At 46.2% G+C, this 72,089-nt stretch overlaps 1 protein-coding gene across 1 annotated transcript; it reads right to left on the minus strand.

The window, feature by feature from the left end:
* Positions 1-24,465: 24,465 nt before the first annotated feature.
* LOC140402839 (probable G-protein coupled receptor 139) lies at positions 24,466-36,994 on the minus strand. The gene is made up of 2 exons (XM_072490460.1): positions 36,928-36,994; positions 24,466-25,367 (listed from the first exon to the last, which is right to left on the minus strand). Exons 1-2 carry the CDS (start codon positions 36,992-36,994, stop codon positions 24,466-24,468), a joined length of 969 nt encoding a protein of 322 aa, XP_072346561.1.
* Positions 36,995-72,089: the final 35,095 nt, after the last annotated feature.

The following is a 72,089-nucleotide window of genomic DNA, read 5'->3' on the forward strand; positions in this document are numbered from 1 at the left end:
AGAAGCAAGCTGTTGTGGACGGGCCGGGATGGACATTACCATAGTTTCCTCGCCCTTCCATTAATCCTCCATCCGTTTCGCCTTCGACCGTAAGCTCAGGAAGGGTAATAGTGCGGACTTTGCCGACACCGGCATTATCCGACCTACCCATCCGTCACCAGTTCGGCCGGTGCAGAAAAAGAATACCTCCTGGCGACTGACCATAGATTACACGGCCGTAACAAAGTGACTCCTAAATTAGACGCATTCGTGGCCAATCCTGTGGGCATCCTTACTTAGATTCCAAAGATACAATCTTTTCCACATTCGAAGTTCCAACTGGTTTTTGGACGTATCTACTGCGCTCCGATTCCCAAGACAAGCTTTCCTTCTCCGTGGCAACCATACAATATAGCTGGACACACCTGCCCAACACTCCTGCTACATTTCAGAGCCTGGAAGAAGATCTCCCGCCAGCTCCCACAGACCCCGGCTCTCTGCATGTCTGCAGTGTGTGGATGACATACACTTGGGCAGCAAATCAACGACGGACCACCTCCGTGCCTTTATCTCCGTCCTGATTCGCAAAGGATTTAAGTTAAATCCCCGCAAAACCTTTATCGAAGGTGATATATCTCGGACCAGCGACATCGGAAGGAGGAAGAACACTGATCCCTCAGCGAGGAAGAATCTGTTGAAGATGGGACGCCCATATTCCATCAGTGACGTCAGAACCTCCTGTGACCCCTTAATTAGAGTTTCTTGTATGCAGCGGACATTGCCGACCTTTTGAAAGATCTCCTCCGTGGACGTTTGCACTGTGATGCTCACTGAGAACGGACAGCGGAAGCGGCAAGCACTTTTAAACACGTTCAGGTCACCCTGAGCAGGGCACCGGCTTTAGGACCGCCGCCCCCCCCCCCCTGTCCGCCGCCCGTTCACATCTGGAGCTGGGGAGGGAGCAGGGATAAGAATGCTTTTCTCAAACAAATCCGGGAGAAACACCTACAGCCTCTGGGTTATTATTCAGGGGGATGCCGTCCTCTGAGGCCGGCCAACTCCCATGTCTAACTGTAGCTGACAGAGCAGCGTGGGTTTTGGAGGCTCTTGGCCGCCTGGTTGGACACGGGAGAGTTATACTCCACACCGGACACCCATTGCTAATTTCTGTCGGGCGGTTTAAAGACAAAATCAAACCAATTCAAACCAGACAAAATCACAAAAGTGATTGTTGCTGGTAGGGCAGTGGATGTTGTCGACATCGACTTCAGTAAGGCCTTTGACAAGGTCCCTCATGGCAGACTGATGCAAAAGGTGAAGTCAAACGGGATCAGGGGCAGCTGGCAAGATGGATAAAGAACTGGCTAGGTCATAGAAGGCAGAGAATAGCAATGGAAGGGTGCTTTTCTGATTGGAGGGCTGTGACTAATGGTGTTCCACAGGGATCAGTGCTGGGACCTTTGCTGTTCGGAGAATATATAAATGATTTGGGAGAAAATGTTCCTGGTCTGAGTAGTAAGTTTACAGACGTCGCAATGGTTGGTGGAATTGCGGATAGCGATGAGGACTGTCAGAGGTACAGCAGAATTCAGATCGTTTGTAGACTTGGGCGGGGAGATGGCAGATGGAGTTTAATCTGGACAAATGTCAGGTAATGCATTTTGGAAGGTCGAATGCAGGTAGGGAATATACAGTGAATGGTAGAACCCTGAAGAGTATTGACAGTCAGAGAGATCGAGGTGTACAGGTCCACAGGTCACTGAACGGGCAACACAGGTGGAGAAGGTAGTCAAGAAGGCATACGGCATGCTTGCGTTTATTGGCCGGGGCATTGAGTATAAGAATTGGAAAGTCATGCTGCAGCTGTACAGAACCTTAGTATAGCACATTTGGAGTATAGTGTTCAATTCTGGTCGCCACACTACCAGAAGGATGTGGGGGCTTTAGAAAGGGTGCAAAAGAGATTTACCAGGATGTTGCCTGTTATGAGGGCGTTAGCTATGAGGAGCGATTGAATAAACTCGGTTTGTTCCCTCTGTAACGACGGAGGTTGAGGTGCGACGCGATAGAGGTCTACAAAGTTATTGGCAACATAGACAGAGTGGATAGTCAGAGGTTTTTTCCCAGGGTAGAGGGGCCAATTACCAGGGGCATAGGTTTAAGGTGCGAGGGGCAAGATTTAGAGCAGATGTACGAGGCAAGTGTTTGACACAGAGGGTAGTGGGTGCCTGGAATTTGCTGCCGGAGGAGGTGGTGGAAGCAGGGACGATGATGACGTTTAAGGGGCATCTTGACAAACACATAAATAGGATGGGGATAGACGGATACGGACCCAGGAAGTGTAGAAGATATTAGTTTAGATGGGCAGCATGGTTGTCAAAGGCTTGGAGGGCCGAAGGGCCTGCTCCTGTGCTGTACCTTTCTTTGTTATTTGTTCTTTTGTTCAATAACAGGTACGTTGGGAAGATTGCCTGCTGGCAAGGCCGTTCATATTGAAATGGACAGATGCCAGAACTAACCCTTCTTCCTCTGGGTGCAAGAGGATGCCCCTCACCACTGCCGAGGCGACTTCTCCTGGAGCAAGTGGGTCCCTTGTATATTGAAGCTCTAACCCAGGCTGGGCTTCCAGCCAGGATGGTATGCGGGTCACTGCGTGCGCCGCTGTTGCCCCATTCAGCAGCGGTAGTTCGGGCTGGCCTGTTAGATCAGTGAGGGGCCCATCCCGCTGACGTGGTGGCTCTCACTGCCACCCCCCTGGTGGGGGCCGGACGTCTAGTAAATGTCTACAATGAGAGCCAGTATGCCTTTTCGGTGGAGCATGATTTCGCCAGCCTCTGGCATCAAAGGAGCTGCCTGACCACACTGGGACAACCCACTAGACATGCAAGGGTCAAAGGGTCACTGACTGGTGCCTCCTGGTGCCCTGCAGAAGTGTTGGCTATAAAGGTCAATGCCCACCAGCGTGTCGATAGCTGGGAGTCCCAGGGGAACAGATCAGCAGACCAGGCGTCTCAAGCGGCCGCATTCGGGACCCCAGCAGACTCCGCCATCCCCTTCTCGAGGACACATAGAAACGCAACCAACGGGAAGCTTACGGCCTCGAGACGGCAGAAGCAATGGTGGAATGGGAAAGGGGAGGTGCCTGACTTAACCTGGAATGTTACTGAGTGAGAGATGACTCATACTCATACACGGTCCCCACTCCAGTGCCACTGACCCTGATGCAGTCCTCTTCCGAACCACGCCACCTGGGAGGACCAGAGTCCTCCACTTGATATACCAAAACGAGTGGCGGTCAATCATGGCGGAGGAAATAAACGAATACTCCGGGGCTTGCTTGATTAGCTTACGAGCCGGCACTGGGGGGGGGGGGGGGGGGCATGTGAAGATCCAGGCTGTCTAGGCCCTCCCAGGACACACCTCCAAATTGGATTGGATTGGATTTGTTTATTGTCACGTGTACCGAGGTACAGTGAAAAGTATTTTTCTGCGAGCAGCTCAACAGATCATTAAGTACATGAGAAGAAAAGAGAATAAAAGAAAATACATAATAGGGCAACGCAACATATACAATGTAACTACAAAAGCACTGGCATCGGATGAAGCATACAGGGTGTAGTGTTCATGAAATCAGTCCATAAGAGGGTCATTTAGGAGTCTGGTGACAGTGGGGAAGAAGTTGTTTTTGAGTCTGTTCGTGCGTGTTCTCAGACTTCTGTATCTCCTGCCCGATGGAAGAAGTTGGAAGAGTGAATAAGCCGGGTGGGAGGGATCTTTGATTATACTTCCCGCTTTCCCCAGGCAGCGGGAGGTGTAGATGGAGTCAATGGATGGGCGGCAGTTTCGTGTGATGGACTGGGCGGTGTTCACGACTCTCTGAAGTTTCTTGCGGTCCTGGGCCGAGCAGTTGCCATACCAGGCTGTGATACAGCCTGATAGGATGCTTTCTATGGTGCATCTGCAAAGTTGATAAGAGTCAATGTGGACATGCCGATTTCCTTAGTTTCCTGAGGAAGTATAGGCGCTGTTGTGCTTTCTTGGTGGTAGCGTCGACGTGGGTGGACCAGGACAGATTTTTTTGAGATGTGCACACCTAGGAATTTGAAACTACTAACCATCTCCACCTCCACCCTAACCAAATGAACTTAACCAGTCTTTAACCCCGGGTAGAGGATTCTCTCACGTTTTTGTGGCCATTGACCTGTTTAGCGGTTGAATAGCGGCAATTCCCACTCGGGAAAATGTGACGAAATCTGCGGCGAAGTTTTCGCGATGAGAGAGCCCAAATAGACTCGAATCGGGAAGCGGTTTCAACAGGTAAGCAATGAAACAGGCGCGAAAAATGTCAGGTGCACAACAGAGATTCCACATCCCTACAACCCTCAATGTTCTGTCACGGTTAATCACATGAATCGAATTATTAAAGCAACCGTCACGAAGGCAATCCTCCAGCCGAGGATGGGGCGGCACTCCTTACGACCTGCGATCCTCTGGGGAATTCGGAAACCCCCCATTAAAGTGGGTGGACTATCCCCTTGTAACTAATGAACGGATGAGCCACGATCATTCCACAGGATGCCCCTCCCCAGAAACCAGTCAGCTTCCTGTTCCCAGACTCTGCTAAAATATCTCCGGATCCTCAGCAATTCCAACCTCCAGAACACTCACACCGCTCAATTGGCCCAAGGGTGAATAGAGTTCACTGTTTTCTGAGCCTATTAGCCACCTGTGTCTCCAATGTCACACGGCTCGGGGGATCCTATTGTTTGATTGCAAAAGCCAAAAATCCTCAAATTGATCTCCGAGACTCAGAGGCCTTCAGACTCCTGGCGGTTGCTCCAATGATGTGGGGAAGATGTTTCACAGACGAAGGGTTACCGGATATCTGCTCTTTCCGAGAGATCGCAAGCCTCCTCTCCGCCGTATCAGAACGGCCGGTTCCGATCCAGAAAACCCGGATGCAAGTCCCGGTTCCTACCCTTACGAAAGTACACTTCCCCATTTGCTCCATACTCCAACCAGGGAGCCCTGGAGCAAGAGGCCGTTACCTTCCAGCTTGATTTCCTTTGCGAGACCCTTTCCCGCGCCACAACTTACCTTTAGTCCACCAACAGGGAAATACCTGGTGTTCAAATCCGTCGCCGTTGTTCCGCATAGTCGGAGGATTCCGAAAGAAAGTTCTACAGACTCAGCGCGAGATAGCTGATAAGGCAATGAAGTCAGCGATGTTTCCTATTTGAATGACGCTGGCTAGGTGGCCTCGGTCTTTCAAGGGGTCAACGACCATAAATACCCCCACAGCAGTTTCTTAGCATCATCAGGCTAACATATGGGTCTGGTCTACGTGATCTTCTGTTGCATCACCGATGTGTCACAGAACGGTCAGTGAAAACGTGGGGTAACAACGTCATCAGCCAAAGCTCCGAGGGTCGTAGGCAAATATGATTTACATAAAAACATAGAAAATAGGAGGAACAGGCCATCGGTGCTTCGATAATGACAGATCTGTAGCACAAGTGATTAGCACTGTTGCCTCACAGCCCCAGGGTCCCAGGTTCGATTCCCAGCTTGGATCACTGTCAATAGAACATAGAACATTACACCGCAGTACAGGCCCGTCCTGTGAAACCACTCTAAAGCCCATCTACACTATTCCCTTATCGTCCATATGTCTATCCAATGATCATTTGAATGCCCTGAGTGTTGGCGAGTCCACTACTGCTGCAGGCAGGGCATTCCATGCTCTTACTACTCTTTGAATAAAGAACATACCTCTGACATCTGTGTTATACCTATCTCCCCTCAATTTAAAGCTATGTCCCCTCGTGCTCGACATCACCATCCGAGGAAAAAGGCTCTCACTGTCCACCCTATCCAATCCTCTGATCATCTTGTATGCCTCAATTAAGTCACCTCTTAACCTTCATCCCTCTAACGAAAACAGCCTCAAGTCCCTCAGCCTTTCCTCATAAGATCATCCCTCCATACCAGGCAACATACTGGTAAATCTCCTCTGCACCCTTTCCAATGCTTCCACATCCTTCCAATAATGCGTCGACCAGAATTGCACGCAATACTCCAAATGCGGCCGCACCAGTGTTTTGTACAGCTGCAACATGACCTCATGGCTCCGAAACTCAATCCCTCTACCAATAAAAGCTAACACACCGTACGCCTTCTTAACAACCCTCTCAACCTGGGTGGTAACTTTCAGGGATCTATGTACATGGACACCGAGATCTCTCTGCTCATCAACACTGCCAAGAATCTTACCATTAGCCCAATACTCTGTCTTCCTGTTTTACCTTCCAGAATGAATCATCTCACACTTTTCTGCACTAAACTCCATTTGCCATTTCTCAGCCCAGCGCTGCAGCTTATCTATGTCCCTCTGTAACTTGTAACATCCTTCCGCTCTGTCCACATCTCCACCGACTTTAGTGTCATCTGCAAATTTACTCACCCATCCTTCAACGCCCTCCTCCAGGTCATTTATAAAAATGGCAAACAGCAGTGGCCCCAAAACAGATCATTGCGGTACACCACTACTAACTGGACTCCAGCCTGAAAATTTCCCATCAACCACCACCCTTTGTCTTCTTCCAGCTAGGCAATTTCTGATCCAAACTTCTAAATCACCCTGAATCCCATGCCTCGGTATTTTGTGCTGTAGCCTACCGTGGGTAACGTTATCAAACGCTTTACTGAAATCCATACGTGAAATCAACTGCTTTACCTCGTCCACCTGTTTTGTCACCTTCTCAAAGAACTCAATAAGGGTCGTGAGGCACGAGCTACCTTTCACAATACCGTGTTGACTATCTCTAATCAAATTATTCCTTTCCAGATGATTATACATCCTATCTCTTATAAACCTTTCCAAGATTTTGCCCACAACAGGAGTAAGGCTCACTGGTCTATACTTACCGGGGTTGTCTCTACGCCCCTTCTATGGACAATGATGCGGAAAATCTGCTGGTGCGGCTGAGGATGCACAGGATCCATGTGATGCATGAGCAGCTGGAGATCGCCCGCCAGCTGCTGCTTTTGATGATTGCACCGTCCCTCCATATCCCTCCTCCCTACCCCTCCCTACATCCCCCTCCTCCCTCCCCCTCCTTCCATCCCCCTCCCCGCTCCTCCTTCCTCCAACCCCTCCTTCCTTCCCCTCGCTCCATCCCTCCTCCCCCTCCCTCCATCCCCCTCCTCCCACCCCCAACCTCCATCCCTCCTCCCCCTCCATCCATCTCCCTCCACCCCCCCTCACTCCATCCACCTCCTCCCTCCCCTCGCTAAACCTCACCTCCTCCCTCCCCCTCCTTCCATCCCCCTCCTCCCCTCCCTCCATCACATTCTTCCCTCCCCTCAGTCCATCCCTCCCCCGGCCACCCCCTCTTCAAACCAACTCGCTCCATCCCCTCCTCCCTACCCTCCCTCCAGCCCCTTCCTCCCTTCCCCTCCACCCGTCCTCCTCCCTCCCCTCCCTCTATCCAACCTCCCTCACCCTCCCTTCAACCCTTCCTCCTGCTCCCTCCATCCCACCTCCTCCCTCCCCCTCCCCATCCCTCCGCCCTCCCGCTCCCTCCATCCTTCCTTCTCCCTTCCCCTCCCTCCATTCCGCCTTCATCCCCCTCCACCCGTCCTTCCCCTCCCTCCATCCCCCTCCTCCCTCCCCTCCCTCCATCCACCTCCTCCCTCCCCATCCCTCCGTCCTCCTCATCCCTCCCCCTGCCTCCAACACCCTCCTGCCTCCCACTCCCTCTACCCCTCCTCATCCCAACCCCTCCCTCCACCCTGCCTTTCTTTCCCTTCCTATAAAAAGGCAATGGACCGTTGTTTTCCAATTATCAAAATAATTGAATCGTCGTTCTGTTCCAGTGAAACGAAAACTTTTTTGCAAGTTATTTGACAATGTTGAGATAGTTATGAATCGAAATGTCAACCGCTGACGTGTTATCACCGGTTTGTATTTACACTCGTTGATAAATGTTTACGAGTAAACTTTACAAACAGCTGCACATATCTTATTTAAGCATCAACACACAACATTTAAACATTAGATAGAGATAACTGAATAACAACGTTGAAGTCAACAAGGCAGAAAATACCGATGGGGAGCATGAATTAAAAAAACAACTGTTTGAAAACAACACAGTTTCCAAGTCAGTGGCCAGCTGCAAAGAACAAATAAAACAGGAACAATTGAGTTGCATTTATCACAGGTCAGGTCGTTACAAACAGACATCAAACAGAAATCATTGGGTTTTGTCAAGGTTGAATTTGACACCAAAATCTGAGTAGGCAGAACAAGCATCATTCCCTTTCTTAACTTTTGCATGATGTGGAGATGCCGGCGTTGGACTGGGGTGAGCACAGTGCGAAGTCTTACAGCACCAGGTTAAAGTCCAACAGGTTTGTTTCGATGTCACTAGCTTTCGGAGCGCTGCTCCTTCCTCAGGTGAATGAAGAGGTCTGTTCCAGAAACACATATATAGACAAATTCAAAGATGCCAGACAATGCTAGGAATGCGAGCATTAGCAGGTGATAAAATCTTTAATGATCCAGAGATGGGGTAACCCCAGGTTAAAGAGGTGTGAATTGTATCAAGCCAGGACAGTTGGTAGGATTTCGCAGGCCAGATGGTGGGGGATGAATTTAATGCGACATGAATCCCAGGTCCCGGTTGAGGCCGCACTCATGTGTGCGGAACTTGGCTATAAGTTTCCGCTCGGCGATTCTGCGTTGTCGTGGGTCCTGAAGGCCGCCTTGGAGAACGCTTACCTGGAGATCAGAGGCTGAATGCCCTTTACTGCTGAAGTGTTCCCCGACTGGAAGGGAACATTCCTGCCTGGTGATTGTTGCGCGATGTCCGTTCATTCGTTGTCACAGCGTCTCGCCAATGTACCACGCTTCGGGACATCCTTTCCTGCAGCGTATGAGGTAGACAACGTTGGCCGAGTCGCACGAGTATGTACCGCATACCTGGTGGGTGGTGTTCTCACGTGTAATAGTGGTATCCATGTCGATGATCTGGCACGTTTTGCAGAGATTGCCATGACAGGGTTGTGTGGTGTCGTGGTCACTGTTCTGAAGACTGTGTAGTTTGCTGCAAACAATGGTTCGTTTGAGGTTGCGCGGTTGTTTGAAGGCAAGTAGTGGGGGTGTGGGGATGACCTTGGCAAAATGTTCATCGTCATCAACGTGTTGAAGGCTGTGAAGAAGATGACGTAGTTTCTCCGCTCCGGGGAAGTGCTGGACGACGAAGGGTATTCTGTCGGTTGTGTCCCATGTTTGTCTTCTGAGGAGGTCGGTCCGGTTTTTTGCTGTGGCGCGTTGGAACTGTCGATCGATGAGTCGAGTGCCATATCCCGTTCGTGCGAGGGCATCTTTCAACGTCTTTAGATGTCTGTTACGCTCCTCCTCGTCTGAGCAGATCCTGTGTATACGGAGAGCTTGTCCATAGGGGATGGCTTCTTTATTGTGTTTACGGGTGGAAGCTGGAGAAGTGGAGCATCATGAGGTTATCCGTGGGTTTGCGGTAAAGCGAAGTGCTGAGGTGACCGTCCTTGATGGAGACGAGTGTGTCCAAGAATGCAACTGATTTTGAAGAGTAGTCCATGGTGAGTCTGATGGTTGGATGGAACTTATTAATGTCATCGTGTAGTCGTCTCAGTGATTCTTCGCCGTGGGTCCAAAGGAAAAAAATGTCATCGATGTATCTGGTGCATAACGTCGGTTGAAGGTCCTGTGCGGTGAGTAGGTCCTGTTGAAACTTGTGCATGAAGATGTTGGCGTATTGGGGTGCGAATTTGGTCCCCATGTCTGTTCCGTGCGTCTGGATGAAGAACTTGTTGTCGAAGGTGAAGACGTTGTGATCCAGAATGAAGCAGATGAGTTGCAGAATTGCGTCTGGAGATTGGCAGTTGTCGGTGTTGAGTACTGAGGCTGTTGCAGCAATGCCGTCGTCATGGGGGATGCTGGTGTAGAGTGCCGAGACGTCCATTGTGACGAGGAATGTTCCTGGTTCAACTGGTCCATGGGTGCTGAGTTTCTGTAGGAAGTCCGTCGTGTCGCGACAGAAGCTGGGCGTACCTTGTACGATGGGTTTCAAGATGCCCTCGATGTAGCCAGAGAGGTTCTCACACAGGGTCCCATTGCCTGAAACGATAGGGCGGCCTGGTGTGTTGGCCTTATGTATATCCGGGAGGCAGTAGAGATCTCCAATGCGGGGAGTACGTGGGGTGTGAGCACGTAGGGTGCTCTGAAGATCTGGCACAGCAAAAAACCGGACCGACCGCCTCAGAAGACAAACATGGGACACAACCGACAGAATACCCTTCGTCGTCCAGTACTTCCCCAGAGCGGAGAAACTATGTCATCTTCTTCACAGCCTTCAACACGTCATTGATGACGATGAACATCTTGCCAAGGTCATCCCCACACCCCCACTACTTGCCTTCAAACAACCGCGCAACCTCAAACGAACCATTGTTTGCAGCAAACTACCCAGTCTTCAGAACAGTGACCACGACCACCACACAACCCTGTCATGGCAATCTCTGCAAGACGTGCCAGATCATCGACATGGATACCACTATTACACGTGAGAACATCACCCACCAGGTACGCGGTACATACTCGTGCGACTCGGCCAACGTTGTCTACCTCATACGCTGCAGGAAAGGATGTCCCGAAGCGTGGTACATTGGCGAGACCATGCAGACGCTGCGACAACGTCAACGTCATATCTCTGGATCTGTAATGATTTAATCACCTGCTAATGCTCGCATTCCTAGCATTGCCTGGCATCTTTGAATTTGTCTATATATGTGTATCTGGAACAGACCTCTTCATTCACCTGAGGAAGGAGCAGCGCTCCGAAAGCTAGTGACATCGAAACAAACCTGTTGGACTTTAACCTGGTGTTGTAAGACTTCGTACTTAACTTTTGCAGTCAGTGACTAGGATTCAGATTTTTTGGAATTACTTCGTATCTTAAATGTATATACACACCATGTCCACCAATCCCCGTGCCGTTCTGACGTCTCTGTTTCACGACTACATTTTGAGTTGCCGTATTGTAGACTGAAATAGACGAATCGTTTTAAGCACGTCACACGTAAAGTTCATAGAATTTACAGTGCAGAAGGAGGCCATTCGGCCCATCTAGTCTGCACCGGCTCTTGGAAAGAGCACCCTACGCAAGGTCCACCCCTCCACCATATCCCCATAACCTAGTAACCCCACCCAACACGAAGGGCAAATTTGGACATTCAGGGCAATTTATCATGGCCAATCCACCTAACCCGCACATCTTGGGACTGTGGGAGGAAACCGGAGCACCCGGAGGAAACCCACGCACACACGGGGAGGATCTGCAGACTCCACACAGACAGTGACCCAAGCCGGAATCGAACCTGGGACCCTGGAGCTGTGAAGCAATTGTGCTATCCACAATGCTACCGTGCTAATGTTAGATTATAACATATTGACGATTTCAACAGTTGTTTCATAGACTTAAAACAAATAAAGAAACATATTTTCATTCATACATTTTGCATATTGCGTACCGGGCAGCACGGTAGCATGGTGGTTACTGGGTTATGGGGATAGGGCTTGGGTAGGGCGCTCTTTCAAAGAGCCGGTGCAGACTCGATGAGCCGAATGGCCTCCTTCTGCACTGTAAATTCTAATTCTATGGCATATTCATTGTCAGTGATCAGGAAATGTTCACAGTAACTTCATTGCAATGTTGATGAAAGTCTGCTTGTGGCAATACAGATTATGATTATCATGAATCAAATAAAAAGACACTTTAAACGAACTGGTAACAAAGTATCAACTGTTTAAAGGAAAGAACATAAAAAACGACAATGTAACCTCCACATACACGAATAATAGCGGGGGACCCTTCATCTTTTTGTCTGCAGTTTGAAATACTTTTCACCGCATGCCCTTAATGAGAGCTCTCAAACTTGCAAAGGCGGGGCTGTATTCCACCTGTGCAGTGCTGGGTCCCGTGAATTTTGGCCAGTCCCAGGCCCGTGCTTGCGGACATCATCGGGAATTCCACCGCGAGTTATCAACGGATGTAACTACGCGGGGAAAAACGACACTTCAATTTCTGGCCCACTATTTTCCAACGTTGGGCGGAAGTTTTACTGGGAAGCAACAGTTGACAGTTGAGCCAATTATCTCTGCGTGAGTGTGCCATCAAAAGCAACCTGGACTTGGTATAGGTGACAGATACACGGCAGTGCAGGGCATTAGTGAAATATGTGGATATTAAAATAAATATGTGCATCCGTTGGGCAGCACGGTAGCACAAGTGGTTGGCACTCTAGTTTCACAGTGCCAGGGTCCCGGGTTCGATTCCCCACTGGGTCACTGTCTGTGCGGAGTCTGCACGTTCTCCCCATGTCTGCGTGGGTTTTCACAGTGTGCTCCGGTTTCCCACAGTCCAAAGACGTGCAGGCTAGGTGGATTGGCCATGAACAATTGCCCTCAGTGACGAAAAAGGATAGGAGGGGTTATTGGGTTACAGGGATAGGGTGGGAAGTGAGGGCTTAAGTGGGTCGGTGCGGACTCGATGGGCCGAATGGCCTCCTCCTCCACTGTATGTTCTATGTCCTATCTAATGAGGCCTGCATTTTATACAAAAACGGTTATTAATGTAAAATTCACCTCCAGTGGTCAGATATGAACTCACGTCAGCGGAGAACCATGAAGAATCACTGAGAATAGAGAAATGGGCTCCAAGGGGCTGGAGGTTATTACAGAGATAAGGAAGAGTGTAGGGATGGAGGATTCTACCGATAATAGAGGTTTTATGGACTGCCGAAACTGTCGTGGTCATGTGGGATGTAGGGTCTGGAGCACAGCACGGCATTGTGGAGGATCGAGGACATGGGGTAACCGGAAAACACATGTGGATATTTTAAATCCGCTTCCTGGCTTGAACGGCAAGCAATTTAATTAAGAGACAACAGGATATGTGAATGCGACTCAATGCGAGCTTGATCTCGGGCCCAAAAGAGAAAATTCTGGACCATCTCAGTAGGTCTGAAACCATCTGTGGAGAGAGAAGGGAAATAGCCGTTCTATATTAGATGTTTCTCTGTCAAAGCGTTGACAACGAGCCAGAACCCTGCGTCTGCAGTAATTTGCCTTTATTTTCTATTTGCAGTCACCGGTTATTGGATGACCTCAAGTCTATGGAAGGAAATTTGCACCATTTGGCGCTGGGGTTCATTGGAATAACCACGTTTACAAGGAACAGAATCTTCGAAAGTATATTTCAGAGTTGCTCTTGAGGTGTACATCGGTATTTTCCCGTACCAGCCTCCCCGAAGGGGCGCCAGAATGTGGCGACTAGGGGCTTTTGACAATAACTTCATTTGAAGCCTACTTGCGACAATAATCGATTTTCATTTCATATCATATTGTAGCTGTGAACGTGGAAAATTGCGTTGTGTTTTCGCTTATGCCGCCGTATGGCCAAAAGTGCGTCTGAAATAGGAAAGGGGGTGGCGGTGACAGCGATGGGACAGCAGTGCTAGCTGACCTGTAATTGGAAAAGAAGATTACGAACATTTCACGGTTTCGCTGATCTAATCAGATGGACAGGCATTGCACCAGGAAAACACATATACCTAGAATTTACAGTGCAGAAGTAGGCTCTTCGGCCCATAGAGCCTGCACCGGCCCTTGGAAAGAGCACTCCACTTAAGCCAATACCTCCGCCCCGTACCCGTTACCCAGCACACCCACCCTTTGGACACTCTGGATAATTTAGCATGGCCAATCCACCTAAACTGCACGGAGGCACCGAGGTGGATAATGTGGACTTCCGGCTGATCTTTAGTGCCGACACACTGGATATAATCTTTGATCATTTCCGCACGGTCCCAGGTTTACTCTGTTTGGAGCCGAGTTCCAGCAAACACGGCAGACGCATTTGCGAGACAAGTTTGCACTGAGTGCTGAATTTGGTGCATTTGAGTGCGTTCGTGAGAGTTTGGTGACTAAGGGAGTTAAGTGAGGAGGGAGTAAGGTGCTCCTTTCATTTTGGTTCCTACAATTCCGCAAAGAGCGAAAAGGGAGCCAGGAGTTTACAGAGAGTGCAGCTGACTGGGAGCAAAGTCGGAGGGCGGAGGTCCAGTTGGTCCACAGGGCAGCTATATTCTGTAAGGTAAGAGGGGATGGAGGCTAGGCCAGTTGCATGCTCCTCCTGTAGGATGTGGGTGGTGAGGGATAACACTGGTGGCCCCGCTGACTATACCTTCGGGAAGTGCAGCCAACTCCAGCTCCTCAAAGACCGTGTTAGGGAACTGGAGCTGAAGCTGGATGAACTTCGGATCATCCGGGAGGCAGAGGGGGTGATACAGAAGAGTTACAGGGAGGTAACCACACCCAAGGTACATGAAAAGAGTAGCTGGGTTACAGACAGGGGAAAGAAAACCAACAGGCAGACAGTGCAGGGAACCCTCGTGGCCGTTCACCTTCAAAACAAGTATACCGTTTGGGATGCTGTTAGGGGGGATGACCTACCGGGGGAAGGCCCCAGCGGCCAGGTCTCTGGCACTGAGTCTGGCTCTGGGGCTCAGAAGGGGACGGGGGGGGGGGATAGAAAAGCAATAGTTGGAGGAGATTCAATGGTTAAGGGCAATAGATAGGAGATTCTGTGGTCGCGAGCGAGACTCCCGGAGGGTATCTTGCCTCCCGGGTGCCTGGGCCATGGATGTCTCGGATCGTGTCTTCAGGATCCTTAAGGGGGAGGGGGAGCATCCAGAAGTCGTGGTGCACATTGGTACCAACGACGTGGTTGGAAAAGGGGTGTGGAGGTATTAAACAAGTTTAGGGAGTTAGGCTGGAAGTTAAAAGCCAGGACAGACAAGGTTGTGATCTCTGGTTTGTTGTCGGTCCCACGTGATAGCGAGGCTAGAAATAGGGAGAGAGTGCAGCTGAACATATGGCTGCAGGAATGGTGTAGGAGGGAGGGCTTCAGGTATTTGGATAATTGGAGCGCATTCTGGGGAAGGTGGGACCTGTACAAGCAGGACGGGTTGCATCTGAACCAGAGGGGCACCAATATCCTGGGAGGGACGTTTTCTAGTACTCTTCGGGAGGGTTCAAACAAATTTGGCAGGGGAATGGGAACCGGATTTGTAGTCCAACAACTAAGGGAGCCGATATTCAGGACGCCAAAGCGTGTAATGAGGCAGTGGGGAAGGGAACACTGACAAAGGAGAGCACTTGCAGGCACGGGAATGGGTTGAAGTGTGTATACTTCAACGCTAGAAGCATCACGAATAAGGTGGGTGAACGTAAGGCATGGATCGGTACTTGGGACTACGATGTGGTGGCCATCACGGAAACTTTGATAGAAGCGGGGCTGAAATGGTTGTTGGAGGTCCCTGGTTATAGATGTTTCAATAAGATTAGGGAGGGTGTTAAAAGAGGTGGGCGGGGGTTGACATTGTTAATTAGAGATAGTAAACAGCTGCAGAAAGGCAGTTCGAGGAGTATCACCCTACTGAGGTAGTATGGGTTGAAGTCAGAAATAGGAAAGGAGCAGTCACCTTGTTAGGAGTTTTCTATAGGCCCCCCAATAGTAGCAGAGATGTGGAGGAACAGATTGGGAAACAGATTTTGGAAAGGTGCAGAAGTCACAGGGTAGTAGTCATGGGTGACTTTAACTTTTCAAATATTGAGTGGAAACTCTTTAGATTAAATAGTTTGGATGGGGTGGTATTTGTGCAGTGTGTCCAGGAAGCTTTTCTAACACAGTGTGTAGATTGTCCGAACAGAGGAGGGGCAATATTGGATTTAGTACTTGGTAATGAACCAGGGCAAGTGATAGATATGTTAGTGGGGGAGCATTTTGGAGATATTGACCACAATTCTGTGACTTTCACTTTAGTAATGGAGAGGGATAGGTGCGTGCAACAGGGCAAGGTTTACAATTGGGGAAAGGGTAAATACGATGTTGTCAGACAAGAATTGAAGTGCATAAGTTGGGAACATAGAATGTCAGGGAAGAACACAAGTGAAATGTGGAACTTGTTCAAGGAACAGGTACTACGTGTCCTTGATATGTGTGTCCCTGTCAGGCAGGGAAGATATGGCCGAGTGAGGGAGCCATGGTTGACAAGAGAAGTGGAATGTTTTGTTGAGACGAAAAAGGAGACTTATGGAATGCTGAGGAAACAGGGTTCAGACAGGGCATTGCAGGTATACAAGATAGCCAGGAGGGAACTGAAGAAAGGGATCAGAAGAGCTAAGAGAGGGCATGAACAATCTTTGGCGGGTCGGATAAAGGAGAACCCCAAGGCCTGTTACACATATGTGAGAAATATGAGAATGACTAGAGCGAGGGTAGGTCCGATCAAGGACAGTAGCGGGAGATTGTGTATTGAGTCTGAAGAGATAGGAGAGGACTTGAACGAGTACTTTTCTTCTATATTTACAAATGAGAGGGGCGATATTGTTGGAGAGGACAGTGTGAAACAGATTGGTAAGCTCAAGGAAATTCTTGTTCGGAAGGAAGATGTGTTGGGCATTTTGAAAAACTTGAGGACAGCCAAGTCCCCCGGGCCTGACGGGATATATCCAAGGATTCTATGGGAAGCAAGAGATGAAATTGCATTTCCGTTGGCAATGATCTTTTCGTCCTCGCTGTCAACAGGGGTGGTACCAGGGGATTTGAGAGTGGCGAATGTCATGCCCCTGTTCAAAAAAGGGACGAGGGGTAACCCTGGGAATTACAGGCCAGTAAGTCCTACTTAGGTAAGAAGTCTTACAACATCAGGTAAAGTCCAACAGGTTTGTTTCGATGTCACTAGCTTTCGGAGCGCTGCTGCTTCCTCAGGTGAATGAAGAGGTGTGTTCCAGAAACACATATATAGACAAATTCAAAGATGCCAAATAATGCTTGGAATGCGACCATTAGCAGGTGATTCAATCTTTACAGATCCAGAGATGGGGTGACCCCAGGTTAAAGAGGAGTGAATTGCATCAAGCCAGGACAGTTGGTAGGATTTCGCAGGCCAGATGGTGGGGGATGAATGTAATGCGACATGAATCCCAGGTCCCGGTTGAGGCCGCACTCATGTGTGCCGAACTTGGCTATCAGTTTCTGCTCGGCGATTCTGCGTTGTCACGCGTCCTGAAGGCCGCCTTGGAGAACGCTTACCCGGAGATCAGAGGCTGAATGCCCTTGACTGCTGAAGTGTTCCCCGACTGGAAGGGAACATTCCTGCCCGGTGATTGTTGCGCGATGTCCGTTCATTCGTTGTCGCAGCGTCTGCATGGTCTCGCAAATGTACCACGCTTCGGGACATCCTTTCCTGCAGCGTATGAGGTAGACAACGTTGGCCGAGTCGCACGAGTATGTACCGCGTACCTGGTGGGTGGTGTTCTCACGTGTAATAGTGGTATCCATGTCGATGATCTGGCAAGTCTTGCAGAGATTGCCATGGCAGGATTGTGTGGTGTCGTGTTCACTGTTCTGAAGAATGGTTAGTTTGCTGCAAACACTGGTTCCTTTGAGGTTGCGCGGTTGTTTGAAGGCAAGTAGTGGGGGTGTGGGGATGACCTTGGCAAGATGTTCATCATCATCAATGACGTGTTGAAGGCTGTGAAGAAGATGACGTAGTTTCTCCGCTCCGGGGAAGTACTGGACAACGAAGGGTATTCTGTTGGTTGTGTCCCATGTTTGTCTTCTGAGGAAGTCGGTGCGGTTTTTCGCTGTGGCGCGTTGGAACTGTCGATCGATGATCGATTACTTCATGGTAGGCAAAGTGATGTAAAGGGTACTGAAAGATAGGATTACTGAGCATCTGGGAAGACACTGCTTGATTAGGGATAGTCAGCACCGATTTGTGAGGGGTACGTCTTGCCTTACAAGTCTTATTGAATTGTTTCAGGAGGTGACCACGCATGTGGATGATGTTAAAGCAGTGGATGTAGTGTACATGGATTTTAGTAAGGCATTTGATAAGGTTCCCCATGGTCGGCTTCTGCAGAAAGTAAGGAGGCATGGGATAGTGGGAAATTTGGCCAGTTGGATAACGAACTGGCGAACCGATAGAAGTCAGAGAGTGGTGATGGATGGTAAATATTCAGCCTGGATCCCAGTTACCAGTGGCGTACCGCAGGGATCAGTTCTGGGTCCTCTGCTGTTTGTGATTTTCATTAATGACATGGATGAGGGAGTTGGATGGTGGGTCAGTAAATTTGCAGACGATACGAAGATTGGTGGAGTTGTGGATAGTAAGGAGGGCTGTTGCCGGCTGCAAAGAGACAAAGATAGGACGCAGAGCTGGGCTGAGAAGTGGCAGGTGGAGTTTAACCCTGGAAAGTGTGAGGTTGTCCATTTTGGAAGAACAAATATAAATGCGGAATACAGGGTGAACGGTAGAGTTCTTGGCAATGTGGAGAAGAAGAGAGATCTTGAGGTCCATGTTCATACATCTTTGAAAGTTGCCACTCCAGTGGATAGAGCTGTGAAGAAAGCCTATGGTGTGCTAGCGTTCATTCACAGAGGGATTGAATTTAAGAGCCGTGAGGTGATGATGCAGCTGTACAAAACTTTGGTAAGGCCACATTTGGAGTACTGTGTACAGTTCTGGTCGCCTCATTTTAGGAAGGATGTGGAAGCTTTCGAAAAGTGCAAAGGAGATTTACCAGGATGTTGCCTGGAATGGAGAGTAGGTCTTACGAGGAAAGGTTGAGGGTGATAGACCTTCTCTCTTTAGAACGCAGAAGGATGAGGGGCGACTTGATAGAGGTTTATAAGATGATCAGGGGAATAGATAGAGTAGACAGTCAGAGACCCTTTTCCCGGGTGGAACAAACCATTACAAGGGGACATATATTTAAGGTGAATGGTGGAAGATATAGGGGGGGATGTCAGAGGTAGGTTCTTTACCCAGAGAGTAGTGGGGGCATGGAATGCACTGCCTGTGGAAGTAGTGGAGTCGGAAACATTAGGGTCCTTCAAGCAGCTATTGGATAGGGACATGGATTGCGGTAGAATGATATAGAGTCGATTAATTTGTTCTTAAGGGCAGTGCGGTAGCATTGTGGAGAGCATAATTGCCTCACAGCTCCAGGGTCCCAGGTTCGATTGCGGCTTGGGTCACTGTCTGTGCGGAGTCTGCACATACTCCACGTGTGTGCATGCTTTCCTCCGGGTGCTCAGGTTTCCTCCCACAGTCCAAAGATGTGCAGATGAGGTGGAATGGCCATGATAAATTGCCCTTAGTGTTCAAAATTGCCCTTAGTGTTGGATGGAGGTGTTGACCTTGGGTAGGGTGCTCTTTCCAAGAGCCGGTACAGACTCAATGGGCCGAATGGCCTCCTTCTCCACTGTAAATTCTATGATAATCTATGATTTATCTAGGACAAATGTTCGGCACAACATCGTGTGCCGAAGGGCCTGTTCTGTGCTGTTTTTTTCTATGTTCGATGTTCTATGCTCTACGTTCTTTGTTAAACATAGCTTGAGCCAAAATGTGGTTAAAACATATTATCATGTGAACAACGGTCAAAGAAAAGTACAGCACAGGAACAGGCCCTCCGGTCCTCCAAGCCCGTGCCGACCATGCTGCCCGATTAAACTACAATTTTCTACACTTCCTCGGTCCGTATCCCTCTATTCCCATCCTATTCATGGACTTGTCAAGATGCCCCATAAATGTCACTATCGTCCCTGCTTTCACCTCCTCCTCCGCCAGCGACGTCCAGGCATCCACTACCCTCTGTGTAAAATACTTGCCTCGTACATCTGCTCTAAACCTTGCCAATCGCACGTTAAACCTATGCCCCCTAGTAATTGACCCCTCTGCCCTGGGGAAAAGCCTCTGACTTTCCACTCTGTCTATGCCCCTCATAATTTTGTGAACCTCTATCAGGTCGCCCCTCAACCTCCGTCGTTCGAGTGAGAACGAACCGAGTTTATTCAACCGCTCCACATAGCTAATGCCCTCCATACCAGGCAACATTCTGGTAAATCTCTTCTGCACTCCTCTAAAGCCTCCACATCCTTCTGGTAGTGTGGCGACCAGAATTGAACACTATACTCCAAGTCTGGCCTAACTAAGGTTCTATGCAGCTGCAACATGACTTGCCATATCTTATCCTCAATGCCCCGACTAATGAAGGCAAGCATGCCGTATGCCTTCGTGACTACCTTCTCCACCTGTGTTGCCTCTGTCACTGACCTGTACACCTAGATCTCTCTGACTTTCAATACTCTTGCGGGTTCTACCATTCACTGTATATTCCCTACCTGCATTAGACCTTCCAAAATTCATTACCTTACATTTGTCCGGATTAAACTCCATCTGCCATCTCTCCGCCCAAGCCACCAAACAATCTAAATCCTGTTCTAACCTCTGACAGTCTTCATCGCTCTCCGCAATTCCACCAATATTTGTGTCGTCTGCAAACGTACTAATCAGACCAGTTTCATTTTCCTCCAAATCATTTATATATACTACAAACAGCAAAGGTCCGAGATCTGATCCCTGCGGAACACCACTAGTCACAGCCCTCCAATTAGAAAAGCATCCTTCCATTGCTACTCTCTGCCTTCTATGACCTAGCCAGTTCTGTATCCACCTTGCCAGCTCACCCCTGCTCCCGTGTGACTTTACCATATGCACTAGTCTACCATGAGTGACCTTGTCCAAGGCCTTACTGAAGTCCATATAGACAACATCAACTGCCCTACCTGCATCAGTTATCTTTGTGCCCTCTTCGAAAAACTCTATCAAGTTCGTGAGACACGACCTCCCCTTCACAAAACCATGCTGCCTCTGATGAATACGTCCATTTGCTTCCAAATGTGAGTAGACCCTGTCTCGAAGAAAGCTCTCCAGTAATTTCCCTACCACTGACGTAAGGCTCACCGGCCTTTAGTTCCCTGGATTATCCTTGCTACCCTTCTTAAGCAGAGGAACAACATTGGCTATTCTCCAGTCCTCCGGGACATCACCTGAAGACAGTGAGGATCCAAAGATTTCTGTCAAGGCTTCAGCAATTTCCTCGCTAGCCTCCTTCAGTAGTCTGCTGTAGATCCCCTGAGTCCCTGGGTACTTATCTGTCTTAATATTTTTCAAGACGCCCAACGCCTTGTCTTTTTGGATCTCAATGTGACACAGGCTATCTACACACCCTTCTCCAGACTCAACACCCACCAATTCCTTCTCGTTGGTGAATACTGATGCAAAGTATTCATTGAGTACCTCGCCCATTTCCTCTGGCTCCAAACATAGATTCCCTTGCCTATCCTTCAGTGGGCCAACCCTTTCCCTGGCTACCCACTTGCTTTTTATATACGTTTAAAAATACTTTGGATTTTCCTTAACCCTATTTGCCAATGACTTTTCGTGACCCCTTCTAGCCCGCCTGACTGCTTGCTTAAGTTCCTTCCTACTTTCCTTATATTCCTCACAGGCTTCGTCTTTTCCCAGCATTTTAGCCCTGACAAATTACTCCTTTTTTTTTGACGAGGCCTACAATCTCTCTCGTTATCCAAGGTTCCCGAAAATTACCGTATTTATCATTTTGCCTCACAGGAACATGCCGTTCCTGAATTCCTTTCAACTGACACTTGAAAGCCTCCCACATGCCAGATGTTGATTTACCTTCAAACATCCGTCCCCAATCTAGGTTTTTCAGTTCATAGAATCATAGAATCATAGAAGTTTACAGCATGGAAACAGGCCCTTCGGCCCAACCAGTCCATGCCGCCCAGTTTTTTACCATTAAGCTAGTCCCAGTTGCCCGCACTTGGCCCATAACCCTCTATACCCATCTTACCCATGTAACCATCTAAATGCTTTTTGAAAGACACAATTGTACCCGCTTCTACTACTACCTCTGGCAGCCCATTCCAGACACTCACTACCCTCTGAGTGAAGAAATTGCCCCTCTGGGCCCTTCTGAATCTCTCCCCTCTCACCTTAAACCTATGCCCTCTAGTTTTAGACTCCCCTACCTTTGGGAAAAGATGTTGACTATCTACCTTATCTATGCCCCTCATTATTTTATAGACCTCTATAAGATCACCCCTAAGCCTCCTACGCTCCAGGGAAAAAAGTCCCAGTCTATCCAGCCTCTCCTTATAACTCAACCATCAAGTCCCGGCAACATCCTAGTAAATCTTTTCTGCAGTTCCCGCCTAATATTGTTATAATTACCCTTCCCCCAATTTAGCACATTCACCCTAGGACCACTCTTATCCTTGTCCACCAGCACTTTAAAACTTACTGAATTGTGGTCACTGTTCCCGAAATGCTCCCCTACTGAAACGTCTACCAACTGACCGGGCTCATTCCCCAATACCAGGTTTAGTACAGCCCCTTCCCTAGTTGGACTGTCTACATATTGTTTGAAGCTGCCCTCCTGGATGTTCCTTACAAACTCTGCCCCGTCTAAGCCCCTGGCACTAAGTGAGCCCCACTCAATATTGGGGAAGTTGAAGTCTCCCATCCCAACAACCCTGTTATTTTTGCTCTTTTCCAAAATCTGTCTACCGATCTGCTCCTCTATCACCCTCTGGCTGCTGGGAGGCCTGTAGTGAACCACCAACATTGTGACTGTACCCTTCTTATTCCTGATCTCTACCCATATAGCCTCACTGCCCTCTGAGGTGCCCTCCCGTAATACAGCTGTGATATTCTCCCTGACCAGTAGCGCAACTCCGCCACCACTTTTACATCCCCCTCTATCCCGCCTGAAACATCTAAATCCTGGAACGTTTGGCTTCCAATCCTGCCCTTCCCTCAACCAGGTCTCTGTAATGGTAACAACATCGTAGTTCCACGTACTAATCCAAGCTCGACGTTCATCTGTTTTACCCGGAATACTTCTTGAATGTCACTTCAAGAAATGTTTGGCGGCTCAAGTAGCTGCAGTGATGTCAGAGTGAGGGTGGAGCTGAGCTCTGGCTCTGATCTTTAGTTTCGCTTTGAGGAAAAGCTTGGGCGTGTCTGGTTGTTTTTTTTAGTTTCCTTTCAGTGTTGGAGCTGCGGCCACCCAAATAATGTGTAATTTTGATCTCTCTGCCATCTAAAGACTATCTCTAGATCAAAGGGCTTTCTTGTCTTATGGATGTTAAAAGGAAAGTTTAAGGATTACTTAGAGTGTTGTATTCTTTGAGGGCTGTAATCGAATTGATGTTTGCTAAGGTGTTCAGTGTATGTTTTAAAAAGGCGAACTGAGTTCATAGAATAAACATTATTTTGCTTTCAGAAATACTTTCAGATTTCAGCTGCACCACATCTGGGCCGTGGGCTTCCCATATCACATTATAGTAAAAGCCGTGGGTCAGGTGGTCTCCATGATATACTTTGGAGTTCTCTAAACCCTGGCCCATAATAATATGTAGTATTTTGGGGGGACTGAGGTGTCTTAGCTTGTGATTTTGAGACGAACGTTAATCGCAGCTGGTTTAGTGAGTGATGGCGTCGCGAAAATTGAGAGAAACTCTTTAGTAATATCAGGTAACATGGCAGTGATGTCCTTGCATTGGGTTCCGACACGCTGCCGAGAACCTGCGCCGATCCAGTCCACAGATATCCACCAGCTTCCCTATTTCAGTTGGCGAGAGAGAAGGAGAGACACCATCGACTGGGTGGAGGGGGTGGAACTGCCAGGCGCAGGTAGTGTATCCGGAATAAAACAATAATAGCATCAATATTAACAAACATCATCATTACTAATTTCCACAAGACTTTCAGTTCCATGTGTTGGACTGACAATATAAGGTTCGCTTTTTCCGGATGCCAACATTTCCGAATTGATACAGTGAAAGCAGAGGACCAATATGGTTATTGTTTTAGCTCCTGACCAGCAGAGGGTGATGTATCGCTTTTGTTCCCAACTTTGCATTCCAACTTTTGAATGTCACCTCTTGCTCATGGCCACTTCCTTCTGGTTTTATTGATTTCAATGGTCTGTTAGTTCGAGTGTAAAAGTACAGCCTCGCTTCCGGGCCCAGTATTCTTCGGCTTACCTGATTCCTGCTGCTGATTTACTTCCTTCCTCAAGACAACACATATTGCATTTGCTTCACTGTTACTGTTCCGGTGTGACAATCTCTGCTCTTATACCTACGACCCTCAAGCCATCTATCTGTCTTTGATTGCCCCCTCTCTTTAAGGATTGTAATTTACTGCAGCAGCCTCTTACCGCCCATCCTCTAAAATTTGCCTCTATCAGAAGCCACAGAATGTCGTCAGTTGCCAGCTATTTATTCAATTAGGTGGAGTGTGGTGTCCTAAATGCAAAGCGCGACCACTAACCCCAACAGCGTCACCGCAACCTGCCCACCCCACGTTCAACTTACCATAACCGTGTGTGCATTCCGTTCATCAATTATTTCTGGTGCCATTCAGTTAATGGGAAGCTGAGGTTAAACATTCCGTTATGGATTTTAAACGCTGGAATCCACCTGTTGGATAGTCTCAATTGATCTACTTCTTCAATAATTGAATAAATGATGCAACTGGATATTGCATCGCTCTTTTGAGCTGCGCTCTGAACTTGGACTGAGTCAGTCCATAAATAAATGTGTTGGTACAACAATTAAAATTCGCCAGCATAATCCCAGCTTGTTGAAGGAAAAATTCAGAACTTGTGTAAGTCCCTGGGTCTTTTCCTGTAAAGCTGTAATACAAGAATTCTATTACAAACGTCAGCCACAGAAGAATGAAACTGCCGGAAATGGTGAAGAGTAAAATCATGGACTTCCTTCTGCTCTCCATTTCCGGGTCATTGGATTTATCTCCTGTGATTTGACCCCTTAACCCCTTCCGGATTTTACTGGCGACTAAAATGTACCTGACTGTCAGAGCGTTGAACAACAAAACCAATGTAAATGGGAATAATGGGATTAACATTGTATCAAACCAGTCAAATATGATCCATCCAGGCTCAGTGAAATAGTTTGGCTTCCTATAACAGAACCACGGTACATTGTCAATTATCTCCCCAGGTTCATATACAAAGTAAAACGGGACATTTTTGAAGCAGAGCAGAATGCAGACTGTTGTCACAACCACGGTCGCAGTTTTTCCAGTGCAGTATCTTCTTTTCAAATTGTGACAGGAAATGGCTACAAATCGATCAAAGGTGAAAGCAACAGTTAACCAGACAGAGCAGTCTGTGGCTGCACTGGTGAGGACAAGGATAACACTACACACCGGGGTGATGTTCAGATAAGAAACTGCAAAATAGTAACAACCGATGTTGAACAGGATGTCTGCTGTGATAACGACCATTAGATCCGACGCTGCCATGGCCACCAGGTATCGTGTGGTGCAAGCGGAGAGCCCACACTTACCTCTGGCCAAGATGACACCCGCCACGAAATTAACTGGAAGAGAAAGAATTGAAAAGAGACAGGAAAATATTGCTGGAAACGTTTTACTTGCCTCTCATCATGCAGTTAGTCCGGCTCCCCGTAACAAAATCAAAATGGTTAAAATGGTACAAAGATTAAAGGAGCTCAGCAGCGGAAAAGCCGATCTATAATACTCCAACTGTAAGTTTAGAAACGTGGGCACAGGGAACGTCGGAGCAGATGCAGATAAGTCCGTCTTTCAAGCCTGCCCCACCATTTAATTTGACGATGGCTGATCCTTTATCAGAGTGCATTAGTTCTACTCTTGCTGACAGCCCTTACAACTTACAGCCTCGAAATATATCTATTTCCTTCTGAGCAGGTATTCACTTACATGACCTCCGCAGCCATCTGTAGTAAATTATTAGACAGATTCACCACTCTCTGAATGAAGGTTTCTCTCCTGATTTCAGCTCCAAATGGCCCACCAGGTATTACGAGGTGACCCGCTGTACCAGACACCCCAGCCAGAGGACAATATCCCTGCATCCACGTTGTACAGGCCTGTCAGAATGTTATACGTTTCAATCAGACCAACTCTCATTAATCAAAACTTCGGTTAAGGAAGGCTCAATCGATACAACCTATCCTCATGAAACAATCTTACCTTTCGAGCAATCAAGATAGAAATAGGAAGTAGGTGATGTGACCGAAAGATATCTGTTGGTTTGATAAATGTTTTCATAGAGCTTAACGTCTCAAATTTCCATTTTTAACATTGGAGGGCAAATGTTGCCATGCCTCTGCAGGAAGCAAATGTAGCTTCATATGGAATGAAATTGGTTTTCCTGCACCTCTAATTGTAGGCCCGGAAGAATATTAATTGAACTGACCCCTACCCTCACTTCCTCAGTAGCTCACTCATTTTTCCAATGCTCCATCAAATTCTCCGCACGCAATTCCTATGGTGGAATTGTGACCAATAATTTATGGCCTAGAATAATGCTCTGAAGACACAAGTTCGAATGTCAGCACGGCAGACTTTGAATTCGACAAAATAATCTCTAATTAAAAATCTATTGATGACCTGGAAACTATAGTCGATTTCGGCGTGAGAACAGCTGGTGAGTCAGTTTCAGCGGGAGCATTGCGGAAGTGGCTGCTGGGAGGTAAGTCAACCTTTAAAAGCACTTGTCTTTGCAGGGGCAGGCCAGTCGATTTCGGCGTGAGAACAGCTGGTGAGTCAGTTTCAGCGGGAGCACTGCGGAAGTGGCTGCTGGGAGGTAAGTCAACCTTTAAAAGCACTTGTCTTTGCAGGGGCAGGCCAGTCGATTTCGGCGTGCGAACCGCTGGTGAGTCAGTTTCAGCGGGAGCATTGCGGAAGTGGCTGCTGGGAGGTAAGTCAACCTTTAAAAGCACTTGTCTTTGCAGGGGCAGGCCAGTCGATTTCGGCGGGAGAACAGCTGGTGAGTCAGTTTCAGCGGGAGCATTGCGGAAGTGGTTGCTGGGAGGGAAGTCTGTCCTTTAAAATCACTTGTCTTTGCAGGGGCAGGCCAGTCGATTTCGGTGGGAGAATCAGCTGGTGAGTCAGTTTCAGAGGGAGCATTGCGTAAGTGGCTGCTGGGAGGTAAGTCAACCTTTAAAAGCACTTGTCTTTGCAGGGGCAGGCCAGTCGCTTTCGGCGTGAGAACAGCTGGTGAGTCAGTTTCAGCGGGAGCATTGCGGAAGTGGCTGCTGGGAGGTAAGTCAACCTTTAAAAACACTTGTCTTTGCAGGGGCAGGCCAGTCGATTTCGGCGGGAGAACAGCTGGTGAGCCTGTTTCAGCGAGAGCATTGCGGAAGTGGTTGCTGGGAGGTAAGTATGTCCTTTAAAAGCACTTGTCTTTGCAGGGGCAGGCCAGTCGATTTCGGCGGGAGAATCAGCTGGTGAGTCAGTTTCAGCGGGAGCATTGCGGAAGTGGCTGCTGGGAGGTAGGTCAACCTTTAAAAACACTTGTCTTATCAGGGGCAGGCCAGTCGATTTCGACGTGAGAACAGCTGGTGAGTCAGTTTCAGCGGGAGCATTACGGAAGTGGCTGCTGGGAGGTAAGTCAACCTTTAAAAGCACTTGTCTTTGCAGGGGCAGGTCAGTCGATTTCGGCGGGAGTGGAGCTGGCTGGTTAGTCAATTTCAGCAGGAGCTGAGAATTTTTCTTTTTTTTTTCAATTTGTTTTTTAGGCGGGAACAGGAAGTCGACCCGCGGACGTTTGGGAAGACTCTCACCAATAAATTCTTGTGGAGAGGAAACCCAAGACACTACACGTGTAGTGTCTCCCACCCGCCCTCCTCCTCTAACCTAATAATAAAACCCATTGGTCTGAGGTAAGTACCATATTTTATTATATTATTATTTTTTTTAATAAAAATTTAATTTAGTTGTCAGCCAGATCTTGGTAGAAAGTAAGAGGAATGGCAGGGAAGGGAGTGCAATGTTCCTCCTGCAGGATGTTTGAGGCGAGGGATGCAGTTAGTGTCCCTGCTGATTTTACCTGCAGGAAGTGCTGCCATCTCCATCTCCTCCAAGACCGAGTTAGGGAACTGGAGCTGGAGTTGGAAGAACTTCGGATCATTCGGGAGGCAGAAGGGGTCATATATAGCAGCTTCAGTGAATTAGTTACACCAAAGATTGGAGATAGGTGGGTAACTGTAAGAGGGACTGGGAAAAAGAAGTCAGTGCAGGGATCCCCTGCGGTCGTTCACCTGAGAAACAAGAATACCGCTTTAGATACTTGTGGGGGGGGGGACGACTTACCAGGGGTAAGCCATGGGGTACGGGCCTCTGGCACGGAGTCTGTCCCTGTTGCTCAGAAGGGAAGGGGGGAGAGGAGCAGAGCATTAGTAATTGGGGACTCTATAGTCAGGGGCACAGATAGGAGATTTTGTGGGAGAGTGAGAGACTCACGTTTGGTATGTTGCCTCCCAGGTGCAAGGGTACGTGATGTCTCGGATCATGTTTTCCGGGTCCTTGGGGGGAGGGGGAGCAGCCCCAAGTCGTGGTCCACATTGGCACTAACGACATAGGTAGGAAAGGGGACAAGGATGTCAGGCAGGCTTTCAGGGAGCTAGGATGGAAGATCAGAACTAGAACAAACAGAGTTGTTATCTCTGGATTGTTGCCCGTGCCACGTGATAGTGAGATGAGGAATAGGGAGAGAGAGCATTTAAACACGTGGCTACAGGGATGGTGCAGGCGGGAGGGATTCAGATTTCTGGATAACTGGGGCTCTTTCTGGGGAAGGTGGGACCTCTACAGACAGGATGGTCTACATCTGAACCTGAGGGGCACAAATATCCTGGGGGGGAGATTTGTTAGTGCTCTTTGGGGGAGGGGGGGTTCAAACTAATGCAGCAGGGGCATGGGAACCTGGATTGTAGTTTTAGGGTAAGGGAGAATGCGAGTATAGAGGTCAGGAGCACAGATTTGACGTCGCAGGAGGGGGGCCAGTGTTCAGGTAGGTGGTTTGAAGTGTGTCTACTTCAATGCCAGGAGTATACGAAACAAGGTAGGGGAACTGGCAGCATGGGTTGGTACCTGGGACTTCGATGTTGTGGCCATTTCGGAGACATGGATAGAGCAGGGACAGGAATGGATGTTGCAGGTTCCGGGGTTTAGGTATTTTAGAAAGCTCAGAGAAGGAGGCAAAAGAGGGTGAGGTGTGGCGCTGCTAGTCAAGAGCAGTATTACGGTGGCGGAGAGGATGCTAGATGGGGACTCTTCTTCCGAGGTAGTATGGGCTGAAGTTAGAAGCAGGAAAGGAGAGGTCACCCTGTTGGGAGTTTTTTATAGGCCTCCTAATAGTTCTAGGGATGTAGAGGAAAGGATGGCGAAGACGATTCTGGATATGAGCGAAAGTAACAGGGTAGTTATTATGGGAGACTTTAACTTTCCAAATATTGACTGGAATAGACATAGTTCGAGTACAATAGATGGGTCGTTTTTTGTACAGTGTGTGCAGGAGGGTTTCCTGAAACAATATGTTGACAGGCCAACAAGAGGCGAGGCCACGTTGGATTTGGTTTTGGGTAATGAACCAGGCCAGGTGTTGGATTTGGAGGTAGGAGAGCACTTTGGGGACAGTGACCACAATTCGGTGACGTTTACGTTAATGATGGAAAGGGATAAGTATACACCGCAAGGCAAGAGTTATAGCTGGGGGAAGGGCAATTATGATGCCATTAGACGTGACTTGAGGGGGGGGGATAAGGTGGAGAAGTAGGCTGCAAGTGTTGGGCACACTGGATAAGTGGGGCTTGTTCAAGGATCAGCTACTGCGTGTTCTTGATAAGTATGTACCGGTCAGACAGGGAGGAATGCGTCGAGCGAGGGAACCGTGGTTTACCAAGGAAGTGGAATCTCTTGTTAAGAGGGAGAAGGAGGCCTATGTGAAGATGAAGTGTGAAGTTTCGGTTGGGGCGATGGATAGTTACAAGGTAGCGAGGAAGGATCTAAAGAGAGAGCTAAGACGAGCAAGGAGGGGACATGAGGAGTATTTGGGAGGAAGGATCAAGGAAAACCCAAAAGCTTTCTATAGGTATGTCAGGAATAAGCGAATGACTAGGGAAAGAGTAGGACCAGTCAAGGACAGGGATGGGAAATTGTGTGTGGAGTCTGAAGAGATAGGCGAGATACTAAATGAATATTTTTCGTCAGTATTCATTCAGGAAAAAGATAATGTTGTGGAGGAAAATGCTGAGCCCCAGGCTAATAGAATAGATGGCATTGAGGTACGTAGGGAAGAGGTGTTGGCAATTCTGGACAGGCTGAAAATAGATAAGTCCCCGGGACCTGATGGGATTTATCCTAGGATTCTCTGGGAGGCCAGGGAAGAGATGTCTGGACCTTTGGCTTTGATTTTTATGTCATCATTGGCTACAGGAATAGTGCCAGAGGACTGGAGGACAGCAAATGTGGTCCCTTTGTTCAAAAACGGGGGCAGAGACAACCCCGGCAACTATAGACCGGTGAGCCTCACGTCTGTAGTGGGTAAAGTCTTGGAGGGGATTATAAGAGACAAGATTTATAATCATCTAGATAGGAATAATATGACGAGGAATAGTCAGCATGGCTTTGTGAAGGGTAGGTCATGCCTCACAAACCTTATTGAGTTCTTTGAGAAGGTAACTGAACAGGTAGACGAGGGTAGAGCAGTTGATGTGGTGTATATGGATTTCAGCAAAGCGTTTGATAAGGTTCCCCACGGTAGGCTATTGCAAAAAATACGGAGGCTGGGGATTGAGGGTGATTTAGAGATGTGTATCAGAAATTGGCTAGCTGAAAGAAGACAGAGTGTGGTGGTTGATGGGAAATGTTCAGAATGGAGTACAGTCACAAGTGGAGTACCGCAAGGATCTGTTCTGGGGCCGTTGCTGTTTATCATTTTTATCAATGACCTAGAGGAAGGCGCAGAAGTGTTGGTGAGTAAATTTGCAGACGATACTAAAGTCGGTGGTGTTGTCGATAGTGTGGAAGGATGTAGCAGGTTACAGAGGGATATAGATAAGCTACAGAGCTGGGCTGAGAGGTGGCAAATGGAGTTTAATGTAGAGAAGTGTGAGGTGATTCACTTTGGAAGGAATAACAGGAATGCGGAATATTTGGCTAATGGTAAAGTTCTTGAAAGTGTGGATGAGCAGAGGGATCTAGGGGTCCATGCACATAGATCCTTGAAAGTTGCCACCCAGGTTGATAGGTTTGTGAAGAAGGCCTATGGAGTGTTGGCCTTTATTGGTAGAGGGATTGAGTTCCGGAGTCGGGAGGTCATGTTGCAGCTGTACAGAACTCTGGTACGGCCGCATTTGGAGTATTGCGTACAGTTCTGGTCACCGCATTATAGGAAGGACGTGGAGGCTTTGGAGCGGGTGCAGAGGAGATTTACCAGGATGCTGCCTGGTATGGAGGGAAAATCTTATGAGGAAAGGATGATGGACTTGAGGTTGTTTTCGTTGGAGAGAAGAAGGTTAATAGGAGACTTAATAGAGGCATACAAAATGATCAGGGGGTTGGATAGGGTGGACAGTGAGAGCCTTCTCCCGCGGATGGATATGGCTGGCACGAGGGGACATAACTTTAAACTGAGGGGTAATAGATATCGGACAGAGGTCAGAGGTAGGTTCTTTACGCAAAGAGTAGTGAGGCCGTGGAATGCCCTACCTGCTACAGTAGTGAACTCGCCAACATTGAGGGCATTTATATGTTTATTGGATAAACATATGGATGATAATGGCATAGTGTCGGTTAGATGGCTTTTGTTTCGGTGCAACATCGTGGGCCGAAGGGCCTGTACTGCGCTGTATTGTTTTATGTTCTATGTTCTATTGTTCATTTTTATTTAATCCCTTCTGGCTCGCAGATGTCCTTTCGGGAAAGGAATTTATTCTGGCAAACTTGAGACTCCAGATTGACAACAATGCTCTTTACTCTTCATCGATCTCGGAAATCGGTTAGCAAGCAATTTCAGTTCAATTAGCCATGTTGCTCAGCCAATGATGCCGACATTCATTGATTGGTTAAAAAAACCAGAAAACGGTTCTGCTGCAATTGGACGTATCGGACAGTATATCCTTCAAAGGGGAACCTACGATATTGAGGAAGGTCAGTGAAGAATCAGAGACGCATCATGTGTAGCTTCGGCAGAGGCGAATGTTCGAAGCGAAGACTTGTTCTTATTTTTTCCTCAGCATTTGAGGAAACGAAATCACACCCCTCCAGTGATCTGTGGAGTTTTATAAGAGGAGAAACAGTAACCCTGAAAAGCTCCGAATCAGGGAGTGAGTGGAACTGCAGGGAGAATGAAGAGAGGATGGAACAACAGCGATTAATTCCAAGTTTAGTGTACGCATGGCAACCACAGGCGAAGGAAATTGACCTGCAAACGACCGACTGCAAAGATCGGGAAATGTGCCGAATGCTGTGAATTTGGTCTAGAGACGGACAATAGAAATAAGCCAGAGCACAAAGGAAATTAATCGGTGCACTTTTGAAGAGAGAACAAACGTTATTCACAAACTGGTGAATACACAGATGCTTGACGAGGAATAATGATTTCGGATGGAAGGAACTAACTATCTAGTCGTAATTGACTATCTCGATCAAAACAAATCCAGTCAGAAGTTTTACAACACGAGGTTAAAGTCCAACAGGTATGTTTCGATGTCACGAGCTTTCGGAGCGCTGCTCCTTCCTCGGGTGAATGAAGAGGTATGCTCCAGAAACATATATATATAGACAAATTCAAAGACGCCAGACAATGCTTGGAATGTGAGCATTAGCAGGTGATTAATTCTTTACAGATCCAGAGATGGGGTGACCCCAGGTTAAAGAGGTGTGAATTGTGTCAAGCCAGGACAGTTGGTAGGATTTCGCAGGCCAGATGGTGGGGGATGAATGTAATGCGACATGAATCCTAGGTCCCGGTTGAGGCCGCACTCATGTGTGTGGAACTTGGCTATAAGCTTCTGCTCGGCGATTCTGCGTTGTCGCGCATCCTGAAGGCCGCCTTGGAGAACGCTTACCCGGAGATCAGAGGCTGAATGCCCTTGACTGCTGAAGTGTTCCCCGACTGGAAGGGAACATTCCTGCCTGGTGATTGTCGCACGATGTCCGTTCATTCGTTGTCGCAGCGTCTGCATGGTCTCGCTAATGTACCACGCTTCGGGATATCCTTTCCTGCAGCGAATGAGGTAGACAATGTTGGCCGAGTCGCACGAGTATGTACCGCGTACCTGGTGGGTGGTGTTCTCACGTGTAATAGTGGTATCCATGTCGATGATCTGGCACGTCTTGCAGAGATTGCCATGGCAGGGTTGTGTGGTGTCGTGGTCACTGATATGAAGGCTGAGAAGTTTGCTGCAAACAATGGTTTGTTTGATGTTGCGCAGTTGTTTGAAGGCAAGTAGTGGGGGTGTGTGGATGACCTTGGGGAAGATGTTCATCTTCAGCGATGACGTGTTGAATGCTGTGAAGAAGATGTCGAAGCTTCACCGCTCCGGGCGTCAATCACCAGGCAGGAATGTTATATTTACAGGGGGATTGAGTTTAAGAGCCGCGAGGTTGTGCTGCAACTGTACATGGCCTTGGTTAGACTACATTTGGAGTATTGTGTTCAGTTCCAGTCACCTCATTAGCGGAAGGATGTGGAAGCATTGGAAAGGGTGCAAAGGAGATTTACCAGGATGCTGCCTGGATTGGAGTGTAGGTCTTATAAGGAAAGGTTGAGGAAGCTAGGGGTTTTCTCATTGGAGCGAAGGAGGACGGGAGGTGACTTAATTGAGGTGGAGAAGATGATGAGAGTGATGGATAGAGTGGTCATTCAGCGAATTTTTCCTCGGGTGGATGTAGCTGTTACAAGGGGGCATAACTGAAAGGTTCATGGTGGAAGTAATAGGAGGGATGTCAGAGGTAGGTTCTTTACTCAGAGAGTGCTTGGGGCGTGAAGCGCCCTCCCAGCTATGGTAGTGGAGTCGGACAGTTTAGGAACTTTCAATCGGTTAATGGATAGGCATATGGAGTGCACTCGAATGATTGGAAGTAGGTTGATTTGATCTTAGTTTCAGACTAGTTGGGCACAGCATCTTGGGCCGAAGGGCCTGTACTGTGCTGTACAGTTCTAACGTCAATGTTCATTTAATACATGACATTTTTTTGAGTGGAGAAATATATACCGTGGGCATTTCCAGGTATCTGAGAGCTCAGTCCTGAGGTTCATGCCGAAGGGATAGACACTAATTGATCTGAGGAGGGGTGTGGAAGTTACGTTTTCACTCTGAAATTGTTCAGAATTTCAGACTTACCGTTCACGTGTTTGTTGAGTTTTGTGAAATTTGACTCGATAGCGTAATGGACGAGGCTAAAAGGAAATGTTTTATATGTAGCAAACGGGAGACGGGTAGGGATTGTCTGAAGTTCATGTGGAACATTTGTAGAATAACCATTTCGTGTCATGTGAATTCTTCTTAATTTTCATCAGCCATATTAATTCACGGGGGCCGGCTTAGCTCTTGTCTAGGCAGCTGGTTCGTGATGCAGAGCGAGGCCAGCGAAATGAAATGAAATGAAAATCGCTTATTGTCACAAGTAGGCTTCAATGAAGTTACTGTGAAAAGCCCCTAGTCGCCACATTCCGGCGCCTGTTCGGGGAGGCTGTTACGGGCATTAAACCGTGATGCTGGCTCGCCTTGGTCTGCTTTCAAAGCCAGCGATTTAGCCCTGTGCTAATCAGCCCCAGAGGGGTTTCAACTCACGTACTAAGGTTAAATCAGAACCTTTGGTTATCTGGGGCGATGGGGACTTGATCGTTTACCTAGTATTAGAACATAGAACACAGAACAATACAGCGCAGTACAGGCCCTTCGGCCCACGATGTTGCACCGAAACAAAAGCCATCTAACATACACTATGCCATTATCATCCATATGTTTATCCAATAAACTTTTAAATGCCCTCAATGTTGACGAGTTCACTACTGTAGCAGGTAGGGCATTCCACGGCCTCACTACTCTTTGCGTAAAGAAAGTATTAATTAGTTGCAATCATAAATCGTTAATTAAATCGCAGTTATAATGAACTTTTTGAAACAACACACAATTTATTTATCATTTATAATTACGGTGCTATCAGTGACTCTCATCTGATTGATTATACTTGTAATAATGGGTTGGTTTAGCACAGGGCTAAATCGCTGGCTTTGAAAGCAGACAAGGCAGGCCAGCAGCACGGTTCAATTCCCGTACCAGTCTCCCCGAAAAGACGCCTGAAAGCTTTTCACAGTAACTTCATTTGAAGCCTACTTGTGACAATAAACAATTTTCATTTCATTTCATACAAAAAACAGGCACGCATTTTCTCAGTTACATGGTCACCTCCTCATCATAGAACTCACAGTGCAGAAGGAGGCCATTCGGCCCATCGAGTCTGCACCGGCTCTTGGAAAGAGCACCCTACCCAAGGTCAACACCTCCACCCTATCCCCATAACCCACTAACCCCACCCAACACTAAGAGCAATGTTGGATACTGAGGGCAATTTATCATGGCTAATCCACCTAACCTGCACATCTTTGGACTGTGGGAGGAAACCGGAGCACCCGGAGGAAACCCACGCACACACGGGGAGGATGTGCAGACTCCACACAGACAGTGACCCAAGCCGGAATCGAACATGGGACTCTAGAGCTGTGAAGCAATTGTACTATCCACAATGCTACCGTGCTGCCCCCGTCATAGGGACGAGTCTTACTCTGCAGACAACGATTCAACGTGCGAAGTCGGGAATTGTAATTATTGATATGGACTGATTTGCCAAATCTTTATTGGTTACAGAAATCATACAGTGAATGAAGACAGTGCTTTCTTATTTCTGTACCTCAACAAGATAACAGCACTCAACACATATCACTCAAATATTCTCCGGACTGAAGGCGAATTCGATGGATCAGTAACATGAAGGGTTTAGACTAGAGCAGACGAGAGGAAGGACAGGTTTCTAGATAAGGTATTTTAATGCTGCAGCGTATTTCAACCTATGGTTTACGTGCCAGTAATTATATGTATTCAGCTGCTTAAATTAAACAAGAAACCAAACAATATCAACTTAATTATAGTTGCATTAACCAATATAATTAATTTAAGACGAAGGCGTCAACGTGGCACAGTGTTTAACACTGTTGACTCACAGCACCAGCACCCGAGTTCGTTTCTAACCCATGTTTTCACGTGCCCCCCCCCCCCCCCCCCATCCCCGTGTCTGTGTGGGTTTGCTCCGGGTGCTCCGGTTTCCTCCCACAGTTCAATGGTGTACCAGGTGGAAGGATTGGCCGTGCTAAAATTGCCCTCCATGTCCAAAGATTCGGTGGGGGGGGGGGGGGGGCGGTGTTGGGATGTGGCGCAGGATGCGCCGACGTAGGGTCCACTTTCAGAGGATCTGTGCAGACTCGATGGGACAAATTACCTCCTCCCTCACGGTCAGAATTCTATGTTCTATGTCTAAGGGCTTCCGTTTGACACTGAAGAAAGCACCTCAATGGGCCGGCCAGATCTATCAGTTGAAAAGAATGCTTGAAGACAGAGCATGCTGGCACAATCCAGTTAGTGACGCACATCAATTTGGTTCAACAGTCATAGACACTCACAATAATTGTCCATTGGAGAAAGTATTCCACATCAATTAGCAACCAAACTCAATATTGTTTTACAGTGACATATAGTCTCAGTAACCATTGGCTGTCTAACTCACTCCGGTTAGTGTCCTACAGAACAAATTCTTTTCCTGTTATTGCAACACCTATATTCTTTCTGACTGCTGGCTACCTGAAGATTTGATATCGTACTGCAAAACATTCAATTGACGCAACAGCTGTATGATTTAACCATCCTATGAAGTTCATTCAAACGTTTATTTACGAGCAGACACACGCAAATAAATTGGCGGAGTCATTCAGGATATTTGAGAGAACAATTCTATTCTCTCTATAATGATCACCACTGAATATAGGTCACAGACTGAACTATAGGCTATTTCGCACACAAAGTTCCACAAATCCAATGTGAAAACACTTACCAGGGACACCAATAATGGCAATGCTGATGTAGATTATTTTTGCAGCACTGAAATATGTTTCGTACATTTTCCTTTGCAGTGATCTGTCCCTTCCCGATCCAGGTCCTCTCCCTGAATAAACGTGTGAGGCGATACATTCGCAGTTCCTTTAATTTATACCCTGAGGGGTCTCCACGGGGACAACGAGTTTGCAAGATTGTTCACGCTATTCTCTGTTAATATTAATCAACTGGTTACGACAGCTGAATTAACTCCCTATCATGGGAGATGCTGTAATTCGTCCTGAGATTTAGTTGGGAAATATGGAGCAGTTATGCTCACTTTGTTTAATAAAAGACACTTTACCGTTGTAGTTTCCATCAGTATCGACGCTCCCTCCATCATTATCTCAAACTTCTCCGGGACGCTTCAGGATGGGCAATGAATATTGGCCTCGACAGCGAATCTTACACTGTTTTGATCATTTATCTAACGGTGTTATGCCCGTTAATAAGTTCCATTCCAAACAGTAGCTGGACATCTCAGTGCCGCGCTTTGATGGCATTTGCTGTTGTCCAGAATATAAGTATAAATGTCACCGGTATTTTCAGAAGCAAAGGCAGCGTCAGGTGTATACATCAGTATAACTGGATGAGATTGCTTGTGGTAGAAGGGGTAGGTGTGATTTGCTGGTCAGTTGGAGTGAGAAGATTAATAGAGAAGTATTCAAGGTTGGGTGGGGCAGTGGTGGATGGAAGATAAACATGGAGTTTGGAGTATATTGGAGTGTGTCTGAAGGGTAGCCCTAGGGATGGGATCACTCGGCTCTGTTGGGAGGGCATCCAGATGGTCGGCGTGATGTAGACACTGTATCGAATGAGGTGTTTGTGTGATTAGTGGGTCATTATTGAACTCTGTTTTAAATGTGCTGCCTCTTATCCTGTTGTTCTAAATTTCCCCACAATATCCAGCATCAGCTCCACGTTTACTTTATGTAGACCTTATCATCTTGGATACCTCAATTGGATCCCTCCTCATTCATCTAAACTCTCGAGAGTTTAGGCCTAAACTGTTCAATCTGTCTTCATACGACAATTGCGCCATCTCTGAAATTAACCAACTGAAGATCCTCTGAACTGCCACTATATCTTTCCTCAAATAAGAGGACCAAAGTTGTGCACTACACTCCAGGCGTGCTCTTGCCGATGCCTTGTATTGTTGCAACTACACTTCCCTCCCGTTATACTCTATTCTTTTAGGTTTAAATGCCAACATTCCAATTTCTTTCTTTCTTATTCGCTGTATCTGCAGGCTTGTTTTATGTGACTCATGACTGAGAACCCCAGATCCCTCTGCAACTGAGCACACTGAAGTCTCCCCCTTTATAGATAATAAGCTGTCTTCCACTTTTTACGACCAAAATGCACGAACCCATACTTATCCAAGTAAATATCCATCTGCCACATTTGGCCCACTCTCCTAACCAATCTAAATCCATTTGCAAGTTTCTGATTATTCATTGATACTTTCTGTCCCACCTCTTTTTATGTCGTCTGCAAAATTTGGCTATAGAAGCTTCGAACCTGTATCCCGGTCATTTATATTGATTGCAAATAGCTGGGGCCCAAGGACCGAACCCGCTGGCTCCCCACAAGATACAGCTTGCCATCCAGAAAAAGAAAAATACCCATTCATCTTAACTCCACCTAACAGATTTCATTTGATTTTCCATATGCCCCTTATCGTAGGAAAAAAACAATTATCCCCCAGTCGAAAATGATTATTGGGTTGCAGATTTCCACTCACCTTTGCGTGAAGATCTAATACGTAACATCACCAATGGGTGGCTGGGTAACTCAGTGGTAGTACTGTTGCTTCACAGCGCCAGGGCACCAGGTTCGATTCCTGGCTTGGGTCACTGTCTGTGTCGAGTCTGCATGTTCTCCGCGTGTCTGCATGAGTTTCGTCCGGCTGCTCCGGTTTCCGCCCACAAGTCCAGAAAGACGTACTTCTTAGGTAATTGGACATTCTGAATTCTCCCTGTGTACCCGAACTGGCGCCAAAATGTGGCGACTAGGGTGTTTTCACAGTATCTTCATTGCAGTGTTCAGTGTGACACTAATAAAGATTAATATTACCTCTGGTTCCAATTGGAAGGTTCTTCCCCCTGTTTTTTTATGGTTCCTCACCACAGCAAGTAAACTAACTTATTTTTATCAATGCTAATGAATAATCTACTCATTTTGAACATCCGTGTTCGGTCACCACAGTTTGTGTCGGAAGGTACGAAAGTGGTCGGACACATACAACCTGTCCTCCTATTATTACATATTTTTCCCCAGGATTGTTCTGGTGAACTTAGATCTGTTTGGTGTAGCGATTCAATATAATCTTAATTGACATTAGTATGAAATCGAATGTTAGCTATTTAGGTGCATCTCAAAGTATTTACTGGACTGTTTGTTGGAGATGGTTCTGGAAAGTAGTATTCCGGGAACTGTCTTTGCTGCTCCTCAAGCTGATCTGGTTACATTTCTAATTTGCAATGGAAAGAATGGGTATATTTCTACATTTGAGACTCTGATCGGTAACCAGATGTGGTGTTGGGACTCGAAAAGCTGCGCTGATAAAAGTTAAGTTTTTGTCTTGCACTTATCAGGTCACTTCACCAGGATGCCGGCATACGAAGAAAACAGCAATTCATGCTTCTATCAGAGGAAAATGCTCATTTGCTTGAAAGCAGAATCTGATTGTGACCATTGCCGTGCAGAATATACAACAGGTAGGAATATCGAAAGGCAAAATACCACATTGAAAGAGCCTGCATGTTACCTTTCTGATCAATCTATGATGCAACGACAGGAAGACTTCCCTGAAACAAATTAACATTTACAATTGCACAGGAGACCCACATTTTAGAGGACGGGATTTTACATGGCGGAGAGCTTTGTGAACCATAGTTCCAAATATGCACTATCTTGAAAAACACTCTACAGTCACCCGATAGTACTGGCTTAAGGGTTAATATAAACAGAATCAAAAACATGATTTGGTAAAGTAAAAGTGAACCATCACAATTTCGCTGAATCACATTTGCAACTCATCCTTTTTGATTTATTTTCAAATGCAGCAAACTCCAGAGAGCTGGAGAGAGTTCCGTCTTGAGAATGGAAAATATATGAAATGGTAATATTCAATGATAGTTAAAGGCCAGGTATTTCCCCACATACCCGCTATATAGAATCTCAGACTGAAGCAAAACCAAGGGAGGCCATTGGCTCGCCGTGGCTGTGTTGGCTATTTCAAAGTACTCCGCAATTACTCGCACTGTACGAATATCTTTCCCAGATCGCCTTTCACATTTTATCCTTCAAGTATTCATCTCATTCATCTTAAGCAAGTTACAGTCAAATCTGCACCAATCAACTTATTTATCAATTAGGACAATATTGTCTTCGGTCTGCAGAGGAATTTCCTTAGTTCGTGAATGGTTTTAGACTCACGTTAGACAGAGAATTTGCAAAACACTGGTAAGTCAATTAGAAAGAGAAGTAGATATTTACTAAACGCTGACGGGGACATTGTATCCAGAACATTTAACTATCTTTTCAGTTATCAGATAGTATGAGTGTTGACGTGTATGATCTATGTCCAGTTAGTGGAACTATGGGATTTGATGAAATTCGGAGTCTCTAGACGGTGAACTCCTTCTGATCAGCCACGTGAAATATGCAAAGTTCGGCATTTTACAGTATCCCAAAAATACAAATGTACTGTATATTATTCCACCTCATTCATTCAATTCACCTATTTTGCACTCAGGTATGTCACTATATATCCCTCTGACAGTATCCACCTGTGTATTAATGGTTAAGCCGTGAACTGAAACTTCTACTTATTTATCAAATCTCTCATTAACGGTAGGATAAATCCCGCCAATAAGCTTGAGTTCCCGATGCTCCAAAGTCCATTCGTAAGCCAAAGATGCAGCATACACCATTGTTAATCTAATATAAGAAGAGATGAACATTGACGATATACACGCAACGCCGTCCTCGCCGCTGCCGTCCACCACCGCCCCCCCCCCCCCCCGCCTTTCCCTCTCCAAAGATATCCTTGTCTATTTTCAAGTCTGATGTAATCTTGTGTGGGAACTAAAACTACCCCTGTGTATGTAATTTAAAAAAATATATACTCATGGCTATTTAGTACCTGTAGACTGGACCTCGCAGGCTGAAGTATACACACGAAGATAGCAGATCATTCTGCCAATGGGAGCAGTGTATCCCGAACCGCCTCGAGACCACATGATTTTGAACATCTCTATCAAATCACCTCCCGAAGGTCCTTCTTCGAGGAGTTTGTAGGGTGTATACAGGAACGCTCCTTGATGCAATAAATAGATAGTCCAACTAGGGATGGAACAGTACTGGATCTGATATTGGGAAATACGCCGGAACAGGTGGCAGAGGTTTCATTTATGGAACATTTTGGGAGTAGGGGCCACGATTCCGTAAGTTTTAAGATACTTTTGGACAGGGATGAGGGTACCTCGCGTTAAGGTGCTTAACTGGGGAAAGGCAAATTTGGATAACGTTAGGCAGGTATTGAACAATTTTGATTAGGTACGGCTGTTTGAGGGTAAATCAACATCGGAAATGTGGGAGTCTTTCAAGCGACAGTTGATTAGGATTCAGGAAAGTCACGTTCTTGAGAACGAACTATAAGGCTTGGATAACGAGGGATATTGTGAACCTCGTCAAAATGAAAAAGGGAGACTTTTTTACGGTTTAGATGGTTGGGGACAGTCGAAACCTGTGAGGCATAAAGAAAACAGGAAGGTACTTAAGCAGGAAATTGGGAGGTATAGTGGAAATTTCACCGAGTTCACCGCCCAATTGGTGAGTCGTCCATCTATAAGAAAGTCTTGAAAGCACTGCTAACCCCTTCCCTTCCGATGCTACCTGTGCCACGTGTGAGCTAGAGTAGGGGTAAGGGTAGATAAGATGAATGCGTAGCTTGAGAGATGGTGCAAGAGGGAGGGATTCAAATCATTTGGAACTTTGGAACCTGTTGTGGCGAAGGTGGAACCAGTACAAAGCGGATGGTCTGCACCTGGGCAGGACCGGACCCAATGATCTCGGGGGAGTGTTTGATGGTGTTTTTCGGGAGGGTTTAAACTAATATGGCAGGGGGATGTGAACCGATACAGGAAGTCGGAGGGAAGAAAGGTGGGGGCAAAAACAAAAAGGCAGTAAAGGGAGAAATGGAAGGCAAAGAAACCAAAGACAACAATCAAAAAGGGCCACATTGCATCATAACTCTAAAAGGGCATTCTACGTAAAAAAAAAAAGAAGCCTGAAGACTCTGTGTATGAATGTGAGAAGCATTGAGCAAGAGGGGTGATGGATTAACTGCGCCGACAATCATTAATGCATGTGATTCAATTGGGATCACGGAGATCCGGCTCCAGGGTGACTAAGATGGGAACACAACATCCAGGGGCATTCAAAATTCAGGAAAGATAGAAGGAAAGGAAAGGAAAGTAGGGTAAGTTGGCGGTTAAAGAGGAGTTTGACGCAATAATAAGGAAGGCCGTTAGCCTGAACGACGTGGAATCTGTATGGGTGGAGCTGTGGAATACTAAAGGGAAAAACACGTTAGTGGGAGTGGTGTACAGACGAACAAACAGTAGTTTTGAGGTTGGGGATGTCATCAAACAGGAAATCAGTGATGTGTGGAGTAACAGCAGATATTATGCGTGACTTAAATCTGAATATCGATTGGGCTAAGCAAACAGGTGGCAATGCTGTAGAGAAGGCTTTCCTGGAATGTATAAGAATGGTTATCTCGACCTGGATGTCGAGGAACCAACGAGTCGGCAGACCGTTCTAGACGGGGTATTGTGCAATGAGCTAGGATTAATTAGCAACATTGTCACGCGATATCCTTCAGGAAACAGCGACCATAATATGAACGAATTATTCATTAAGATGGAGAGTGACACAGGTAAGTCGGAGACTAGGGTTCTGAACTTAAAGAAAGTTAAGTTTGATGGGATGAGACGTGCATTGGCTAGGGTAAGCTGGCAAAGGATACATAAGGGGCTGACTGTGAGTAAGCAAAGACAGACATTTGAAGAACACATGGATGATCTTCAATACTTGTCTATCTGTGTCTGGCGCAAGAGTAAGAAGGGGAAGGTGGACCAACCATGGCTAACAAGGGAAATCAGGGGTAGCGTGAGAGCCAAAGAAGAGGTATAAAAACTGGACAGAAGAAGCAGCAAACCTGAGGACTGGGAGAAATGTGAAATTCACCAGAGGAGGACAAAGGGTTGAACTCGGAAGGGGAAAATAGAATATGTGAGTAAGCTTGCAGGAAACATAAAAGCTGACTGCAAAAGCTTCTATAGATATGTGAAGAGAAAAAGGCTGGTGCAGACAAATGTATGTCCATGAACTTTACAATCAGGTGGATTCATAGTGTGCAACAAAAAGGTGGCAGACCACAGAATAACAGGATCATAGAATGTACAGTGCAGAAAGAGGTAATTTGGCCCATCGAGTGTGCACTGGCCTTTGGAAAGAGCACCCAACCCAGCCCTTACTCCGCAACCCAGTAAGCCCGCCCAATCATTTTGGACACTAAGGGCAATATATCATGGCAAATGCACCTAACCTGCACGTCTTTGACTGTGGGAGGAAACCGGAGCACCCAGAAGAAACCCACGCAGACACAGGGAGAACGGGCAGACTCCGCACAGACAGTGACCCAATCCTGGACCCTGGAGCTGCGAAACAACTGGGCAAACGACTGTGCCGCCCATATCAGTTGAACACATACATTGGATCTGTCTTCACTGGGGAGGACACAGATAACCTTCTGGAAATACTGGGGACAGAAGGTCGAGCATGAAGGAGGAGCTGAAGGAAATCGTTATTCGTCAGGAAATTGCATTGGAGAAATTTATGGGATTAAAACCTGATAGGTCCCCAGGGCCTGATGTTCTGCATTGCATGGTTCTTAGGGTAGTGGCCCTAGAAATAGTGGACGCATTGATGATCATTTTTCAGCATTCTATTGACTTTGGAGGAATTCCAGCGGATTGGATGGCAGCTAATGTAACCCCACTTTAAAACAACAGAGGGAGAGGGAAAATGGGGAATTTCAGACCAGTTAGCCTGACATCGATGGTGGAGAAAATGCTGGAGTAAAATATTGTGATTGAAATACAGGATTTTCAAATAGGGACAAGATCAGTCCAAGTCAGCATGGGTTTACTAAAGGAAAATCATGCTTCACAAATCTTTTGGACTTTTGTGAGAATGGGACCAGTAGAGTGGACAAGGGTGAACTAGTGGATGTTGTGCACCTGGACTTTCAGAAGTCTTTTAATAAGCTCCCACACAAGAGATTGGTGAGAAAAAGTAAAGCTCCTGCTAATGGGGGTAATGTATTGACTTGGATAGAGAACTGGTTGGAAGACAGGAACGGAGAGTGGGAATAAACGGGTCCTTTTCAGAGTGACAGACAGTAACTAGTGGGGTACCGCAGGCTCAGATCTGGTACGCCAGCTGTTCACAATACACATAAATGATGTGGCGAAGGCATTGTAACAATTTCGCCAAATGTGCCGAACACACTAAGCTAGGTGGTAGAGTGTGCTCTGAGGACGATGCGCAGAGCCTGCTTGATAAGGTACTGCACAGAAGCGACATGGCAGCACAGTGGTTAGCACTGCTGCTTCACAGCCCCAAGGGTCCCAGGTTCGATTCCCGGCTTGGGTCACTGTCTGTGCGGAGTCTGCACGTTCTCCTTGTGGCTGCGTGGGTTTCCTCCGGGTGCGGATTCGCTTCTACACTGTAAATTCTATGATTCTTTGATTCAACGTGAAGACACTGGCACTTTGAATTGCTGGCGGAATCGGATGTGATATGAGGAAAGAGTGCTGCGAATTACTGTATGTGTGAAATATTTTGCAGAGAGGCTTGACACTGAGTGACAATCAAGCGAGCTTGTCCTTCTTGCAGCGGGCTGCTGGTTGTGGCAGCAAAGAGACGCGTTAACTGTCAGCGCGGCTGTTTGTTTCTTGCCTCAGAAAGAGCACAATACATTGGTGGGTGAGTGCGAAGCACATCAAGCGGCGGAATTCGCTGGCCGATATTCTGACCACGTTACGCTTAAGATGGAAAATTGCCCGAGCCAGTAACTCACTGAGGTTTTCTCTTTTTACATCTGAGGCGCTTCACGTACAAGAACAGCCTGCACAGTTCAAACATTGGAACTCAGTCTTAAACCGCAGACAGGCCAGTGTTTGCTTCCCACGATAGTTTCATCTGAACATGTATCCGGCTCGTGTCAAAATAATCTCATTTGCAGTGGCCTCATCGATGTTCGTCAGGGCCACTCTTTAACTTTCTAATTCGAAAACAATAATGACTGATCCCAAACACTATTTAGAAATTATGCACTCAGTTAACCACCTGTACACAGGAAACCCTGCAGCAAATCGCAAGCCCTTGAAAACCAAGTGCAGCAAACACATGGGGACTCCAACACTTGGAGGTACCGCTCCAAGTCACGCATATCCAAGACTTGGAAATGTATTGGTCGTTCCCGCACTGTCACTGGGTCGGAATCCATTAACTGCTTCCCTAACTATACTTAGGATTTAGAGTCACAACATGGTGCATGGCAGGTGCTTAAGCCGGCTCTTCACCACCGTATTTTCAAGGTAAATTATGGATGGCCACTAATGTTACCGTGGCCGAGATGCTCATATCGCAGAAAAATAAAATCAAAATACTTCGCACACTCTTGCTTTCCTGGAAAGATAAACTTAGGTGGGTGTGTTTAGATTAGACGCTTCATCAATTTTCATCTAGTTTCCCTCAGTTTCTCTCCTTTAATTCATTTAAAGATTCTCGGAGGTTTTCCTGAGTCCGGCATGTGCTGGATTTCTGGTGAGAATTACTTTCAATTCAGTCCTAACTCGGCTCCTTGGCAATCCATAGTTTATTCGATGGAAAATGGCGACAATCATAAATCTTTATTCTCGAAGTTACGAACAGATTATAGCCAGGTTAAAATTCCCCTCATCTCTTCGGGGCTGCATCGCTTCCTTGTCGTGGAGGCTTTTAAGGTCAAGGCTATAGTTTTTCCCTGGTTGCACGTGAAAAGGATGGCAAACCGCATGCAAGTGCCTAAGCAAGTCAGAGAGCATTCTGATTTGAAACGATATCCCCATTCTTTATTCGAACTAAGTCAAAATAGTGGAATGCGACAGCACGTACGTTGTGCCTATAGCACATGGATTGCACCGGTCAAGAAAGCGACGTTCACAAACAGTAAATATGGATTTGTGTTGATATGAGCTGGCTTCACGTCCCAAAAACAATTTAACAATTTCACGGCAACATTCCGCATTGCTATTACCATGTTCTGTCGGTCTTTGAAGCATACCCCAGTGGAGATCTTTATAGGCGCACTGCATCGTGAACGCTGTGACGCAAGGACCATGACCACAATGTATCAAATTCGCCTGTTATTAACCAGGACAACTCACCCTGGATGGTGTGAAAGTTTCCAAAGCAGAACTCGTCATAGTTTCCACTGCATTGACAATGGGAGCGTCTCGCTACCGTTAGGGCGCAGGCCAGTCGGAGGCCATTCGGCCTGCGATACAAACTGCTGAGAGGGACAATAGAGGGGGACTCAGCAATTCTAGATGTACAAGGAATCTTTCTCTCTGATACTCTGTTTTCACCTGCTGCGGGTTTATGCTGAGTAAGAGGAAGGAGAATATTATGAACAGGAATCAACCAGAATCCGCGTTTATTCAGCTGGGAATGCAACTCGCTGATGGCAAGTAATGGGTTAGCTTTGACCATGTGACTTAATGCTCTGTATTAGAACAAAAAACACAGACGAATATAGCACAGGAAAGGCCCTTCGGCCCTCCAAGCCTGTACCCGTCATCTAGTATTCTCCTATAACGTGAAGAAAAAACCCAATTTGACTCATAAATCCAGCGAAGAATAATGAACGACAACATGCGATTGTGCTTTAAAAAATAGTCGAATGCCTCAAAGCAACTGCTTCCTGTCTCTCAATAAATATCACTAATGTAACAGTAATCACTCTAGTTCCAGATTCCGAATGCTCCCCGTCTCGCAGCCCCTTCGCAATGACAGATGTATTCGGCCAGACGGTGAAAATCCCCTGCCACTACAATGCAGACGCGGAATAGGTGGATGTTGTTTTTTGGTGCAAACAAAGACTGTGGTGAGTTGGTGAGGTAAGCTTTTCTTTCCTATTTTTCTTTCCACCCTTCCACCACCTCTAATCTGCGGGGTGTGTGAAAATCAGGTAAGTTTTTTTTTCTCCCTGTAATTGTCAAGTGGATAAATGGAAGGGATGGCAGAGAGGGCAGTGCAATGTTCCTCCTACATGATGTTCGAGGTGAGGGACACCGTCAGTGGCCCTGCTGAGTTCACCTGCGTGAAGTGCACCCATCTCCAGCTCCTGAAAGACCGTGTTAGGGAACTGGCAGCTGGAGTTGGATCAACTGAGGATAATTTGGGAGGCAGAATCGGTTATCGATAGAAGTTACAGGGATGTATGTACTTCTTAGAATGAAGGTAGCTGGGTGACGTTTCAAACGAGGGGGAAGAAGCAGTCAGTGCAGGGATCCCCTGAGGTTGTTCCCCTCAATAACAGGTATACTGTTTTGGATATTGTCGGGGACGACGAACTACAAGATGTATCCCACGGTGACCAGGTATCTGGCACTCAGTCTGTCCCTGTGGCTCAGAAGGGAAGGGCGGAGAGCAGGAGAGCATTAGTTATTAGATATTCTATAGTTAGAGGTACAGATGGGCTGTTCTGTGGCAACGATAGAGGCGCACGGTTGGTGTGTTGCCTCCCGGGTGCTTAGGTCCGTGACGTCTCTGATCGTGTTTTCAGGATGCTTAAGGGGGAGGGGCAGCAGCCATAAGTCGTGGTACACATCCATACCAACGGCATAGGTTGGGAAAGTGACGGGAATGTAAAACAGGAATTCAGGGAGCTAGGGTGGAAAATGAGAGCCAGGACAGACCGTGTTGTCATCTCTGGTTTGCTGCCAGTGCCACGTGCTACCGAGGTGAGGAACAGGGAGAGAGTGCAGTTAAACACGTAGCTACAGGATGGTGTAGGAGGGATGGTTTCAGATACTTGGCTAATTGGAGCACATTCTGGGGAAGGTGGGATCTGTACAAACAGGACGGGTTACACCTGAACCAGAGGGGCACCAATATCCTGGGAGGGAAATTTGCTGCAGCTCCTCGGGGGAGGGGGGAGGTTTAAACTAATTTGGCAGGGGGGTGGGCAACTGGTTTGTAGCCCAGGACATAGCGTTGCTGGAGTTCAGGGTGTTGAGGGTAGTGCAGTACTGAGGAAGGTACCAAGGTCATCGTGGGCCGAAGGGCCTGTACTGCGCTGTATCGTTCTATGTTCTATGTCACAAGAGTGGAGCTGCAGCATTAAGGTGGTTTGAAGTGTGTCTACGTCAATGCGAGGAGCATCAGGATTAATGTTGGTCAGCTTGAAGCATGGATTGGTTCCTGGGACTACAATGTTGAGGCCATTACGGAAACGTGGACAGAACAAGGACAGGAATGGTTGTTGGAGGTTCCGGGGTTTAGATGTTTCAATAAGATTAGGAAATGTGGTAAAAGAGGTGGAGGAGTAGCATTGTTAATCAAGAATAGTATAAATGCTGCAGAAAGGCAGTTTGTGGAAGATCTGCCTACTGAGGTAGTGTGGGCTGGTTAGAAATAGGAAAGGAGCAGTCACTTTGTTAGGAGTTTTCTATAGGCACCCAAACAGTAACAGAGATGTGGAGGAAGATATTGCAATGCAGATTTTGGATAGGGTGCGGTAGTCACAGCGTATTGTCATGGTTGACTTTAACTTTCCAAATATTGATTGGAACCACTAAAATTCGAATAGTTTGGATGGGGCTGTTTTTATCCGACGTGTGCAGGCGGGTTTCCTCACGAAATATGCGGATCGACCGACAAGAGGCGGGGCCACATTGGAGTTGGTATTGGGTAATGAGCCCGGCCAAGTGTTAGGTTTGGTTGTGGGAGAGTACTTTGGAGATAGTGACCAAACTTCGGTGACTTTCTCAATAGCAATGGAGAGGGATAGGAACATACGGTAGGGCAAGATTTATAACTGGGTGAAGGGTAATTGCGATACGATTGGGCAAGAATTGGAGAGGATAATATGAAAATAGGAACTGTCAGGAATAGGCAGATTTGAGATGTGAAGCTTGTTCAAGGAGCAAATACTGCGTGTCCTTGATATGTATATCCCTGTCAGGCAGGGAGTAAATGGTAGAATGAGGGAACCATGGATTACAAAAGAGCATTCTTTGAAACAGGGGTTACTCCCATTTGGAAGCAAGTGGACATATTAGTGAGAGGCAGCATGGTTTTGAGAAGGCAAGGCCGCGTCTCAATAACTTGATCGAGTTGTTCTAGGAAGTGACAAAGATGATTGATGAAGTTAGGGCAGTGGATGTTGTCGACATGGACTTCAATAAGTCCATGTCGACAATCCAGGGAACTACAGGCCGGTGAGCCTTACTTCAGTGGTAGGGAAATTACTGGAGAGAATTCTTCGAGACAGGATCTACTCCTATTTGGAAGCAAATGGACGTATTAGTGAGAGGCAGCATGGGTTTGTGAAGGGGAGGTCGTGTCTCACTAACTTGATAGCGTTTTTCGAGGAGGTCACTAAGATGATTGATGCAGGTAGGGCAGTAGATGTTGTCTATATGAACCTCAGTAAGGCCTTTGACAAGGTCCCTCATGGTAGACTAGTACAACAGGTGAAGTCACACGGGATCAGGGGTGAGCTGGCAAGGTGGATACAGAACTGCCTAGGTCATAGAAGGCAGAGAGTAGCAATGGAAGGATGCTTTTCTATTTGGAGGGCTTTGACCAGTGGTGTTGCACAGGGATCAGTGCTGGAACCTATGCTCTTTGTAGTATATATAAATGATTTGGAGGAAAATGTAACTGGTCTGATTAGTAAGTTTGCAGACGACACAAAGGTTGGTGGAATTGCGGATAGCGATGGGGACTGTCAGAGGATACAGCAGGATTTAGATTGTTTGGAGACTTGGGCGGAGAGATGGCAGATGAAGTTTAATCCGGACAAATGTGAGGTAATGCATTTTGCAAGGTCTAATGCATGTAGGGAATATACAGTGAATGGTAGAATCCTCAAGAGTATTGAAAGTCAAAGAGATCAAGGAGTACAGGTCCACAGGTCACTGAAAGGGGCAACACAGGTGGAGAAGGTAGTCAAGAAGGCATACGGCATGCTTGCCTTCATTGGCCGGGGCATTGAGTATAAGAATTGGCAAGTCATGTGGCAGCTGTATAGAACCTTAGTTAGGCCACACTTGGAATATAGTGTTCAATTCTGGTCGCCATACTACCAGAAGGATGTGGAGGCTTTAGAGAGGATGCAGAAGAGATTTACCAGAATGTTGCCTGATATGGGGGGCATTAGCTATGAGGAGCGGTTGAATAAACTCGGTTTGTTCTTACTGGAACAAAGGAGGTTGAGCGGCGACCTGATAGTTGTCTACAAAATTATGAGGGGGATAGACAGAGTGGATAGTCAGAGGCTTTTCCCCGTGGTAGAGGTGTCATTTACTAGGGGGGATAGGTTTAAGGTGAGAGCGGCAAGGTTTAGAGCAGATGTACGAGGCAAGTTTTTTTACGCAGAGGGTAGTGGGTGCCTGGAACTCGCTACCGGAGGAGGTGGTGGAAGCAGGGACGATAGTGGCATTTAAGGGGCATCTTGACAAATACATGAATAGGATGGGAATAGAGGGATACGGACCGAGGAAGTGTAGAAGATTGTAGTTTAGTCGAGCAGCATGGTCGGCACGGGCTTGGAGGGCCGAAGGGCCTGTTCCTGTGCTGTACATTTCTTTGTTCTTTGTTTGTTCATTGACAGGGTCCCTCATGGCAGACAGATACAGAAACTGAAGTCACACGGGATCAGGGCTGAGCTGGCAAGATGGATAAAGAACTGGCTCGATCATCGAAGACAGAAGGTGCTTTCTGAATGGAGTGCTTGGACCTTTCCTGCTTTTAGTATATATAATTGATTTGGAGGAAAATGTAACTGGTCTGGTTAGTAGGTTTGCGGACAACGCGGACAGTAATTGGGACTGCCATATGATACAACAGGATATGGATCGGTTGAAGACTTGGGTGGAAAGATAGCAGATGGGGTTTAATGGGGCAAATGTGAGGTAATGCATATTGGAGGGTCTAATTAAAGTGGGAAATATACAGTAAAACGCAGAACCCTTAAGGATATTGATAGCAGAGTGATCTGGGCGTACAGGTTACACAGGTAACTGAAAGTAGCAACGCAGGTGGGCGAGGTAGTCAAGAAGGCGTACAGCATGCCTGCCTTCATCGGCTGTGACACTGAGTATAAAAATTCGCAAGTCATGCTGCAGCTCTATAGAAACTTGGGTAGGCCACACTTGGAATAAAGTGTTCATCTTTCGTGGCCACTCCACCAGAAGGAGGTTGAGGCTTTGGGGAGGTTTCGGAAGATGTTTACCAATACGTTCCCTGGTATGGAGGGCATTAGCAATGAGATGGTGGATAAACTCGGTTTGTTCTCACTGGAACGACGGAGGTTGAGATACGACGTGATGGATGCCGACAAATTGATGAGGGGCATAGACAGAGTGGATAGTCAGAAGCTTTTCCCAGGGTGGAAGAGTCAATTACTACGGGATGCAGGTTTTATGTGCCGGGGCAACATTTAGAGGAGATGTGCGAGGGGCGTTTTTTACACATAGGGTTGTTGGTTCCTGGAACTCGCTGCCGGAGGAGAGGGTGGAAGCAGATACGATAGCGACGTTTAAGGGGGGTCTTGACAATATATGAATATGATGGGATTAGAGGGATAGGGACTCGGGTAGTTATTATTTTAGGTTCGAGCGGCAGCCTGGATAACGTAGGCTTGGAGGGCTGAAGGACCTGTTCATGCGCTGTACGTTTCTTTATTCCTTTATTAGGGCGCGAAAATACGTAATTGAGACCGTCGCTGCTTTTAGAGTTATGATATGGATTGAGTGAAATAAATGAGGAATACATGAGGTATCAATTGACATAAGGTGGGTAATAATAATAATACCAGAAGGGCATATGAAATTAATCTTTTATGACTTTGTTTTGTGATCTGGAACGCACTGATTGAACGGGGAACGAAAGCACTTTAAACACTAAATTTCAGAAGATGATGTCGATGCATACTTCATGGCTAAACACTTCCAGGGCTGTGGCTGGAGTCGGATAGAAAAGTTGCACAAGTTAACTCAAAGAGTCGGCGGTGGAACGGTGGACCAAATAAACTATTTGTTGTAATATTGCTTGATTTATGTTTCAAGTATTATATTGGTGTAGTATTATCATCGTTGAACATGGAACAATCCTGACATAGCGGTCAGTTAATTAATCTTCACTGGAAACATGTTCACATTTGTACAGGCTTTTGCGTCCAGTCTCCGCTAGCGATGGTTGGCCTTAAAAATAAAATAATTGGCACCGGAGTATGGGGCTCCGAATTTTGAATTGCTGCACTTTCTTATCAGATAATCCTAGAAGAGTGAGGTTTAAGCGACCAGCAGTTTCTAAGTGTTTTCCCTCAATAGAAAGGTGCACTCTGAACATTCCTGTGATCATAACAGTCCTGGCGATAGCGGATCTACATTTGCTGATTATTTGAAATGAAAATGAAATGAAAACCGCTTATTGTCACAATTAGACTTCAAATGAAGTTACTGTGAAAATCCCCTAGTCGCCACATTCCGGCGCCTGTTGGGGGAGGCTGGTACGGGAATTGAACCGTGCTGTTGGCCTGCCTTGGTTTGCTTTCAACGCCAGCGATTTAGCCCAGTGTGCTAAACCTTATTTTCAGTTGGATTCGTAACAGCCGACGATTAGGTGAGGATTCATGGTTTTTTAAGGATCTATTAATGATTATGTGTCCATTATGATTACTTTCTCACAGGTTTAAATAGTTAATTCCATTTTTTTTTTCCAGCAGAACGAGGCTCGAGATCCGGCAATGTAGCGTCAGTAACCGAACGGTTTGCAAAATTCATCACAAACAATCTCGTTGTATTTACCACGCTCTCAACCCAGTTCAGCTCTGATTCCAATACTGTTATCTGGCATTTTCATAGTGTTTTGAGACTGATTCTAAAGCTGATAAACAATTTTGTTCTCAATTATTTCTGACACTTGAGCCAGGATTGACATGAGCTAACACTTGTTTGATATTTTTGCCGACATGCACGCTTACGTTGCGAGAACGAACGCAAAGAGAGGCACGGAATGAGCTAAAGGCGGGTAGGTTGCATAGAAACGTAGGGTCTCATTAAATGCCAAGAATGAGAAAAATGAAAAGATTCATGAGTGTATTGCAGGGGCTGGTTGAGCGCAGGGCTAATTCGCTGGCTTTCAAAGCAGACCAAGGCAGGCCAGCAGCACGGTTCAATTGCCGTACCAGCCTCCCCGAACTGGGGCCGGAATGTAGCGACCTGGGGCTTTTCACAGTAACTTCCTTTTAAGCTTACTTGTGACAATAAGCGATTTTAATTTCATTTCCCACCATCAAAATATTCTGCAGTCACTATCGAATCTGGTGGTAATATACAAGTGCCAAATTATGAAACTGGTATTTGTACCAATAATTCAGACACTTGGGAAAAAAACTGCCTGTCCGGCCATTACCGAATTGATCTGAGATGAATTGTTGAGATTGATACATTGGTGGAACATTTGCGTACTGCGGGGACTTTGGCGCTTTCGGGATCTTTCAGGAATTAGGGTTCTTGGGTATTGTTGGGTACATACGCTTTGGTAGAGTGGTGTCGCACTCTCTAATTACTGATGGATTGGCCAGACTGGAATAATATTTCAATTCATATCTGTACCATCCCCATTCAGGTGACCATTGTCAGGTGACCAGAGCCGCAGTGGACACTTTCATTCTCAATGCAAGTAAGTACAGCCAAACTGTTGCAATAAAACGAGATTCTCGATGGTTTGTGAAAGGCGCATTCTACTAGTTAAGAGAACATGTATTAGGCCCCAGCATCTGAATTAATGTAGAATCCCTCTTCCCTGTTGCTGATACCAGAATATACCAATTATCCCTCTCGCCATCTGATAATACAAAGGTAGGTTAATTTTTCCGGTACAATGTCTGTCGGACTTTGCTCCAGATTTCTGTTTCGTATTTCCAATTTCCCAACGATGCATAGATATATAGAAGATCGGAGCAGGAGGAGGCCTTTTGGCCCTTCGAGCCTGCTCCGCCATTTATTACGGTGATAGCTGATCACCCAACTCAATGGCTTAATTCTGCTCTCTCCCCTTAGCCTTTGATCCCATTCTCCCCAAGTGCTATATCTAGCCGCCTCTTGAATATGTTCAATATATAGCATCAGCTACTTCCTGTTGAAATGAATTCCACAGGCTCACCACTCTTTGTGTGAAGAAAAGTCTCCTCATCTCTATGCCAAATGGTTTACCCTGAATCCTCAGACTGTGACCCCTGGTTCTGGACACACCCATCATTGGTAACATCTTCCCTGCATCTGCCCTGTCTAGTCCTGTTAGAATTTTATAAGTCTCTATGAGATCCCCCCTCATTCCTCTGAACTCCAGCGAGAACATTGCTAACCTAGTCTAACTCTCCTCATGTGGCAGTCCCACCATCACAAGGATGTACTAGAATTTTCTGGAAGCCCCCACGTGCAGTTTCACCTGAGAGCTGTCCAGAAGGACTAAGGTCCCCTTGGCAAATGGGCTGGGTGCTATCTGACAAAACGATGCAGATGTAACGTGGAATGGTGCTGTCCATTTTACACTCCCAGTCACTTGAATAGAGTTAGAATAAATAGAACTCGCTTGCAACTTCCGAGTAACTGTTTAAAAACCCAGACCAAGTCTGCAGGTGCATCTGCCATCGCTTCTTTTTGATCGTCCCTGGTGGGGCTGAGGGACGCTTCCAATCGCCAATCCCACCCGGCCTGAATCAGCAAGTTCTAGCGAGACAGGAGCCTTCCGCTTCCAAGACAGTGTGGCGCAAGGCAGTGGCATTCCGCCGCTGATTGTCACTCCCAGGGTGTTGCGGCTGAGTGGATAGGTCTGCTTTTCTCTCTCAATTTCCTGCTGCATTTCTCAGTCTGAAGTTTGACGTTCCGTGTCCCCCCGCGACGGACTTCAGCACAAAGACGACACTGACATTCCACGGCAGAACCGAAGGACAACTACACGGCCTGATGCGCCTTCCTCGCAGCTACTTTTCTAAGTCAGCCTGTGGACCGGGGAAATTCTCCCTCGTGTGCTGCTTAACCTATCATCCCTCAAACAAGATATCAACAAATAATTTGTTGACAATGATTTCATTAAGTTGTGAAGGGATCAACATTGCAATGATGAGGGGGGAAGAGTTGGGGAAAGTGAGGATAATTGGATGGCTTGCTGAGTGAGCGGATGCAGAGACATCAAGCACAGGGCTGCCTTATTCTCTGAAAGAGCGTTATGTTTTGGGAATAACTGGGCTGTCTTTGAAGTATTTTTGAATGGAAAATGTGTTTGCTAGTCTCCGTGCGGACCTGTCTACACCTCCTTGGAGTTTTCCGCTTTGGAAAAGAGATCAAAAAAAAAAGTCCGGTCGCACATGACAATCGGGATGGTTTCACATGGAGGAGACAGGATTTGCCAAAGAGCCCACGGGCTTGAGAAAATTCATAAGGAAACCGGGAGACTCCAATAACACAGTCAAATTAAGCCCCTGCACAAAGAATGTCATCTACTATGGAATGTAAAGGAATATATTTTGAACATTTCTGAGTCGATTCCATTGTTTTTGTGTAATTCTTCGCTGATAGGAGTATTGTGCAAAAAGCAGAAACTTTCTTGAGTTTCACTGAGACATTTCTGCTCATCTGCCACTGCAGTTACTGGCGGATTTGTATCCATGTGCCAATGCGTGTAAATAAAACTAATATTATTCGATTATAACAGTGCACCAGGGATTCATTAAAATACGTCTTAATTATGCTCACTGTTCCCAAAATGCTCCCCTACTGAAACCTCGACCATCTGGCCGGGCTTATCGCCCAATATAGGTAATTACGGCTCCTTCCCTATTTGGACCATCTACATATTGTTTCAAGACACCATTTGGATGCTCCTTACATACTCCGCCCCACCCGCGCCCCTAGCATTAATTCAGAGCTAGTCTCCATGGGGGAAGATGAAATCACCCGCCGCAACAACTCTGTTACTTTTACACGTTTCCAAAATCTGCCTGCATTTCTGCTTCTCAATCTCCGGCTGACTGTTGGGAGGCCTATAGTAGACCTCCGGCATTTTGACTTCAACCTTCTTGTTCCTGAGCTCTACCCATAGTGCCTCGTTGCATGAGCCCTCTGAGGTGTAATCCCACAATACAGTTCTGATATTCTCCTCAAGGAGTATTGCAAATTCCCAGCCCTTTTACACCCCCCTCTCTATCCCGCCTGAAAGATCTGTATCCTGGAACATTTAGCTGACAATCCTGTCCCTCCCTCAATCTGTAACGGCAATAACAGCATAGATCCAAGTATTAATCCAAGCTCTAAAATAAATTGCCTTCCTTGTTTTACTTCTCTCAAGTGCACTTCAGACCACCAGTCCCACTGTGTTCAGCAACCTCCCCCTGCCTGCTCCTCCACTGAGCCTTACTGGCCCTATTCTCAAGATCACCTCAGTTTGCTCACCTTCTGACCTATTGCTCCGGTTCCTACCCATTGCCACACTAATTTAAATCCTTCCATGTGCAACTAGCAAATCTCGCGGCCAGGATATTGGCGCCCCTCGCGTTTACATGCAACATATCCTTCTTGTCCAGATCCAACCTGTCCAGGAACAGATCCCAATGAGCCATATATGAGAAACCTCCTACACCAGCTCTTTAGCCACGTGTTTGGCTGTTATGTCTTCGTATTTCTAGCCTCACAGGTACGTGGAACAGGGAGTAATCCCGTGACTCCAACCCTCGTGGTCCTGTTATTTGACCACCTACTGAACTCCCTAAACCTCTGCTGCAGGGCCTCTTCACTCCTCCTATCTATGTCGTTAGTACCAATATGTACCACGACGTGTGGATATTCAACCAGACGCTTCGGAATGAGCCTGCGTGTTCAGAGGCATCCTGGAGCCTAGTACCAGGGAGGCTACATCCCAACCTGGAGTATCTTCCATGTCCAGGAAAGCACCCCATCTTCGCCCCTGAATACAGAGTCCGTATAACTATTATTCCTCAACGTTTTTTCCCTCCCTGCTTAACATGAGAGCCAGCCATGGTGCCACTGCTCTGTCTGCTACTGCTATTATCCCCTGATAGGCCACGCCACCCCCCACACCAGTATCCAAAACTGTATTCTTGCTGGACACGGGGATAGTCACAGGGGATTCATGAATGAATGCCTGCCCCATCTTGCGGTCACTCATCTAGCACCTTGGGAGTAACCACTTCTCTGAAACTGCAATCTACGATCCATTCCGCCACCTGCATGCTCCTAATTAATAATAATCTTTACTAATGTGTCATGCAAATGTCACTTTAAGAAGTGTTTGGCTGCTGAAGCCAGACAAAGCAGGTGTACTGCTGTTCTCCCTTTCATGAAAAGACTATCTCTAGATCATTTCGTGAATTCTGAATTATAAATATTCTCAGTAGTGAATGTAAACCTGATGTGCTTCTGTTAAAATGTCTTTCTTTTGTCTTCGGAATGTTGTTTGGGAAGCTACTAAGGATTAATTAGTGTTGTATTCTTTGGGATTTGTATTTGAATTGATGGTTGCTGAGATGTTCACTTTATATTTTGAAAAGGTTAACTTGAGTTCATAAACATTGTTTTGCTTTAAAAAAGACTTTTCCATTTCTGCTGTACCACTACCAGTAGAGTGGGCTGTATGCTCCTCATACTACAATCTATTAAAAGTTATGTGTCAGGTGAAATCCATGATACACTTTGGGGTTCGCTAACCCTGGCCCATAACAAATTGGGGACTCGAGGGGGATAAACGTCTATCTATTCGATTGGCTTAGTGTGAACTTGAGACAGTGATGGGAGAGAATATTGTGGTTGCTTTTCAGGTGTGGTAATCTAGTTTAAGTAGGGAGTGTGTTGTGGACAATGGCTCTTTCAGAGGCTCAGATGTTTATTGGGATGGAGACGGTCACACGCAGTACCTTACGGACAGAGACTAAAAGCAGACTGCTAGCTGTGGCAAAAACATTGCAGTTAAAATTACTTGACAAAATGCGAAAATATGAGGTCATTATGGCGGTGGCTAAGCATTTGGTGTTGCCTGAGATACAGTTTGACTCATTGGAAATGTCAAAAATTCAGTTACAAATTAAGCAAATGGAACATGAAAAAGAAATCAAGCAGCTTGAATACGAATGAGATAGAGAGTAAAAATAAAGAGAAAATAAGATGCAGATCAGGGAAAAAGATACAGAGAGAGAGTTTGAACTTCATAAAATGGCCATGAAACATGGCAGTCAGTAAAAATTGGCAGGCGGAAACGGAAAAGTACAGTTGGATGGTAGCATTGAGGATAATGAGAAAGAGCGTCAAAGTAGAAGGCTTGGTGGGAGTCTATTTGGTGGGAGTCTCCTGGCCACAGGACATGTGGGTATTACTGATTCAAACAAAGCTGGTAGGTCGGGCAAGTGAAGTGCTGCATCACTATCAGAGGAGGTATCTGAGTCGCATGAACAGGTGAAAAAATCCATCTTATGTGCAGACGAACTAGTGACTGAAGCCTCAGATAAAGGTTTAGAAATTTGAGGAAATAATTTGGTCAAATGTACATGGAGTTTGAAAGGCTCAAACAGAGCAATTTTAATAGTAGAGAAGGGATTTGAAAATAGACCAAACGTATGACGCTCTCAGAAAAATTATACTTTTGGAGGAGTTGAAACCTTCAATTCCTGATGTAGTGAGAACTCATGTGGAAGAGCAGAGGGTTAAAACTGCGAGATTCGCAGTAGAAATGGCAGATAATTATGAATTAGTTCATAAATCAAAGTTTGGTTTCCGACATCAGATACAGCCTGTGAGGGATAGAAACTGGGGACATGAGAAATACTCAAGTGGCAGAGGCAAAGGTGATCTGATGGGAGATAATAAGGAGAGTGTGCCTCAGATTAAAAAATAAATCCAGGAGGGTGGAAGAGAAATGAAAAGTTTCAAATGTTTTCAATGTAATAAACTACGCCATGTAAAGTTGCAGTGTTGGTGGTTGAAGAAAAGCTCTGGGAAGGCTGATGTGGTAAAACAGGATAAGGCAGTGGGGTTTGTTAACGTGGTAAAGGAAAGGCCAAGTGAAGCGAAGGAGGTGCAAAAGATTATACAGCATGATCAAGAGCTGATTGATAAGAAGATGCCAGATCTCATAAAAAATGTACTTGTGTGGGTAAAGTTTACTCATGTGTATCAGGAGGAGCAGGTAAAGAAGTAACAATTTTAAGAGATACGGGAGCTAGTCAATCTTTAATGGTAAGAGATAAGGAGTTATGTAGTTTGGGAAGAATGTTGCCAGAAAAGGTGGTGGTATGTGGAATTCAGAGTGAGAGGAGTGGTGTTCCATTATATAAGGTAAGGTTGGAAAGTCCAGTGAAGAGTGGTGAAGTGGTAGTAGGAGTAATAGAGAAACTAACTTGTCCAGGAATGTAGTTTATCTTAGGTAATGGTATAGTTGGATCGCAGGTGGGAGTGATGCCTACTGTGGTTGAGAAGCCAGTGGGAAATCAGACAACTGAAGTGTTGAAAGACGAATATCCTGGGATTTTTTCGGATTGTGCAGTAACAAGGTCGCAAAGTGATAGGTTAAGCCAAGAGGCGGAATCAAAGAGTGAAGATGAAGTTGAAGTGCAATTATCAGAACTATTTTTGATCAGCTGGTTGAAAAACAACAAGAACAGCTGGAGGATGAGGCGGATTTTTTTAGTTCAGAAAAATTGGCGGAGTTACAACTGAAAGATGTAGAAATAAAACGGATGTATCAGAAAGCATACAGGGAAGAGGAATCTGAGTGTATACCAGAGTTTTAATTCCGTAGAAGTGACGTCTTGGTGAGAAAATGGAGACCTTTACATATGCACGCAGATGAAAAGTGGGCAGAGGTTCATCTAGTAATATTGCCGATAGGGTATAGAAAGGAGGTGTTGCGAGTTGCACATGAGGTACCAGTGGGAGGTCATTTGGGAATAAGGAAAACTCAAGCTTAAATCCAGAAACATTTTTATTGTCCTGGACTACATAAAGATGTCGTTAAATTTTGTCAATCATGCCACACGTGCCAAGTGGAAGGGAAACCTCAAGCAGTGGTAAAACTAGCGCCCTTAATACCCATTCCTGCCTTTGAGGAACCTTTTAAAATGGTCCTAATTGATTGCGTAGGTCAGCTTTCTAAAACGAAAAGTGGGAATCAATAGCTTTTCACTATAATGTATGTGTCTACTCGGTTTCCAGAGGCAATTCCAGGTCGTAATATTACAGCTAAAAAGATTGAGGAGGAAGTACTTAACTTCTTTACCAGATATGGACTACCGACAGAAATACAATCGGACCAAGGATCAAATTTTGCCTCAAGGCTATTCAAAGAAGTTATGGATAGATAAGAAAAAAAACAATTTAAATCAACTGCGTACCATCCAGAATCGCAGGGAGCGTTAGAAAGGTGGCATCAGATATTAAAGACAACGTTAAGGGCTTATTGTCAAGATTATCCAGAGGACTGGGATAAAGGAATTCCATTCGTACTATTTGAAATTAGGGATGCACCTAATGAGTCAACAAAATTCAATCCTTTTGAACTAATTTTTGGTCTTGAGGGAAGAGGGCCACTGAAATTGATAAAGGAAAAATTGGTGGGTGAGAAATCGGAAATTTCATTATTGGATTGTGTTAAATTTTTGGGAACGATTAGGGAACGAGCAGGTGAATTACGAGACAACATTTAAACGTTGCACAAAATATGATGAAACGGGTAGCGGACAAGAAATCCAAAGTTCGTTGTTTTGCTCGTGGAGATAAATTTTAGTATTTTTACCAGGTGTAGGTGAACCTTTAAAAGCTAGGTTTTGTGGACCTTATCAGATTGAAAGGAAATTTAGTGAAATGAATTATGTGGTTAAAAACACCAGATAGAAGGAAGACTCACCGAGTGTGTCGTGTGAATATGCTTAAAAGGTACTTTGAAAGGGAAGGGGAGAAAAAGGATGTGGTTTTAATGATTCTAACTCAAAGTGACGAACCAAATCCAGATGACTGTCAATTTGACACACCTCAAATGTTAATGGAAAATGAGGTTGTTCTTAAAAAATGGGATAAATTGTTGAGTTAACTTCCAGAGGAAAAACAGACTGACCGGAAAGAGTTATTGATACCACAAATGCAAATTTGGAGAGACAAATTGGGAAGGAGTAAAATGGCTATAAATAATGTAGATGTCGAAAATGCTGTTCCAATCAAACAACATCCATACAGACTTCACCCTTTAAAATTGGCACAGGTGAACAAAGAGATGACATTCGCCGGGCAGCACGGTAGCATTGTGGATAGCACAATTGCTTCACAGCTCCAGGGTCCCAGGTTCGATTCTGGCTAGGGTCACTGACTGTGCGGAGTCTGCACATCCTCCCCGTGTGTGCGTGGGTTTCCTCCGGATGCTCCGGTTTCCTCCCACAGTCCAAAGATGTGCAGGTTAGGTGGATTGGCCATGATAAATTGCCCTCAGTGTCTAAAATTGCCCATAGTGTTGGGTGGGGTTACTGGGTTATGGGGATAGGGTGTAGCTGTTGACCTTGGGTAGGGTGCTCTTTCCAGGAGCCGGTGCAGAATTGATGGGCCGAATGGCCTCCTTCTGCACTGTAAATTCTATGAAAAATGGATAGTATGCTTAAAATAGCATAATTCAAGTGGGTTGCAGCCAATGGAGCTCACCCATAGTGATGGAACGAAAAGGGGACGGTATCCAACGGTTGTGTGTGGACTATAAAAATGTTAATGCAGTTACAAGAACGGACTCTGATCCTATTCCACGTTTGGAGGATTGCATTGAGAAAGTGGGACAATCAGCTTTTATTTCCAAACTGGATTTCCTTAAAGATTACTGGCAGGTACCTTTATCCGAAAGGACGAAGGAGATTTCAGCTTTTGTGACTCCAGATGGTATACATTACCCAGTTCTGCGGTATACATCGACGATCTGGTAATTTTCAGCCAGACATGGAAAGAACATTTAAATCATCTGATGGAGTTATTCGATCGACTTCAGGAGGCGGGTTTGGTGGAAAACCTAGCCAAAAGTGAATATGGGAAAGCCCAAGTCACGTTCCATGGCAATACAATCGGACAGGATCGAATGGGACCACGGGATGTGAAAACGAAAGTTATTGGGGAGTTTCCGAAACCCTGAAGACGAAGGGAAATATGCGATTTCTTGGCACGAGTGGATTTGATCGAACATTTGCGAACATTTTTTGTGGCGTGGTTGCTCCACTGATGGACTTGCTGAAGAAACTTCGAAAGTTCCAGTGGACAGCGGAGCTTCAGCAGTCATTTGACTGCCTGAAAGCTGTGAGACCAATGCTCATGTGTTGGAGAATTTCAAGAGATTGTGATCAGATTGATCTAAAGTATCTGACTTTAAAGAGAAATGCTGAGGCATAGAAAATTGGATGGACCGTGCAGAGACCTCCTTGTTCAAAGAGAAGTCAATCATGAAGGATTTCAGTTGGAGGACGAAGAACGGGAAAAAATGGACTATATTAATATGCCCGTTTGCCTTTGTTGTATTTTTTTAAACGAAAAAGTATATTTACTGTGTGCATTTCTTAAAGGATAGTGAAAAGGTGAAAAATGAAACCATCTAGAAGTTGATGGTTTACCTTTTTTTTCTTGGGGGGAGGTGTCAAGCGAATGTCACTTTAAGATGTGTTTGGCTGCTCATGTTACCGCAGTGATGTCAGAGTGTGGGTGGAGCTGAGCTCTGGCTCTGTCTTTTAGTTTCACTTTGAGAAAAGCTTGGGTGTGTTTGTGTCTTTTTGGTTTCGTTGTCAGTGTTGGAGCTGAAGCCAGACAAAGCAGGTGTACTGCTGTTCTCCCTGCCATGAAAAGACTCTATCTTGATCATTTGGTGAATTCAGAATTAAAAATGTTCTTACTAATTAATGGAAACCTGATATGCTTCTGTTAAAAGGTGTTTCTTTTGTCTTCTGGATGTTGTTTGGGAAGTTATTAAGGATTACTTAGTGTTGTATTATTTGGGGGTTGTTTTTGAATTGATGTCTGCGAAGATGTTCACTGTATGTTTTGAAAAGGTGAACTTGAGTTCATAGAATAAACATTGTTTTTCTTTAAAAAATACTTTTCCATTTGTGTGTACCACACCAGTAGATTGGACCATATGCTCCCCATACCACAAACTATTAAAATGTGTGGGTCAGGTGAACTCCATGATACACTTTGGGGTTCTCTAATACCTGGCCCATAATAAATGTCACAAGTAGGTTAACATTAACACCACAATGGAGTTGCTGTAAAAAATCTCCTAGTTGCCACACGGCGGCGCCTTTCAGATACTGATGGAAAATTCAGTATGTCCAATTCACATAATAGAGCGTCTTTTGGGACTAATTGGAGGAAACTGGAGCACCTGGAGGAAACCCAGGCAGACACAGGGAGAACGTGCAGAATCGACACAGTGACCCAAGCCGGCATTGAATCCGGGTCCCCGGCGCCGTGAAGCAACAGTGTTAACCACTGTGCTACCGTGCCGCCTTTGTGCATCAAACTACTGCTCCAACCGATCCATGTGGTCTGTGAGGAGTTGCAATTGGTGACACTACCTGTGATGTAGTTGTCCGGAATCCTGGAAGTATCATAGACCTCCCAAAAAATAATAATAAGTAGCCAATAAAGTTACTACATATCACAAGTGAACCATTTTATCCATCTAACTGCTATTTCTGGAACTAATTAATACTTTAAATTGAAAAATGAATACTTCTTAAATTAAAATAAGTTACAGTCAACTGTCTGCGTTTTAACATTAGATTTATCTTTTAAATGTAAAATGCGAAATACAGTAAACACCTGTCTTTGGGTTCGACATCCCTTTAGAACATAGAACATAGAAACATACAGCACAGCACATGCCTTCCGGCCCACGATGTTGTGCCGGACTTTTGTCGTAGATTAAGAACAAATTCATCTACACCCCATCATTCAACCGTAATCCATGCAATAGCCGCTTTAAGGTCCCTGATGTTTCCGACTCAACGAATTACACAGGCAGTGCATTCCATGCCCCCACCACTCTCTGGGTAAAGAACCTACCTCTGACATCCCCCCCCGACATCTTCCACAATTCACCTTAAATTTGTGTCGCCTTGTAATGGTTTGTTCCACCAGGGGAGAAAAGTATCTGACTGTCTGCTCTATCTATTCCCCTGATCACCTTCTAAATCTCTATCAAGTCGCCCCTCATCCTTCTCCGTTCTAATGAGAAAAGGTCTAGCACCCTCAACCTTTCCTCGAAAGACGTACTTTCCATTCCCGGCAACATCCTGGTAAATCTCCTTTGCACCTTTTCAAAAGCTTCCACATCCTTCCTAAAATGAGGCGACCAGAACTGCACAGAGTACTCCAAATGTGGCCTTACCAAGGTTTTGTACAGCTGCATCATCACCTCACGGCTCTTAAATTCAATCCCTCTGCTAATGAACGCGAGCACACCATAGGCCTTCTTCACAGCTCTATCCACTTGAGTGGCAACTTTCAAAGATCTATAAACATCGATCCCAAGATCTCGCTGCTTCTCCACATTGTATTCCACATTCATATGTGTCCTTCCAAAATGGACAACCTCACACGTTTCAGGGTTAAACTCAATCTTCCACTTCTCAGCCCAGTTCTGCACCCTATCTATGCCTCTTTGCAGCCGACAACAGCCCTCCTCACTATCCACAACTCTACCAATCTTCGTATAGTCTGCAAATTTACTGACCCACACTTCAACTCCCTCATCCAAGTCATTAATGAAAATTACAAACAGCAGACGACCCAGAACTGATTCCTGCGGTGCGCCACAGGTAACTGGGCTCCAGGCTGAATATTTGCCATCCACCACCACTCTCTGACTTCTGGCCAAATTTCCCACTCTCCCATGCCTCCTTACTTTCTGCATAAGCCTATCATGGGGGAACGTTATCAAATGCCTTTCTAAAATCCATGTACACTACATCCACTGCTTTACTTTCATCCACGCGCTTGGTCACCACCTCAAAGAATTCAAAAGACTTGTAAGGCAAGACCTACCCCTCACAAATCCGTGCTGACTATCCCTAATGAAGCAGTGTCTTTCCAGATGCTCAGAAATCCTATCCTTCAGTACCCTTTCCATTACTTTGCCTACCACCGAAGTAAGACTAACTTGCCTGTTATTCCCAGGGTTATCCCTGTTCCCTTTTTTGAACAGGGGCACGACATTCGCCACTCTATAATCCCCTGGTACCACCCCTGTTGATAGTGAGGACGAAAAGATCATTGCCAACGGCTCTGCAATTTCATCTCTTGCTTCCCATAGGATCCTTGGAAATATCCCGTCAGGCCCGGGTGACTTGTCTATCCTCAAGATTTTCAAAATGCCCAACACATCTACCTTCCTAACAAGTACCTCCTCGAGCTTACCAGTCTATTTCACACTGTCCTCTCCAACATTATGGCTCCTGTTATTCGTAAATACTGAAGAAACGTACTCGTTCAAGACCTCTCCTGTCTCTTCAGTCTCAACACACAATCTCCAGATACTGTCCTTGATCGGAACTACCTCGCTCGAGTCATTCTCATATTTCTCACATATGTGAAAAACGCCTTTGGGTTTTCCTTGATCCTACCCACCAAAGATTTTTGAATGCCCTCCCTTCGCTCTCCTAATCCCTTTCTTCAGTTCCAACCTGGCTATCTTGTATCCCTCCAGCGCCTTGTCTGAACTTTGTTTCCTCAGCCTTATATCAGTATCCTTCTTCCTCTGAACAAGACATTCAACCTCTCTTATCAACCATGATTCCCACACTCGACTATCTCTTCCCTGCCTGAAAAGAACATACATATCAAGGACACGTAGTATCTTTCCTTGAACAAGCTTCACATTTCAATTGCGTCCTTCCCTGACAGCCTATGTTCCCAACTTCTGCACTTCAGTTCCTGTCTGACAACATCGCATTTACCCTTCCCCCAATTGTAAACCTTGCCCTGTTGCACGCACCTATCCCTTTCCATTACTGAAGTGAAAGTCACAGAAATGTGGTCCCCCACTAACAAATCTATCACTTGCTTTGGTTCATTACCAAGTACCAAATCCAATAAGGCCTCCCCTCCGCTCCGACAATCTACATACTGTGTTAGAAAACTTCCTGGACACACTGCATTGCACAAACACCACCCCATCAAAACTATTTGATCTAAAGAGTTTCCAAACTGTGCCTCCACTTCTCTGTTGTTATTGGGGGTTCTATAGAAAACTCCCAACAAGGTGACTGCTGCTTTCCTCTTTCTGACTTCAACCCATACGAACTCAGTAGGCAGTTCCTCCTCGAACTGCCTTTCTACAGCTGTTCTGCTATCGAAATTAACAATGCCACCCCCCCCCCCCACCTCTTTTACCACTCTCCCTAATTTTATTGACACATCTATAACAAGGAACCTCCAACTACCATTTCAACCCCTCTTCTATCCAAGTTTCCGTGAACGCCACCACATCGTAGTCCCAAGTACCGATCCATGCCTCAAGTTCACCCACCTTTTTGATGATGCTTCTTGCGTTGAAATATCCCCACTTCAACACATCTCCATGACTGCAGGTACTCTCCTTTGTCAGTGTTACCTTCCGCGCTGCCTCACTGCACGCTTTGACGTCCTGAATATCGGCTACTTTAGCTGCTGGACTACAAAACCGGTTCCCATTCCCATGCCAAATTAGTTAAAACACCCCCGAAGAGTACTAGAAAACCTCCCTCCAAGGATATTGGTGCCCATCTGGTTCGGATGCAGCCCGTCCTGCTTGTACAGGTCCCACTTTTCTCAGAATGCGCTCCAATTATACAAATACCCGAAGCCCTTCCTCCTACACCATTCCTGCAGACACTACACTCGCTCCCTATTCCTAGACTCGCTATGACGTGGCACTGGCAACACACTAGAGATGAGAACTCTGTCTGTCCTGGCTTTTAACTTCCAGCCTAACTCCCTAAACTTGTTTACCACATCCACACCCCTTTTCCTACCTACGTCGTTGGTACGAATGTGCACCACGACGTCTGGCTTCTCCCCCTCTCACTTAGGGATCCTGAAGACACAATCTGTGTCATCCCTGGCCCTGGCATCCGGGAGGCAACATACCTTCCGGGAGTCTCGCTCGTGGCCACAGAATATACCATCCATTCCGCTAACCATTGAGTCTCCTATCACTATTGATTTTCTATTCTTCTTCCTTCCCGTCTGAGCCCCAAAGCCAGACTCAGTGCCAGAGACCTGGACGCTCGGAGTTCCCCCTGTCGGTCATCTCCCCCAACAGCATCCAAAACGGTATAGTTGTTTTGAAGGGGAACGGCCACGATCTGCCCGTTCGTTTAATTTCCCCTGACTGTAAGCCAGCTACTCTTGTCCTGTACCTTGGGTGTGTTTACATAAGAACATAAGAACTAGGAACAGGAGTAGGCCATCTGGCCCCTCGAGCCTGCTCCGCCATTTAATGAGATCGTGGCTGATCTTTGTGGACTCAGCTCCACTCTCTGGCCCGTACACCATGTCCCCGAATCCCTTTATTCTTTAGAAAGGCATATATCTTTTTCTTAACAACGTTTAAAGAAGGGGCCTCAACTGCTTCACTGAGCAAGGAATTCCAGAGATTCACAACCCTTTGGGTGAAGAAGTTCCTCCTACACTCCGTCCTAAATCTACCTCCCTTTATTTTGAGGCTATGCCCCCCCCTAGTTCTGCTTTCCCCGACCAGTGAAAACAACCTGCCTGCATCTATCCTATCTATTCCCTTCATAATTGTATATGTCTCAATAAGATCCCCCCCCCCCCGCATCCTTCTAAACTCCAATGAGTACAGTCCCAGTCTACTCAACCTCTCGTCATAATCTAATCCCCTCAACTCTGGGATCAACCTAGTGAATCTCCTCTGCACTCCCTCCAGTGCCAATATGTCCTTTCTCAGGTAAGGTGACCAAAACTGAACGCAATACTCCAGATGCGGCCTCACCAACACCCTATACAATTGCAGCATAACTTCACTAGTCTTGAACACCATCCCTCGAGCAATGAAATAAAAAACTCGATTACCTTCTTAATCACCTGTTGCACCTGCACACCAACTTTTTGCGACTCGTGCACCAGCACACCCAGGTCCCTCTGCACAGCAGCATGTTTTATCATCTTACCGTTTAAATAATAATCCATTCTGCTTTTATTCGTCCCAAAATTGATAGCCTCACACTTGGCAACATTGAATTCCATCTGCCAGAACCTAGCCCATTCACCTAACCTATCCAAATCCTTCTACAGACTTCCGGTATCCTCTGCACCTTTTGCTTTACCACTCATCTTAATGTCGTCTGCAAACTTTGACACATTGCACTTGGTCCCCAACTCCAGATCGTCTATGTAAATTGTGAACAACTGCGGGCCCAACACTGATCCTTGAGGGACCCCACTAGTTACAGGTTGCCAATCAGAGAAACACCCATTTATCCCCACTCTCTGTTTTTTGTTAGTTAACCAATCCTCTACCCATGCTACCACTTTACCCTCAATGCCATGCATCTTTAGTTTATGCAGCAACCTTTTGTGTGGCACCTTGTCAAAAGCTTTCTGGAAATCCAGATATACCACATCCATTGGCTCCCCGTTATCTACTGCGCTGATAACGTCCTCAAAAAATGCTACCAAATTATTCAGACACGGCCTACCCTTTGTGTACCCATGCTGCGTCTGCCCAATGGGACAATTTCCCTCCCAGGTGCCCCGCTATTTCCTCCTTAATGATAGATTCCAGCATTTTCCCTACAACCGAAGTTAAGCTTACCGGCATATAATTACCCGCTTTCTGCCGACCTCCTTTTTTTAAACAGTGGTGTCACGTTTGCTACTTTCCAATCGTCTGGGACCACCCCAGAGTCTAGTGAATTTTGATAAATTATCACAAGTGCGTTTACAATTTCCCTAGCCATCTCTTTTAACACTCTGGGATGCATCCCATCAGGGCCAGGAGACTTGTCTACCTTTAGCCCCATTACCTTGCCCAATACTGCCTCCTTCGTGATTACAATCATCTCAAGGTCCTCACCTATCATATCTTTATTTCCATCAGTCACTGGCATGTTATTTGTGTCTTCCACTGTGAAGACTGACCCAAAAAACCGGTTCAGCTCCTCAGCCATTTCCCCGTCTCCTATTATTAAATCTCCCTTCTCATCTTCCAAAGGACCAATATTTACCTTAGCCACTCTTTTCTGTCTTATATATTTGTAGAAGGTTTTACTATCTGCTTTTATGTTCTGAGCCAGTTTACTTTCATAGTCTACCTTACTCTTCTTTAATGGTTTTTAGTAGCTTTCTGTTGTCCCCTAAAGACTTCCCAGTCCTCTAGTCTCCCACTAATTTTTGCCACTTTGTATGTTTTTTCCTTCAATTTGACACTCTCCCTCACTTCCTTAGATATCCACGGTCGATTTTTCCCCTTTCTACCGTCTTTCCTTTTTGTCGGTATGAACCTTTTCTGAACACTGTGAAAGATCGCTCGGAAGGTTCTCCACTGTTCCTCAACTGCTTCACCATGAAGTCTTTGCTCCCAGTCTACCTTAGCTAGTTCTTCTCTCATCCCATTGTAATCGCCTATGTTTAAGCACAAAACACTCGTGTTTGATTTTACCTTGTCATCCTCCAACTGTATTTTAGATTCCACCATATTGTGGTCGCTCCTTCCAAGAGGATCCCGAACTATGAGATCATTAATCAATCCTGCCTCATTACACAGGACCAGATCTAGGACCGCTTGTTCCCTTGTAGGTTCCGTTACATACTGTTCCAGGAAATTATCCCGGGTACATTCTATAAACTCTTCCTCAAGGCTGCCTTTACCAACCTGGTTAATCCAATCGACATGCAGATTAAAATCTCCCATGATAACCGCTGTACCATTTCTACATGCATCCGTTATTTCTTTGCTTATTGCCTGCCCTACCACCCTGTTACTATTTGGTGGCCTATAGACTACTCCTATCAGTGACCTTTTCGCCTTACTATTCCTGATTTCCACCCAAATTGATTCAACCTTGTCCTCCATAGCACCAATATTATCCGTTACTATTGCCCGAATGCCATCCTTAAACAACAAAGCTACACCACTGCCCTTACCGCCCATTCTATCCTTTCGTATAGTCTGATACCCTTGGATATTTAACTCCCAGTCGTGACCATCTTTTAACCATGTTTCAGTAATGGCCACTAAATCATAGTCATTCACGATGATTTGCGCCATCACCTCATTTACCTTATTTCGTATACTACGAGCATTCATTTACCTCCCTGTAACTTTATTATTACCCCCTCTGCCTCCTGGATGATCCGAAGTTCATCCAGCACTAGGTCCAGTTCCCTAACATGGTCTCTGAGGAGCTGGCGTTGGGTGCACTTCCCGCAGGTATAGCCACCGGTGGTATCCCTCATCACCCATATCCTACAGGAGGAGCATGCAACTGCCCTAGCCTCCAACCCCTCTTACCTTACAGAATTTAGCTGCCCTGTGGAGCAACTGGAACTCCGCCCTCCGACTCTTCTCACAGTCAGCTGCACTCTTTGTATACTCCTGGCTCCCATCACGCACTTTGAGGAAATGTAGGAAATTAAATGGAAGGAGCACCTTACTCCCTCCTCATCTAACTCCCTCAGTCACCATGCTCTCACTATAGCACTCAAATGCACCCACATTCAGCACTCAGTGCAAACAAAGTCTGCACTTTAGCTGGCTCACATTTATACTGCGACTCTTTACGTTTGATTAATTAATTAATTATTTACGTTTAATTAATTTAACAACATTTTATTTTTAAATTGAGTGCAGATTCCCTACCAGCCAACCAGGTCCCAACTTTCCTGTGATGTTGTCTTTTCAGTTGTTTCACCTGATATCAGTGACTTTGTTTACTCACTGGGTGTAACCCCGCCCAATCAATCTGCCCCCTGAACTGGGCTTGGATCCCCGCGTTAAGATTAAACACCCACCGGGGGTAACCCAGCCCAATCAATCTGCTCCGTGTAATTGTCCGGAATCCCCGAGGTCAGTTTATACACTCACCGGATATAACCCGGCCCAGTGACTCTGCTCCCTGACCTGGGCCTGAATCCACGATGTAGGCTTATACGCTCACCTTGTGTAACCCCGTCCAATCAATTCTCGCGCGACGTCCGTTCATCCATTGTCGCAGCGTCTGCATTGTCTCGCCAATGAACCACGCTTCGGGAAATCCTTTCCCTTGTAAATGCTACCACGACACCACACAACCCTGCCATGGCAATCTCTTCAAGGCGTGCCAGAGCATCGACATGGGTACCACCATCACCCGTGAGAACACCACCCACCAGGTACGCTTTACACACTCGTGTGACTCGGCCAACTATGTCTACCTCATACATTGCAGGAAAGGATGTCCCGGAGCGCAGTACATTGGTGAGACCATGCAGGCGCTGTGACAAATGATGAACGGACATGGCGCGACATTCGCCAGGCAGGAATCCCCCCATCCAGTCGGGGAACACTTCAGCAGTCAAGGGCATTCAGCTTCCATTCTTCGCGTAATCGTTCTTCAAGGCGGCCTTCAGGACGCACGACAACGCAGAATCGCCGAGCAGAAACTTACAGCCAAGTTCAGCACACATGAGTACGGACTCAACCGGGACCTTGGATTCATGTTGCATTACATCTCCCCCCCCCCCGGTCATCTGGCCTGGG

The sequence above is a fragment of the Scyliorhinus torazame genome, chromosome 26, assembly GCF_047496885.1.
Source record: "Scyliorhinus torazame isolate Kashiwa2021f chromosome 26, sScyTor2.1, whole genome shotgun sequence".
NCBI classification, from domain to species: domain Eukaryota; kingdom Metazoa; phylum Chordata; class Chondrichthyes; order Carcharhiniformes; family Scyliorhinidae; genus Scyliorhinus; species Scyliorhinus torazame.

Bases quoted from the DNA above. Each gene is read 5' to 3' on its own strand.
- LOC140402839 (XM_072490460.1), bottom strand. From the start codon at position 36,994: ATGTACGAAACATATTTCAGTGCTGCAAAAATAATCTACATCAGCATT. The intron at 25,368-36,927 runs GTAAGTGTTTTC...TTTCTCTTCCAG, and splicing joins TGCCATTATTGGTGTCCCTG to TTAATTTCGTGGCGGGTGTC.